Source organism: Phyllobates terribilis, unplaced genomic scaffold (genome assembly GCF_046119375.1).
Source record: "Phyllobates terribilis strain yellow unplaced genomic scaffold, ASM4611937v1 Scaffold_3__8_contigs__length_932513732, whole genome shotgun sequence".
In the NCBI taxonomy this organism is placed as follows: Eukaryota; Metazoa; Chordata; class Amphibia; order Anura; family Dendrobatidae; genus Phyllobates; species Phyllobates terribilis.
The window spans coordinates 79,385,678-79,457,766 of record NW_027362763.1 but is presented as its reverse complement, the minus strand read 5'-3'; the positions used below and the strand labels follow the sequence as shown (position 1 = coordinate 79,457,766).

The window sequence follows — 72,089 nt, the reverse complement described above, 5'->3', positions numbered from 1 at the left end:
ACCTCACTATGTGCATTATCTCTGTAATGTGACATCACTGTGTTTATTATCTCTCTACTGTGACCTCACTATGTGCATTATCTATGTACTGTGACATCACTATGTGCATTATCTCTGTAGTTTGACCGCACTATTTGCATTATCTCTGTACTCTGACCTCACTATGTGCATTATCTATGTACTGTGACCTCACTATGTGCTTCATCTCAGTAGTGTGACCTCACTATTTGCATTATCTCTGTACTCTGACCTCACTATGTGCATTATCTATGTACTGTGACCTCACTATGTGCATTATCTATGTACTGTAACATCACTATTTGTATTATCCCTGTAATGTGACATCACTGTGTTTATTATCTCTGTAATGTGACATCACTGTATTTATTTTCTCTGTAATGTGACATCACTATGTGCATTATCTCTGTACTGTGACCTCACTACGTGCATTATCTCTGTACTCTGACCTCACTATGTGCATTATCTATGTAATGTGACCTTACTATGTGTATTATCTCTGTAATGTGACATCACTATGTGCATTATCTATGTACAGTGACCTCACTATGTGCATTATCTCTGTACTCTGACCTCACTATGTGCATTATCTATGTAATGTGACCTCACTATGTGTATTATATCTGTGCTATGACCTCACTATGTGCATTATCTATGTACAGTGACCTCACTATGTGCATTATCTCTGTACTCTGACCTCACTATGTGCATTATCTATGTAATGTGACCTCACTATGTGTATTATCTCTGTGCTATGACCTCACTATGTGCATTATCTATGTACTGTGACCTCACTATGTGCATTATCTCTGTAGTGTGACCTCACTATGTGCATTATCTCTGTACTCTGACATCACTATGTGTATTATCTCTGTAATGTGACATCACTCTGTTTATTATCTCTGTACTGTGACCTCACTATTTGTATTATCTCTGTAATGTGACATCACTGTGTTTATTATCTCTCTATTGTGACCTCACTATGTGCATTATCTCTGTACTGTGACCTCACTATGTGTATTATCTATGTAATGTGACCTCACTATGTGCATTATCTATGTACTGTGACATCACTATGTGCGTTATCTCTGTACTGTGACATCACTATGTGCGTTATCTCTGTACTGTGACATCACTATGTGCGTTATCTATGTACTGTGACCTCACTATGTGCATTATCTATGTACTGTGACATCACTATGTGCATTATCTCTGTACTGTGACTTCACTATATGCGTTATCTATGTACTGTGACCTGACTATGTGCATTATCTATGTACTGTGACATCACTATGTGCATGATCTATATACTGTGACATCACTATGTGTATTTTCTCTCTAATGTGACATCACTCTGTTTATTATCTCCCTACTGTGACCTCACAATGTGCATTATCTCTGTACTGTGACCTCACTATGTGCATTATCTATGTACTGTGACCTCACTATGTGCATTATCTATGTACTGTGACATCACTATGTGCATTATCTCTGTGCTGTGACATTACTATGTGTATTATCTCTGTAACGTGACATCACTGTGCTTATTTTCTCACTACTGTGACCTCACTATGTGCATTATCTATGTACTGTGACCTCACTATGTGCATTATCTATGTACTGTGACCTCATTATGTGCATTATCTCTGTAACGTGACATCACTGTGCTTATTATCTCTGTACTGTGACATCACTATGTCTATTATCTCTGTAATGTGACATCACTGTGTTTATTATCTCTCTACTGTGACCTCACTATGTGCATTATCTCTGAACTGTGACCTCACTATGTGCATTATCTATGTAATGTTACCTCACTATGTGTATTATCTCTGTAATGTGACATCACTTTATTTATTATCTCTGTAATGTGACATCACTATGTGCATTATCTCTGTACTGTGACATCACTATGTGCATTATCTATGTACTGTGACATCACTATATGCATTATCTCTGTACTGTGACCTCTCTATGTGCGTTATCTATGTACTGTGACCTCACTATGTGCATTATCTATGTACTGTGACATCACTATGTGCATTATCTATGTACTGTGACCTCACTATGTGTATTATTTCTGTAATGTGACATCACTGTGTTTATTATCTCTCTACTGTGACCTCACTATTTGCATTATCTCTATACTGTCACATCACTATGTGTGTTATCTATGTAATGTGACATCACTGTGTTTATTTTCTCTCTACTTTGACCTCACTATGTGCATTATCTCTGTACTGTGACCTCACTATGTGCATTATCTATGTACTGTGACCTCACTATGTGCATTATCTCTGTACTGTGACCTCACTATGTGCATTATCTCTGTACTGTGACATCACTATGTGTATTATCTCTGTAATGTGACATCACTGTATTTATTATCTCTGTAATGTGACATCACTATGTGCATTATCTTTGTACTGTGACATCACTATGTGCATTATCTATGTACTGTGACGTCATTATGTGCATTATATTTGTACTGTGACATCACTATGTGCATTATCTATTTACTGTGACCTCACTATGTGCATTATCTATGTACTGTGACATCACTATGTGCATTATCTCTGTACTCTGACCTCACTATGTTCATTATCTATGTACTGTGACCTCACTATGTGTTTTATCTCTGTAATGTGACATCACTGTGTTTATTATCTCTCTACTGTGACCTCACTATGTGCATTATCTCTGTACTGTGACCTCACTATGTGCATTATCTATGTACTGTGACCTCACTATGTGTATTGTCTCTGTACTGTGACCTCACTATGTGCATTATCTCTATAATGTGACATCACTGTGTTTATTATCTCTCTACTGTGACCTCACTATGTGCATTATCTCTGTACTCTGACCTCACTATGTGCATTATCTCTGTACTCTGACCTCACTATGTTCATTATCTATGTACTGTAACATCACTATGTGTATTATCTCTATAATGTGACATCACTGTGTTTATAATCTCTGTACTGTGACCTCACTATGTGTTTTATCTCTGTAATGTGACATCACTGTGTTTATTATCTCTCTACTGTGACCTCACTATGTGCATGATCTATGTACTGTGACCTCACTATGTGCATTATCTATGTACTGTGACTTCACTATGTGTATTGTCTCTGTACTGTGACCTCACTATGTGCATTATCTATGTACTGTGACCTCACTATGTGCATTATCTATGTACTGTGACCTCACTATGTGCGTTATCTCTCTACTGTGACCACACTATTTGCGTTATCTATGTACTGTGACCTCACTATGTACATTATTTATGTACTGTGACATCACTATGTGCATTATCTATGTACTGTGACATCACTATGTGTATTATCTCTGTAATGTAACATCACTGTGTTTATTATCTCTCTACTGTGACCTCACTATGTGCATTATCTCTGTACTGTGACCTCACTATATGCATTATCTATGTACTGTGACCTCACTATGTGCATTATCTATGTGCTGTGACATCACTATGTGCATTATCTCTGTGCTGTAACATCACTATGTGCATTATCTATGTACTGTGACATCACTATGTGTATTATCTCTGTAATGTAACATCACTGTGTTTATTATCTCTCTACTGTGACCTCACTATGTGCATTATCTCTCTACTGTGACCTCACTATGTGCATTATCTATGTACTGTGACCTCACTATGTGCATTATCTCTGTAATGTAACATCACTATTAGAGATGAGCGTTGTTCCACTCGAACTGTTCGCCAATCTCAAATTCGAGCTGTTTTGGGCGGTGTTCGAGCCGTTCGGCGAACACGAACGATTTGAGAAAAATTCGGCTGTTCGAGGTTATGTTCGATAACTGTTCGTGCACCAAAATCATAACTGGATTTTTTCTCAGTAATGATGAAAATTAATGTTAATACGCAGTTTGAGTGTACAGCGGGGCGGGGGGAGGGGCAGGGGATGGATCTCTGCAGGAACAATGAAGATCTCCATTTTTTTTTCTCTTTCCCGCATTTACAGTGGGGAGGTGCAATCTGTCAGCCTATCAGCAGCGCACACACGGAGCGAAGTGCTTTTTTCACACAAGCAAGGGCATGTGTCATTGGCAGTGTATGTCACATGTCCTTGCCCTATAAGACCAAGCCATTTTCCCCGTCGCCACCATTTTCTCACTGCTGCAGCTGCGTGTTAGACGGCACCGCTGTTGCTGTGTGCGCTATACCTTGTTAATTTCAAGCCAATTTTCGCACAAATCTACAGATAGCTTGGGAGTAGGGAATAGTTGTGATTGCAGTCCTTTTAAGGACTAGGTTACAGCATTTCCTACGACTTTTATCAGGCAGGTCTGTGCTCTTAAATAGATAGATTGTGGGAGTAAAGACTAATTGTAATTGCAGTCCTTTTCAGGACTATGTTACATCAGTTCCTATCAGTTTTTGCCAGGCAGGTCTGTGCCAGTGCTGTGCAAGTTTTTTTCACAGCATTTGGCTGAATCTAGCAAAGCTAATCCTTTTTGGCCTATTGCAGAGTGTGTTAGTCAGTGGAGTAGCCTATCTGTGTTGCAAGATATACCACCTGTGTATAGAATAACAATTTTTTTACTGCACCTAGTGAAGTAAAATCTTTTGGGCATAGCATCATTCTCTTAGTCCATCTATACTGACCTCCATCAGGTTGCAAATTAAAAATAATTTTTATCTGCATCTAGCTCTGAAAAAATATTTGGCCTTCTAGCAGTGTGTGGGACTTGTTCTATTAATCCATCTATACTGACCTCCATCAGGTTGCAAATTGAATACAATTTTTTTCTGCATCTAACCCAGCCAATAGTTTTGGCCTAATACCACAGTTTGGCCACTCAGCTCTGCTCGGTTCCCATCCATTGTTTTATTGCGCAAACAACTCCAGAGTTGTGAATTAGTTAACCACCAAAATGAGTGGAAAAAGGCCTGCTGCTGGTGGAAAGGGGAATAGTCGTGTTGGGAAGGGGAAAAAAGGTTGTGTCCGTGGGGTAGGTGTTAAAGCAACAGTAACATCTGCAGAAGAAAGACCATCTTCCAGCCAAACTAAAATGTCTACTTCTTTTAGCGGACAATGTGATAAGATCCCTTTCTTACGGCCACGCCAATCGCTACAAATTCCAGATGAGGCACAAAAACAGCAGGTGCTTCAACAGATATCAAGTGCTCCTTTAAGTGGGCTCTCCTCCACATCAACTTCAACATCACAAATACTCCAGTCCTCAAAGGTGTCACCCAAATCGCACTTGCTTCCTCACAGCTCCCAAATCTCCAGCTGCCCGTCTGAGTATGAGGTAGAACAGATGGTTGAGTCTGCAGAGCTGTTTACTCATACTATAGCCTGGGAATCAGAGGTCGACTCCAGCGCTTCTGTGAATCCAGACGAGGAAATGATCTGCACTGATGCCCAGAATCTTTATGAGTCGGATCCAGGACCAGACGCAGAAGGTTCTGACCATAATGTAGACCCTCATTCCCAAACTGTAACTCCTGTTGGTGGAGACAATGAGGAAGACGATGATAAGACTCAAATACCTGATTGGAGCGACAACTTTAGTTTTTTGTCAGGGCAGGAACAGGTTGGCTCTGAGGACGACGGGTGTGATAACGCACAGGGTGATGATGATGAGGTTGGAGATTCCACTTACTGTCAACCCACAGTCAGCCAAGAGATGAGGTCAGCAGAGGAGGTGGAGGAAGATGCTAGTGACGACGAGGTCAGGTTGCGCCTTCCTGGACAGAGACGTAGTACTGGAAGCACGTCAACAACTGCATCCTCAAACACACCTCTGCCTCTGACCACAAGTCGTGGTGGCTCTTCAGGTCGCATGGGTGCTAAGCCTTGCATAGCCTGGGCATTTTTTCAGATCGATAAAGATGACCCAACTCGTGTTATCTGTAACATTTGTCAGCAAAAGCTAAGTAGAGGCCAAAAAATACATAGTTTGAGTACTTCATGCATGAACCGGCACATGGACATGAAGCATAAGTTGCAGTGGGAAGCTCACTGTGCTACAATGCGGCCTAGCCGGCCGGGCCAACCACCGTCTGCCATATCTTGTGCATCCGCGGCCTCTTCATCCTCTGTGACTGGGGGGACAGCAGTCACACCTGTTTTGGGGCGCAAACCTGCCACCTCTTTACGCGCAACAGCCAGAGTGATTGGCAGGTCATCATTTTCTTTGGAGGTGGTAACACCAGCTGGTGTTGAGCGCTGTCCGACATTGATAGCACCACCTTTGGATCAAGGCAACCTAACATGTCCGCCTGCATCTTCCTCACACACCGGCAGTTTGCCGGGGACACCCTTATCAACCCCGTCTAAGCACAATAGCCAGCCCTCGGTCCCTCAGATGTGGACAAGTAAAAGACCATTTCCTCCTAGCCATGAGAAAGCTAAGAGGTTGAATTTCACCATCTGCAAGCTCTTGGCTACAGAAATGCTGCCTTTCCACATGGTGGACACAGAGGATTTTCGAGACCTTATGTCCGTCGCAGTGCCCCAGTACCAGATGCCCAGTCGGCACTACTTCTCAAAGAAAGGTGTGCCTGCGCTCCACCAGCATGTCGCACACAACATCACCGCTTCTTTGAGAAACTCTGTGTGTGACAGGGTGCATTTCACCACAGACACTTGGACGAGTAGGCATGGACAGGGGCGTTACATGTCGCTGACTGGGCACTGGGTAACTATGGTGACAGAAGGACAAGGGGCTGCTGTCCAAGTCTTGCCGTCCCCACGAGTTGTGTGTCAATCCTCTTTATCTCAAAGTTCCTCCACTGCTTCTGCCTCCTCAACCTCCTCTCGGTCCTCCACCTGCACCCAAAGCCTGTCTGGTCGTGCCACAAGCTTTCTAACTGCGCAGAAGGGATCCTGCACACCTCCTTACTATGCTGGCAGTAGGGCTCAACGTCATCAGGCGGTTTTTACTTTGAAATGTCTGGGAAATGTGAGTCACACAGCTGAGGAGTTGTGGTCAGCTCTGGAGAACCAGTTTCATGAATGGTTGTCTCCACTGGACCTGAAACCAGGGAAGGCCGTGTGCGACAATGCTGCAAACCTGGGTGCGGCCCTTCGCCGGGGCAATGTCACACAAGTGCCTTGTATGGCTCACGTGTTGAACCTGGTTGTCCAGCTATTTTTAGCCCACTATCCCAGACTAGATGGCCTTCTGCAGAGGGCACGGTCGCTGTGTGCTCACTTCCGCCGTTCGCATCCCGCAGCTCAGCGACTTACATCTCTACAGAAGTCGTTGGGCCTGCCACTTCACCGGCTAAAATGCGATGTGCCTACCCGGTGGAATTCAACTCTGCACATGTTGCAGCGACTGTGGCAGCACCAACAAGCCCTGGTGCAATACGTTCTGACGTATAGCCTGGGCCAACGAGATCCGGAGGTGGGGCAAATCACGCTGGAGGAGTGGTCTCAGATCAGGGACCTATGCACCCTTCTGCACAGTATTGAAATGGCGACGAAGATGTTTAGTGCTGACGATGCCATTATCAGCATGACTATTCCGGTGATTTACATGCTGGAGCACATGTTAAACAGAATTTGGAGTCAGGTGGTGCGACAAGAGGAGGTGGAGGAAGTAGAGGAGGAGGAGTTGTATGCGGAAGGGCTAACATCTGCAAGGTCCAGACGGTCGGCAGCACCAAGGCGGCAGGCATGTGAGGGTGGGGGAGATGGTTTTACCAGGGCGCATGGTAGCAGCCAAACTAGTGAGGAAGGTGCAGGAGCCCAGGAAGAAGTGGAGGACGAACTGATGGAAGACTGATCAGATGAGGGAGACCTTGATCAAATTTCTGTTGTGCGAGGTTGGGGGGAGAGGACAGAGGAAGGAAGCATGATTGTTACCTCGCCACCAACACAACAGGGACTTGGTGCTCCTGGATGCACAACACACATGAGTGCCTTCTTGCTGCACTACCTGCAACATGACCCTCGAATTGGGAGAATTAGAAATAATCCTGACTACTGGGTTGCCACACTGTTAGATCCCCGGTACAAAAGTAAATTTGCAGAAATTATTCCTGCCATAGAAAGGGATGCACGCATGCAGGAGTATCAGCAGAGACTGTTGCAGAATGTTACATGTGCTTTTCCACAAAACACCAGTGGTGCACGTAGTGAATCTCACAGTTCCAACTTGCCAACCGTGGGACCGTCAAGTGTTCAGCACTCAAACCGTAACAGAACCACAGTATCTGCTGGTAGCATCAATTTTGCGGAATCATTTCACCACTTTTTTAGCCCATCCTTTGCAAGGCCACAGGAGACAAGAAGTCTGACACATAGTCAACGCCTAAAGACGATGGTACAGGAGTATCTCCAAGTAAACATTGAAGCCATGACTGTGTCACTGGACCCTTGCTCTTTTTGGGCTTCCAATCTGGATAAATGGCCAGAGCTAGCCACTTACGCCTTGGAGATCTTGTCATGCCCCGCAGCCAGCGTTCTGTCTGAACGTGTGTTCAGCGCTGCTGGTGGTGTGCTGACAGATAAGCGCACGCGGCTCTCCACTGATAATGTAGACAGACTCACGTTCATAAAGATGAACAAATCATGGATCCGAAATGACTTTTCTACCCCTGTGTCATCCTGGGGAGAGTAAAAGCTTGATGATTGGTTAAAATCACCTCACCAACCGTTTTAAGCTTTCAAATTACTAATCATGTTTATCTGTATCTTGGGTGGAAAATAATTTGGGCTTTGTAGCAGTGTGCAGTACTGATTCTATTAGGCCATCTATAATAAGCTCCACCAGATTTAAAATTACTAATCATGTTTATCTGTATCTTGGCTGGAAAATAATTTGGGCTTTGTAGCAGTGTGCAGCACTGATCCTATTAGGCCATCTATAATAAGCTCCACCAGATTTAAAATTACTAATCATGTTTATCTGTATCTTGGCTGGAAAATAATTTGGGCTTTGTAGCAGTGTGCAGCACTGATTCTATTAGGCCATCTATAATAAGCTCCACCAGATTTAAAATTACTAATCATGTTTATCTGTATCTTGGCTGGAAAATAATTTGGGCTTTGTAGCAGTGTGCAGCACTGATCCTATTAGGCCATCTATACTAAGCTCCACCAGATTTAAAATTAATAATAATTTTTAGCTGCATCTAGCCCGGAAAATAATTTTGGGGCTCCGAGATGCGCAAGACACATAAGTGCCTTCTTGCTGCACTACCTGCAACATGACCCTCATATTGTCAGAATTCGAAGTAATCATGACTACTGGGTTGCCACACTCTTAGATCCCCCAAACTTTTCGATCAACCATTTCATTTTAAAAAAGACCAAAAAAATGGTCATTTTTGAAATTATAAGCATTAGCAGGTTATTAGAAACTGAAATCAAACAGTTTTCAACTCAAAACTTTATTCTAGGTGATGTTACATTTTCACATAGGACCCCTTGTTCGAAAGGAGCTTCTGAACTCTCTCGTCCATTGAATTTGTCAGGTTTTGGATGGTTTCTGCTTCAATTGTTTTGCATGAGGACAGAATACCCTCCCAGAGCTGTTGCTTAGTTGTGAACTGCCTCCCGCCATCATAGACACTCCTTTTGATGATGCTCCAGAGGTTCTGAATGGGGTAGAGGTCAGGGGAGCATGGGGGTCACACCATAAGTTTGTCCCCTTTTATGCCCATATCAGCCAGAGATGCAGATGTTTTATGTGCAGCATGAGATGGTGCATTATCATGAATAAAAATGATCTTGCTGTGGAATACATGGTTCTTCTTCTTGAACCATGGCAGGAAGTGCTGTTTGAGAAAATCCACATACATTATGGAGTTCATCTTTACCCCTTCAGGGATCCTAAAGGGGCCGACAATCTCTCTCCCCATGATTCCAGCCCAAAACATTACTCCACCTCCTCCTTGTTGGCACTGTAGCCGTGTTTGTGTGGGGTGTCCATCAACCAGCCATCCTCCACTCCATCCATCTGGACCATCGAGCGCTGCACGGCACTCATCCGTGAACAAAACAGTTTTGAAATCAGTCTTCATGTAATCTTTGGCCCACTGGAGCCGTTTCTGCTTGTGTGAAGTGGATAGAGGAGGTCGACAGGATGGCGTATGCACAGCTGCAAACCTCTGAAGGACCCTGCATCTTGTTGTTCGGGGGACGTTGGAGGCACCAGCAGCTTCAAAAACTTGTCTGCTGCTATGACAAGGCTTTTTTGCCGCTGCTCTTTTAACCTGACATAATTGCCTGTAGGAAAGAGTCCTCAATTTGCCCTTATCAGCACGCACACGTGTGTACTGTGAATCAGCTACATACTTCTTGATTGCCAAGACACTTCATCCTGATCATCGCACAATGTTGATTGTAGTCATGCCTTGACCTAAACACTCCACAATTTGTTGCTTCTCAGCAGCCGACACATCCTTTTTCTTTCCCATTTTGGCAGAAAATGTAGGCTACTTAATAATGTGGGACAGCCTTCTTAAGTAGTCTTGCCTTTCATTGGACACACCTGCCAAACTAATTAGCACAGGTGTCTGCAATTGCTTACAGTGATATAAAGAGCCCTGACACACATCACCATCAATGAGTTTAACTGACAAACAAACAAATTCTTCCCTTATCACTCCTAAACACTTTTTGTATAATAATTTGGAACACAGTGTACATGTGCTTTTCCACAAAACACCAGTGGTTCACGTAGTGAATCTTACAGTTCTAACTTGCCAACCGTGGTCTGTATGGAGTTGTTCAATAAAGGGCCCAAAATTAAGATAACATAGATGGGAGAGGTCTCTATGAATAGGAATTCCTAAGTATTTGATACCCTGTGAGGGCCAGGCAAAGGGAAAGTTGGACTGGATGGAATCCTGTATGGATTTGGGGAGGGAGACATCGAGGGCCTCAGACTTCGCTGCATTGATTTTAAAATTTGACCATGTAACAAAGTGATCTATTTCAGCCATAACAGCAGGGATGGATATATGTGATTGAGTGATATATACTAGGACATCATCAGCAAATAGAGAGCACTTGTACTCGGTGCCTCCCACCTCAATCCACCTAATATTGGGGTTATGGCGAATTGATGAGAGCAGGTGCTCCGTCACTAGGATGTATAAGAGAGGGGACAGAGGACATCCCTGCCTTGTCCCATTGGTGATTGTGAAAGGTGATGAAAATGTTCTGATGCACCCCTTGGGCCTTGGGACACCCGGAGCCGGACCCTTTTTGGTGGATGCTGGTGGTTGTAGTCTCCGTGGCGGCGACCCGGTTCCGTGGCTCAGGGCGGTCAAACCAGTGGCGGAACTATTTATGTGGTTTTGATGTTTAAATGTCTGACTACGCCACCCGTGGATTGCAGGCAGAGTGAACCGCCGCTGCAGGGCAGACCGCTGAGGCTGGTGTTGTGGGTGCAGCAGAGCGTAGCATAACTCCCCACGGGAGGAGTATAGCCTCAGGGCAGTGTATGCGGAGGATGGGGGTGATGGTGCAAGGCAGCAGCAGTAACGACACGGAGTCAGTGATGCAGTCCAGGGCCTTTACTCACAGTTCTTATTATCCAGACCACGTCTGCAGGTAACGGCTGCCCACGTCGTACTGTGCTCACCAGGTGAGGGGCTCAGACAACTCCCAGATAACTTTGGAGCACTTCACAGGACCCCCTTTGTGTGTCCTTTGTCTGGACTTTCTTACCAACCCTTCTGTCCGGCTGCCTCGGGCCTCCTCTTGGTAAACTTGGCGCCAGTTTCCCTGACCCTATGTGGTGCCTTCCTAGCGGGTGTAGCGAGGGGATGCGCCACATAAAATGTCACAGCCTCCGGTTTCTAGCTGAGGGTCATTTCCTGCCTCCACTAGTTTCGTGGACCGGTCTCCCCCTTTGGCCTGACCCCTCCACGCAGGTGGATTCGGGCGTGCGGTGGCGACTCGCCCGTCCGCACGCCTGGGATCCCTTCGTTCCTCGTTCCTGGAGCCTTCTCCGCTCCTCTTCCTTCCTTCTCCCTCTTCCAGGCCTGGGCCTCTGTTACTAGGCCCACCTCCGGAGCAGAGCTCATGCAGAGCCCCTGCTCCCTGCCACTTCTGCTCAGACTTCTCTGCACTGAACTAAGATGGTGCCCACCTTTTATACTCCCTTCTCAATGCACCCAGGAACTGCTTCCTCCCTGCTCCTGCACTACAGGGTTCCCCTTCCTCAGTGTTCCCTCCCCCCACTCCAGTCAGGGACAGGGACTGTCGTGCCCATCTCAGGGGCATATTGGTCGCCCTGCCCCACGGCAATGTGGTGTAATGCATGCAGGTGTCGGGTCCTGATCCACACTCCATCCTTACCTGAGAGTGAGATATCACACCTCTGGGTGAGGTGCAATACCTCTGTAGCAACCGAGCCCTCAGAGTGCTATAGTTCCATTTATCTTCAGCCTAGGTGACGTATTGCGATACAGGGCCGTGATTTTGGCTATAAAAGGTTCCCCTAGACCCCTACCCCAAGCTTTTTAAGAGAATCATATATGGCGTGCCAGGAGACTCTATGGAATGCTTTCTCAGCATCCAACGAGAGAATCTAATTACAAATTTTTAACTGCATCTAGCCCAGGAAATACTTTGTGCCTAGTAGCAGTGTCTGCTAGTCAGCGGATTATCCCGGCTGTTAAGCAAGCTACACCACCTGTAGTTTGGACACTTAATTTTTTCAAAGGAAATGCTTTGGGACCACGGGATACTCAGTGAAGAGCATCAGGAGGCACCCCAAGCCACAGGGGCTGGGACTGGCGGTAGGACGCCTTGCAGTGGACCGCCAAGCTCGATCCTTATAAAAGCTTTTTAACTGCAGCAGCTTTAGTTGACGCTACTGGAGCTGGAATTACGCGGCTGCTGGCATGAGACTTGCCCTCCAATAGATCCTTGTAAATGGATTTAAAGTGTATTCATTCAAATTAGAGAGACAATTTAAATTAAAAAGCTTAGAGCTGCCTCCACCACAGGGGGGCTCGCTCGACCCACCAGCGGACAGGCACCAGTATTGGGAGAGGGGGGCTGGCCGTCAGGGTTCACCGCGGCTCTGGCACAAACCCGGCGACACGGAGGGGGCACGGGCAGGAGCGGACTGAACGTGTCGGCTTCTCACTTTTTGGATTTTAGAAGGGCATTACATGCCTATATCTGTGTCTCCCCCTCCTTTTACTCCTCCACCTCTTTTCTTTTCGCATGACTATATGTACTTGTCACTTTTCCATGTGTTAGTTGTGTCTTCAGAGCAGTTTGTCAGCTTTTGGACACTTTTGAAGGTGTTTTCTATGTGTTTCTATGTGTTTTTGTTTGCCTGCCATTGGTTTTAACGGTGTTCGAAGGTGTTCGACGAACCGAACCGAACTCGAACACTACGGGGGTGGCTCAACACTAATCACTATGTGCATTATCTCTGTACTGTGACATCACTATGTGCATTATCTATGTACTGTGACCTCACTATGTGTATTATCTCTGTAATGTGACATCACTGTGCTTATTATCTCTGTACTGTGACATCACTATGTGTATTATCTCTGTAATGTGACATAACTGTGTTTATTATTTTTCTACTGTGATCTCACTTTGTGCATTATATCTTTACTGTGACATCACTATGTGCATCATCTATGTACTGTGACCTCATTATGTGCATTATCTATGTACTGTGACATCACTATGTGTATTATCTCTGTAATGTGATATCACTGTGTTTATTATCTCTGTACTGTGACATCACTCCTATGTGTATTATCTCTGTAATATGACCTCACTGTGTTTATTATCTCTCTACTGTGACCTCACTATGTGCATTACCTCTGTACTGTGACCTCACTATGAGCATTATCCCTGTACTGTGACATCACTGTGTTTATTATCTCTGTACTGTCACCTCACTATGTGCATTACCTCTGTACTGTGACCTCACTATGAGCATTATCTCTATTGTGACATAAGTATGTGCATTTTCTCTATATTGTGACATCACTATGTGAATTATCTCTGAAATGTGACATTACTGTGTTTATTGTATCTGTACTGTGACATCACTATGTGCATTATCTCTGTAATGTGACATCACTGTGTTTATTATCTCTCTACTGTGACATCACTATGTGCATTATCTCTGTACTGTGACCTCACTATGTGCATTATCTATGTACTGTGACATCACTATGTGCATTATCTCTGTACTGTGACATCACTATGTATTATCTCGGTAATCTGACATCACTGTGTTTATTATCTCTGTTCTGTGACCTCACTATGTGCATTATCTCTGCACTGTGACCTCACTATGTGCTTTATCTCTTTACTGTGACCTCATTATATGCATTATCTCTGCACTGTGACATCACTATGTGCATTATCTCTGTACTGTGACATCACTAATTGTACTATCTCTGTAAAGTGGCATCACTGTGTTTATTATCTCTCTACTGTGACCTCACTATGTGCATTATATCTGCTCTGTGACCTCACTATGTGCATTATCTATGTACTGTGACATCACTATGTGGATTATCTCGGTACTGTGACATCACTATGTGTATTATCACTGTAATGTGACATCAGTGTGTTTATTATCACTCAATTGTGACCTCACTATGTGCATTATCTCTGTACTGTGACCTCACTATGTGCATTATCTATGTACTGTGACATCACTGTGTGCATTATCTCTGTACTGTCACATCACTACGTGTAATATCTCTGTAATGTGACCTCACTATGTGCATTATCTCTGTACTGTGTCATCACTATGTGTATTATCTCTGTACTGTGACATCACTATGTGTATTATCTAAGAAATGTGACATCACTGTGTTTATTATCTCTCTACTGTGACCTCACTACGTGAATTATCTCTTTACTGTGACCTTACTATGTGCATTATCTATGTACTCTGACATCACTATGTGCATTATCTCTGTACTGTGACATCACTATGTGCATTATCTCTGTACTGTGACATAACTATATGTATTATCTCTGTAATGTGACATCACTGTGTTTATTATCTCTCTACTGTGACCTCACTATGTGCATTATCTCTGTAGTGTGAACTCACTATGTGCATTATCTATGTACTGTGACATCACTATGTGCATTATCTCTGTACTATGACATCACTATGTGTATTATCTCTGTAATGTGACATCACTGTGCTTATTATCTCTGTACTGTGACATCACTATGTGTATTCTCTCTGTAACATGATATCACTATTTGCATTATCTCTGTACTTTGACATCACTATGTGCATTATCTCTGTACTGTGACAACACTATGTGCATTATATCTGCTCTGTGACCTCACTATGTGCGTTATCTATGTACTGTGACATCACTATGTGGATTATCTCGGTACTGTGACATCACTATGTGTATTATCACTGTAATGTGACATCATTGTGTTTATTATCTCTCTACTGTGACCTCACTATGTGCATTATCTCTGTACTGTGACCTCACTATGTGTATTATCTCAGTACTATGACCTCACTATGTGCATTAGCTCTGTACTGTGACATCACTATGTGTATTATCTCTGTAATGTGACATCACTGTGTTTATTATCACTCAATTGTGACCTCACTATGTGCATTATCTCTGTACTGTGACCTCACTATGTGCATTATCTATGTACTGTGACATCACTGTGTGCATTATCTCTGTACTGTCACATCACTACGTGTAATATCTCTGTAATGTGACCTCACTATGTGCATTATCTCTGTACTGTGACATCACTATGTGCATTATCTCTGTAATGTGACATCACTGTGTTTATTATCTCTCTACTGTGACATCACTATGTGCATTATCTCTGTAGTGGGAACTCACTATGTGCATTATCTATGTACTGTGACCCCACTATGTGCATTATCTCTGTACTATGACATCACTATGTGTATTATCTCTGTAATGTGACATCACTGTGCTTATTATCTCTGTACTGTGACATCACTATGTGTATTCTCTCTGTAACATGATATCACTATTTGCATTATCTCTGTACTGTGACATCACTATGTGCATTATCTCTGTTCTGTGACATCACTATGTGTATTATCTCTGTAACATGACATCACTGTGCTTATTATATCTGTATTGTGACATCACTATGTGTATTATCTCTGTAATGTGACATCACTATGTGTATTATCTCTGCAATATGACATCACTGTGTTTATTATCTCACTACTGTGACCTCACTATGTGCAATATCTCTGTACTGTGACCTCACTAGGTGCATTATCTCTGCACTGTGACATCACTATGTGCATTATCTCTGTACTGTGACCTCACTATGTGTATTATCTCTGTAATGTGACATCACTGTGTTTATTATCTCTGTACTGTGACATCACTATGTGTTTTATCTCTGTAACATGACATCACTGTGCTTATTATCTTTGTACTGTGACATCACTATGTGTATTATCTCTGTAATGTGACATCACTGTGTTTATTTTCTCTCTACTGTGACCTCACTATGTGCTTTATCTCTGTACTGTGACATCACTATGTGTATTATCTCTGTAATGCGACATCACTGTGTTTATTATCTCTGTACTGTGATATCACTATGTGTATTATCTCTGTAATGTGACATCACTGTGTTTATTATCGCTCTACTGTGACCTCACTATGTGCATTATCACTGTACTGTGACATCACTGTGTATTATCTCTGTAATGTGACATCACTGTTTTTATTATCTCTCTACTGTGACCTCACTATGTGCATTATCTATGTACTCTGACCTCACTATGTGCATTATCTATGTACTGTGACATCACTATGTGCATTATCCCTGTACTGTGACATCACTATGTGTATTATCCCTGTACTGTGACATCACTGTGTTTATTATCTCTGTACTGTGACCTAACTATGTGCATTATCTCTGTACAGTGACCTCACTATGTGCATTATCTCTGTACTGTGACATCACTATGTGCATTATCTCTGTACTGTGACATCACTATGTGTATTATCCCTGTACTGTGACATCACTGTGTTTATTATCTCTGTACTGTGACCTAACTATGTGCATTATCTCTGTACAGTGAACTCACTATGTGCATTATCTCTGTACTGTGACATCACTATGTGCATTATCTCTGTAACGTGACATCACTGTGTTTATTATCTCTGTACTGTGACATCACTTTGTGTATTATCTTTGTAACTTGACATCACTGTGCTTATTATCTGTGTACTGTGACATCACTATGTGTATTATCTCTGTAATGTGACATCACTGTGTTTATTATCTCTCTACTGTGACCTCACTATGTGCATTATCCCTGTACTGTGACCTCACTATGTGCATTATCTCTGTACTGTGACCTCACTGTGTATTATGTCTGTAATGTGACATCACTGTGTTTATTATCTCTCTACTGTGACCTCACTATGTGCATTATCCCTGTACTGTGACCTCACTATGTGCATTATCTCTGCACTGTGACATCGCTATGTGCATTATCTCTGTACTGTGACATCACTATGTGTATTATCTCTGTAATGTGACAACACTTTGTTTATTATCCCTGTACTGTGACATCACTTTGTTTATTATCTCTGTACTGTGACCTCACTATGTGCATTACCTCTGTACTGTGACCTCACTATGAGCATTATCTCTGTACTGTGACATCACTATGTGCATTTTCTCTGTACTGTGACATCACTATGTGTATTATCTCTGTAATGTGATATCACTGTGTTTAGTGACTCTGTACTGTGACATCACTAAGTGTATTATCTCTGTAATGTGACATCACTGTGTTTATTATCTCTGTACTGTGACATCACTGTGTTTATTATCTCTGTACTGTGACCTCACTATGTGCATTATCTCTGTACTGTGACCTCACTATGTTCATTTTCTATGTACTGTGACATCACTATGTGCATTATCTCTGTACTGTGACATCACTATGTGTATTATCTCGGTAATGTGACATCACTGTGTTTATTATCTCTCTACTGTGACCTCACTATGTGCTTTATCTCTGTACTGTGACCTCACTATGTGTGTTATCTCTGTACTGTGACCTCACTATGTGCATCATCTCTGCACTGTGACCTCACTATGTGCATTATCTCTGTACTGTGACCTCACTATGTGCATTATCTCTGCACTGTGACCTCACTATGTGCATTATCTCTGTACTGTGACCTCACTATGTGCATTATCTCTGTACTGTGACCTCACTATGTGCATTATCTCTGTAATGTAACCTCACTATGTGCATTACCTCTGTACTGTGACCTCACTATGTGCATTATCTCTGCACTGTGACCTCACTATGTGCATTATCTCTGTACTGTGACCTCACTATGTGCATTATCTCTGTACTGTGACCTCACTATGTGCATTATCTCTGTAATGTAACCTCACTATGTGCATTATCTCTGTACTGTGACATCACTATATAGTTTGTAAAGCCTAATAAAGACTTGCGTCCATCAAGTTCGACCTGTAAGTTCTGTAGTTGCTAAAGTTGATCCAGAGGAGGGCAAAAACCCCAAATGATTTGGCCAATCTTCACCTGAGGAAAAATTCCCTCCCGACTCTGAAACCAGCAGTCAGAATAAATCCCTGTATGAACCTACTATTTTATTCTATTTTTAAGTATACGCTGAAATCTGCCTGGTATCTAGAAATGCATCCAGTCCCTGCTTGAACTGGTTTAGTGAATCCGACATTACCGTCTCCTCACTCAGTGAATTCCATATTTTCACTGCTCTTACCGTAAAGAACCCCTTCCTATGCTGGTGCTGGAACCTTTTCTCTTCCAGTCTTAATGAATGCCCTTTTGTTACAGTAATATCCCTCCTTTTGAACAAATCCCGGGCAAGGTCTCTATACTGTCCCCTAACATATTTGTACACATTTATTATGTCCCCCCTCAACCTTCTCTTTTCCAGGATGAATAGTCCTAGTTTTGCCAACCTCTCTGGGTATTGCAGTCCCTCCATTCCCCTTATTAATTTTGTTACCCTCCTTTGTACCTTTTCAAGCTCGTTTATATCCTTTCTATATATTGGTTTCGACTAATCAGCAGAGCGGTGTTTAAATTTGGCGCTAATACTGCTGATTGGTTGCGGCCGGCGACAGCGACCAATCAGCAGAGTGTTGTTTAAATTTGGCACCAAAATTGCTGATTGGTCGCGGCCGGCCACCGCGATCAATCAGCAGAGCGGGGTTTACATTTGGCGCCAGAATCGCTGATTGGTCACGCCCGGCGGTCGCGACCAATCAGCAGATCGGAATTTAAATTTTGCGCCAATACTGCTGATTGTTCGCGGCCGGCGACTGCGACCAATTAGCAGAGCATTGTTTAAATTTGGCGTCAATCTCGCTGATTGGTCGCGTCTGCCGTCCGCGACCAATCAGCAGAGCGTTGTTTAAATTTGGTGCCAATCTCGCTGATTGGTCGCGGCTGGAATCCGCGACCAATCAACAGAGCATTGTTTAAATTTTTCGCCAAAATCGTTGATTGGTCGCGGCTGGCGGTAGCGACCAATCAGCAGAGCGGTGTTTCAATTTGCCACCAAAATCGCTGATTGGTCGGGGCCGGCGGCCGCAACCAATCAGCGTCGTATTAGTGAGGACCGAGGAGCGGTGCTGCCTGTGCGGGTACTTCCGCTGCCAGCAGCTGGGAGATGAGCGGCTGCTCGCAGCAGAAGCATCCCGACCGGCGGTGCCGCTCCTCGGTCCTCCGTTCACACTTGCCGTCGGGAGCTCATAGCGCTGTTTAAATTAGGCGCCAATCTCGCTGATTGGTCGCGGTTGGTTGGGGCATTAAAACCGTCTTGTTAAACCACTCTGAACTCCACGTCTCTTCCAAGGGGCATTAAAACCGTCTTGTTAAGCTACTGTGACCTCCACGTCTCTTCCAAGGGTCATTTAAACGGTCTTGTTAAGATACTGTGACCTCCACGTCTCTTCCAAGGGGCATTAAAACCATCTTGTTAAACCACTCTGAACTCCACGTCTCTTCCAAGGGGGATTAAAACCGTCTTGTTAAGCTACTGTGACCTCCACGTCTCTTCCAAGGGGCATTAAAACCGTCTTGTTAAACCACTCTGAACTCCACGTCTCTTCCAAGGGGCATTAAAACCGTCTTGTTAAACCACTCTGAACTCCACGTCTCTTCCAAGGGGCATTGATATTGTCTTTTTATTCCACTGTAACCTCCACCACTCTTCCAAGGGGCATTAAAACCATCTTGTTAAGCTACTGTGACCTCCATGTCTCTCCTAAGGGGCATTAAAACCATCTTGTTAAGCTACTGTGACCTCCACGTCTCTTCCAAGGGGCATTAAAACGGTCTTGTTAAGCTACTGTGACCTCCACTTCTCTTCCAAGGGGCATTAAAATGGTCTTGTTAAACCACTGTGAACTACACAGCTCTTCCAAGGGGCATTGAAATGTTGTTTTCAGTTACCTCTAACCTCCACGACTCTTCCATTCACTGCTAAGGCCAACAGTGTACTGGAGTCCCAGTTGCTATAAATGGAAAAAATGGTTTAGTTAAGGCCCTCTGACCTCCATGTCACTTCCAAGGGGCATTGGAGTGCCTCGAAATTTTTGGTAGGCATTGCACTCACTGTATGCCCTATAACTGTGTAGCCGAACCGCTCCTTTTGGTACAGAAATATATCCTACAAGACATGTGTGGTTGACTGGCCTGATATTGATGTGAATGGTCCCTGTTCCTCCTGCTCTTTCTCCTTTGCCACCACCTCATCCATCATTCATCACCTGAAGCTTTGTTTTAACAGGAGTCATAGAACTGGGATAGTAGCAGGATAACATCCAGAAATCCTCGGAGGAGGTAGGATATGCGCCAAAACGTTGACCACCTCAGGCCTAGCCGCTACTACATACATGAGCTTGCATTCCAAGGAACAGAAAGCTAATGAGATGGATAGCCTCATGATCATAAATAATTTACTCGTTGTGTAGGAGGCCGACCATTGCTGCTGTTTACCTTCTGAACTTTGTGTTGAAGCCTGATTGACCCAGGACCCGCAATCCTCTATGTCTGGAGGACGTGTTGCATCACAGTGTCCAGATTCCGCCTCCACATGCCTAAAAGGCCCAATTTCAAGTGCAAGCAAGCAAGCAGTATGGTATTACAGCCTGGGGGTGGGTGAGTGGGTGGCAGGCTGCATACTTGCTCTTTCATTGCAAGGAATGGGGGAGGTACAATTGAACACTGCCCTGGGACAAGGACTTGCACGGGGATAGTTGCAAGTCTGCATCTTCTGATGCGGCAAGGATAATTTCTGATGGGCACACTTTTAGGCAGTGACCTAGGTGTCAGAGATGCATCCAGGGGTCTTCCCCATGCTGTTCCCATGTCTTTTCAGCACTGTATGCATGTGTCACACAGCACATGGCCAGATAAGGTTGTAAAATGTTAAAATGACATTTCCCGGTGATTGCATTTGTCACGGTTGAAAGCAATGCAAAAGTGCAAAAACGCATAAAAAATGCTACTTGTGAACATAGCCCAAGGTGTGGAGGAGTATTTTTGTTTTTGGTTATTTATTTTACCTTATACACAAGTCATTACCCTGGAAAGGATGTTCCTTAACATATTTCACAGGAAAACAGTTTCAGTTTCATTTTTGGACCTTCTATTGTGAGCCCGTAAAAGTGGCTTAATACCTCTGACCACGTTATTGACAGCAGTGACCTGGGGGTCAGAAATGCTTCCTGGGGCGATCCCCATGCTGTCCCCATGTCATTTGAGCACTGTCACTATCGTTTTGGGCACTTTTTAGGCTTTCTACAGACTGCCGGGGGTGCCGCCGCAAAAATGCTCGGGTCTCCCATAGGGACATTGGGTTCATTGCTCGGGTCCGGCAACCGAGTATCACGGCGAGCTCGGGCCGAGCTTCGAGCACCCGAGCATTTTAGTGTCGCTCAACACTAGTCCCTATCTGATATTTAGTTCTGTGTGCAGTTTCTGTGTTACACCCAGACAGATGAACCGCTGTATACTCACACGTATCAGATTCCTGAATGTTTGGAAACTTTTCTAGTTTTTTTTTTTTATCACAAAACATAGAGATGTCGGGGATTGAACCCAGGGCCTCATACATGCAAAGCATGCGCTCTACCACTGAGCTACATCCCCTGTATGGACACACAGGGATTTGTTCTCATCTCCAAGAGACACTAATCTATGACTATCTACTAATAGATTTTCTCTGTTATTTTTTCTCTTTTATAATCATGCAGCATAAATAACATCATATTCTCATAGTCTGGACTATTAGGGACAAGACGAAACTATTTTTCTTTAATTTTTTATTATTTGTTTATATTTAAAATATGGGTAAAAAAGGAGGCGATTTTATTTTTTACATCTTTTTTTGAACAGATTAAAAAAAAATGCAATTCTCCTTTTCCCATATTTTAAAGAGATTGTTCCCTACTGGATGGCGCTTTTCGATTGTCCCAATCAAATAAGAAGAAAGCATAGAGCACTTACCTCCCAGATACGCACCGTGACAAGCACTGCACCCCATGATGATCTCCTGACATTGCTTATGTCTGATGATTGGTTGCAGGCCATCAGCGGCGGCAGAAAGGCGGCATCACCTGCAGGAGAGAATACACTCTTGTGTCAGTGTGAGCGGGCTGTCGTCGAGAGCAGTCACATTAGTGACTGCTGATGTGACTGCTCTCCAAGTCATCCGGACTGTCATGGGACAGTATGGATTATATTCACGGCGGACAGGTGAGTATTATGGTGGTTTACTATTTTTTGTAGTTTACTGGTGACAAGGGCATCAGGGATTACGTGTTAAGGTGAGCATTATGGTGTTTTTTAATTTTTTCTCTTTTACCGGGGACAAGGACTTCGGTGGATTAGACATAAAGGTGAGTATAATACTTTTTTATTTTTATTTCAATAAAAGAGTGTTTGTCTTTATTTAAAATAAAGGACTTTATTCTGGGTGTTTTTTTTTACAATCTGACTATTGGGTTAGTAATAGGGAGTCTTATAGATGCCTCTCCATTACTAACTTGTGGGCTTGATGTTAGCGGCCATAAAACAGCTGACGTCAACCCCATAATCATTAACCCACTTGTCATCGCATTAAGACAAGTGGGAAGAGCAGAGGCTAAGCATCAGATTTGGCACATTTTATTGATGTACCATTTCTGGGGCGGATGAGAGCTGATGTTTTTAGTCTAGGAGGGGGCCAATAACCATGGCCACTTCCTAAGCTATTAATATCAGCCCGCAGCTGTCTGTTTAGCCTTTGATGGTTAGTGAATATAGGGGGACCCCACATCAATTTTTGTTTGGGGTCTCCCCTTTAATAATCAATAAAGGCTAAGCAAACAGCTGTGCGCTGATATTAATAGCCTGGGAACCGTAATGGGTATTGACCTGTTCCCAGAATATTAATATCAGCCACCAGCCGTTGACTTTCCCTTTGCTGATTATGAAAATGACGAGGGACCCCACTTATTTTTTTTTTATTAACAAGCACAGTAAAATAGACACCTAAGGTAACCTTAGTTCGCAGCCTCTAGGTGTTCCAGCAGCTGGAAACTCCCAAAACCTAAAATGTCCCTCAAAGTTTCCCATGAGATTTCTGGGCCTTGCAGCTGCCGGGAGACCCGGTGGCTTTGAACTCTACAAGGTTACCGGAGTTCAAGCCACCAGGTCTGACAGTAGCTCTAACGTGGGACTTTTGAATGCCGGAGTGCCGGACAGGCGCCGGGAGCTGAATGCAGCTCACATCATTGTTGCCTGAGATCAGCGCCGAGCAAGAGACAATGATGGAAATTGTAGTCAGCACCCCTAGGGTACATTATGTGTAAAATAAAGAATTAAATTTAAAAAAACAGAGTGGGCTCTGGCCAAATTTTCATAACCAGCAGAGGGAAAGCCGTGTGCTGGGGGCTGATATTACTAGCCAGGGAAAGGGGCCATTAGCCCAAAATGTTCCCTGGTTATCAATAACAGCTATCAAAAGACTGACCGTCACTTCCAAAACAGAAAACTGGTCTGTACAGGTGCTTACTAAGAGTAGCCATCTCTATATATGACTAACAAATAAAGTAGCACTCTGTAGCGCTATAGCATGCAAACATGAAAAATATGAAATTTGAATAGCATTACTGCTCTAGAAAATAGAAATAAATGAGAATTCTTAGCGCATAAATTGGCCAATTCATGTGTATCCGACAGCCACGGTAAGGCGACTCTCGTCACCTGGAACCTACCTGGTGTGAATCCAATCTTATACTAAAGTCTACATGTATACGGGAGGGTAAGATCCTGCTATAATTAAAACCTCCTGAGGCTTAGGGATGGAGTGATCAGTCAGAAATCCTACAAATATATGTATATGTATGTAAATGTATACAAATATCAAAAGACTGACCCTCACTCCTCACTTCCAAAACAGAAAACCGGTGTGTACAGGTGCTTACTAAGAGTAGCCATCTCCATATATAACCAACAAATAAAGTAGCACTCTGTAGCGCAATAATATGCAAACATACTATTGTTATAGTTACTATTGTTATACTTTAGGAGGGCAACTTCACCATCTCCTTCTCCAAAATCTGCACCTTGCTGGTGATCCACTGACCAGCCCACCCGAGGTGTCCACAGGGAATCTGCCAGGTAGGAAGATTACCAGTCCAGGCCCTGTTCTAATAGATAGTTTTGTGGATTTGGGGTAACTGAGTGATAGGGACACATTATTATAGGGGCACGTGACACCCACATAAAATCCGTGTATATCTTGTAGGACGGCCCTGGTGGTACAGAAAAGTAAAAACACTGATGACTTTTTTTTTTAGAGGCATTTGTATACTTTACCTTCTATTATTATTTATTCTATTTTCACTCATTTATATAACCTGATCATTTCCCTGACAGGTCGGTGAGTTGTTTATTGTTTAGCAATAATGTATCACCCACAACTATAAATGATAAAGAATAACATTCCATTCTTATCATTTACAGCAGAGGATAATTTACACCATATATAACATGTATATAATATCTACCAAAGCGAAAAAACGACTATTCTACAAACATGGAGAAAACTGATTTTTCTATCTTTTCCAACACAGATTTATATACATTTATATTCTATTAATCAGATGGGATATTTCTATTCCACAATCTCTGCCTCATTCACCAGTTGGCAGCAAACATGGCGGCCTGGCTGCTCTGATGTCACAATGCTCAGGATTAGGGGGTCACTCAGTTATGATGTCATAATGACATCATGGAATGTCCTGAGGGTATATAATCTCTGAGCACTGTGACATCAGCGCCATTTCTTGAGTTGATGCTTTTGCTGAGACTTCACTTTGGTTGTGGAAGAGCGAACTAGTTTGTGTTACACATCTGGTGATTACTTCCATTTATTCTTCTTGATCTTTGATCAGAGCACAATAACACCGGTGCCACCGGAGAGCTTAGTTCTCCAATATTCTATCAGCCAGCTCCAGGTACCTAAGTCATGAGCGCCCGGGAGCTGCGCCAGCTGATTGCTGACAATGAGGCATGGCTGCGCCGACCAGAAAATCAAGGTAAGTGAAATATTTGGGGGAGATCCACAATATTCCCACACTATAGGCCTTTCCTGGGAGGAGATATCCCTGGGGTATGAGGGGACACATTTCAGGACAGACAGTGCAGGTTAACTAAGGCCAAAACAAAGGCAATTCTTTCTAGGGTTCCCCTCTCCCTAAACACCACAGCAGTAGAAGGACCCATCACTATAGCCCAAAAGTGTTTGCTAAAATTGGAAATAATCCTGATAAATTCTTATTTGTTTATAGGTCAGGCCATAATTGTCCATGGACGGAGGAGGTCTCCTCCAAGAAATCAGGAAAGACCTTCTACCAGTGATGGAAGGAGGTCTCCTCCAAGAGATCAGGAAAGACCTTCTACCAGTGATGGACGTCAGAGAGACAGCAATGCTGTCACTGAGAGGAGAGGGAGACGGGCCAGAGATCCTCCACGGCGTAGAGGACAGGAAGAGAGCAGGGATAGAAGCCGCTCTCCTCTAAGACCAGCCCCTGCGGAGCCCTCCGGAACAACAGGAGAGAGCAGCAGAGATGGCGGCCGTCCCCTCCCACCCATTCAACTGGAGGAAGTGGGTGTGATGACACCACCACTGCCACAGGTGGAGCCACCTGCACAAAACCTACCTGTGCAGGAGAGACCTTCTACCAGTGATGGACGGTCTCCTCCAAGAGACGAGGAAAGACCTTCTACCAGTGATGGACGTCAGAGCGACAGCAATGCTGTGGAGCCACCTGCACAAAATCTACCTGTGCGGCAGAGGCGGCAGCATTGGGTTCGCAGGAGAGCACTGCTAATTGCAAATCTCCCAACAAGGGATGTAACCGCACAGGAGGAGGCCGAGTCATGTATCATCTGTATGACCGAATATGAGATCGGAGAGCAGGTCACGGTCCTTCCATGTGACCACACCTTCCATCAGGGATGTATTACTAGATGGCTCCGCTCCAACCCTCTGTGCCCCCTGTGCCGTAACCACTGCTTCCATTGAAGCCCCATGTTCATGGTGCAGACAGTGGTGGAGAACATACTGACCCCAGCCCAGGTAAGGGAGCAATGCATACATTAACACTACATTCATTACAAGACCGTAAAAAATATCACCTTTAACCTCCTGCTGTTCTGATCTCTCTTTAGTTTACCATCAGCTTTGGTCAACATCTTACCAAGCATGAAGGGCCATGAACACCCCAAAAACACCCGATGGTAAGTCACCTCTCATTCCCGCTGCCCCATGATATCTATATCACATGTGACATATAAGTAATTGTTCTTTTCTCCTTTTCATAGAAGGATGATCCAAGTCTGGAGAACATTGAGGAATTAGATCAGAATGACTTGTCCTTCATGTAAGTAGATATTAGAATTTGCTTTTTTATATTTTCCAGATGATTATTAACTTTTTACTGGGAATCTATTGATGAGATGTAATAATTTGGTGTCTTCTCTTTACAGAAATCTGCAGAAGTTACAGATCATTTCCATAATGATCCACAGATTCCTCATCTGCTTCATAGAGACACTGATTCCATCATGTGCAGAGATGCTGATAACAGCTGCAGCCCCGACTATGATATCCTCATATATTCCATTATTTATCCAAATATTCCTAAAAATAAATAATATTTACCATCTCTATGTCTGGTTGTGACTTCACTATATAGAATGTTGTTACGTAACATTAGCAGCACATAATGATAAGTGAGGGAGGGATTTACCATTAGTTGGTATAGGGGTAGTGGCAACAGATAAAGGGGATGTCCAGCTCTTTTATATTGATGGCTTACCCTTAGGAGAGGCGACCAATATCAGATTAACGGGGACGCGACTCCCGGCACGCGCGATCAGCTGTTCTTGGTGCCGGTTGGATGTGATTATTTGCAGACTGGAACAGCACAGCGCCGACAGCTGCATAGTGGCCACAGCGGGGTACTGCAGATCCACTCTATTCATATGAATAGGGTCAGGTGTGCAGTACCCGGAAGCGGCCACTATACAGCTGGCAGAGCAGTACAGCACGGGCGCTGGCACCGCGTCCCACATTGCTTTAAACTGCTCGCGATACTCATCTCTCCACGTTCCTCCGCAGTTCCGGTGTCTTCCGACTCTGTGACGTCTCAGGGCAAAGGGCGCGATCACTACAGCCCCCCTTCTGTGCTGGGCAGTCACAGTGCAGAGAGCCGGAACACGCTGTGGAGACAGGACCTGCGGACAGCGGGGAACAAGGAGAGGTATTTGATTATTATTATTATTTTTATGTATGAAGCATTATATGGGGCCCATACTGTATGAAGAATTATATGGGGCCCATACTGTATGGAGCATTATATGGGGCCCATACTGGATGAAGAATTATATGGGGCCATACTGTATGAAGAATTATATGGTGCTCATACTGGATGAAGATATATATATGGGACCTATACTGTATGGAGCAATATATGGGGCCCATACTGTATGGAGCAATACATGGGGCCCATACTGTATGGAGCAATATATGGGGCCCATACTGTATAGAGCATTATATGGGGGCCATTATTCTGTATGGAGCATTATATAGGGTCCATTATTTTGTTTGGAACATTATATGGGGCCCATTATTCTGTATGGAGCATGATATGGGGTCCATTAGTCTATATGGAGCACTATATGGGGCCCATTATTCTGTATGGAGCATTATATGGGGTCCATTATTCTGTATGGAGCATTATATGGGGCCCATTATTCTGTATGGAGCATGATATGGGGTCCATTATTCTGTATGGAGCATTATATGGGGCCCATTATTCTGTATGGAGCATGATATGGGGTTCATTATTCTGTATGGAGCATTATATGGGGCCCATTATTCTGTATGGAGCATTATATGGGGTCCATTATTCTGTATGGAGCATTATATGGGGCCCATTATTCTGTATGGAGCATTATATGGGGCCCATTATTCTGTATGGAGCATTATATGGGGTCCATTATTCTGTATGGAGCATTATATGGGGCCCATTATTCTGTATGGAGCATGATATGGGGTCCATTATTCTGTATGGAGCATTATATGGGGCCCATTATTCTGTATGGAGCATTATATGGGGCCCATTATTCTGTATGGAGCATTATATGGGGTCCATTATTCTGTATGGAGCATTATATGGGGCCCATTATTCTGTATGGAGCATTATATCGGGTCCATATAATGGTAGGTGGTAGGTAGTGTATGCTTCATCATCAGATCCTTATCACCCTATCAGATCCCGCTGCGGGTGAGTATATAAGTTAATTGACAGTTAAACAGTGACAGGTTGGGTGATTCTCTGCACTACATAGGTAGTACAGTGTAGTATGGGTGGTATCTGTTAGAACCTTGCTTTTAGGTTTTTTCCTTTGCTGGTCACATGACCTTGTTGGCCTATTTAATCCTGCTCCGCCCTTCTGGCTTTGCTGGACTTCATTGTATAACTACTTTCTAGCTAGCCTGTGCTCTGTATCTAACTCTTAGTTTGCTTGGTCTACGGACCTCTGTGTTCTTTATATTTTGTTTGTTCGTCTGTCTGCTACTATTTCTGTTAGGAGGTGTCCCATTTTCCTCCCAGTCCTTAGTACTTGTAGGGATTCCTTCCCTACATCTATAGGTCTCCGTACAGACTAGCTTAGGACTTTAGCAGGTCTGATCGCAGGATCAAGTCCCCTGTTACATCGTAGGGATTAAGCTGAGTTCTATCGTAGGGACAGATCTCCTCTCTTTCCTTAGCTCTGGTAGCAGAACATAACAGTAAGTCCAGCCTGCAAATTCTCTAAGGAAAGATTTTTCTGTTCCATCATGGTGTCGGTTCAGGATTTGGCTCATCGCCTGCAGGGACTCTCTCTGGAGGTGGCCGAGCTCCGTCAGCACGTAACTGTCCTGGAGCACATTTCTTGGATCCTAAGGTATGTTTGCCGGATTTATTTTTTGGTGAACACCGAGAATTTTTTTCATTTAAAAATGCTTGCTTATTGTATTTTCGTTTGAGACCCAAGTCCTCTGGGGATGATTCCCAGTGCATAGGGTTCATAATGTCACTTTTGCGCAAAGAGCCTCAGGAGTGGGCCTTTTCTTTGCAACCTAGTGATACATGCTTCAGTTCAGTGGATAGTTTTTTTTCTGCTTTGGGGCTATTATATGATGATCCTGACCGTGTCTCATCAGCTGAGACTGAGTTAAGACATTTGAGACAGGGATCAGGTAATGTGGAAAAATATTGTACTCATTTCCGTCGTTGGTCTACTCAAACAGGGTGGAACGATTCTGCTCTGAAAAGTCTATTTCTTGCTGGGCTCAATGAAAGGGTTAAAGACCTAATTGCTTATCCTACACCTGAAGATTTGCAACAGGCTATGCAATTAGCTATACGGGTGGATAGGAGACTGCGTGCAAGGGTTAATGAGAGCAAATCCTCTGCTTTGTCAGTTTCTGGTTATGAGAATGTGTGTACTAACAGTGGTGAACCGATGGAGATTGGATCGGTGGCACCTCGCTCTCAAGAAAAAGACCGTAGATTTTCTGAAGGCTTGTGTTTCTATTGCGGAAAATCTGGTCATTTGATTAAAGGCTGTGAGCTTCGTATGAAGAAAGAAAAAAAAATGGTCAGTCATGCCCGTATTGCCTGTTTAAATTCCAAGGGTGTATTTTTAGCTGCTTCCACGATTGCTCAGGAAAAATTAATGGAATTTCGGGTGTTTGTTGATTGTGGGTCTACTCTGAATGTAATTGATTGGGGATTCTTGGAAAGACTCAATTTAAAACCCGAACCTTTATCATCCCCCATTGCTGTGGTTTCTGTGGATGGTTCCCCTTTGAAGAATATTACTCTCAAGGTCTGTGAATTTCCTCTCACTATTAATGGTGTTCACCATGAGAAATTGGATTTGGTAGTGTTGAATAACTTGCCTTCTCCAGTAATATTGGGATTGCCCTGGTTAAAATTTCACAATCCTGTACTGGATTGGTCTACCAGTGAAATTAAATCCTGGAGCCATAAATGTTATGACAAGTGTTGTAACGGGCGTATTGCAGCTTTGGATAGGGGAGAATTGCCTGTTCCTATTCAGGATTTTTGGAGAGTTTTTTCTGAGAAGGAATCGCAGGTTTTGCCTCCCCATAGAGACTATGATTGTACCATTGAATTTGTCCCTGGAGCGACTCTTCCTAAAAGTCGTTTATTTAACCTTACTATTCCTGAGAGGAAGGCTTTGGAGGAATACATACAGACAAGTTTGGCCGCCGGTCACATTAGGCCTTCCAAGTCTCCTGTGGCAGTTGGATTTTTTTTTGTTTACGTCCTTGTCTGGATTTTCGTGAGATTAACAAAATTACTGTACGCAATCCTTACCCACTGCCATTGATTCCTGATCTGTTTAACCAGTTAATGGGGGCCAAGTGGTTCTCTAAAATTGACCTTAAGGGGGCATACAATCTGTTGCGCATGAAGGAGGGTGACGAATGGAAGACTGCTTTTAACACTCCTGTGGGTCATTTTGAGAACCCGGTTATGCCTTTTGGTCTTACTAATGCTCCAGCATTTTTTCAGAATCTTATTAATGACATCCTTAGACCTTTGATCGGCAAAAATGTGGTTGTGTATTTGGATGACATTCTGATTTATTCGCCTGATCTGGAGTCTCATTGGCGGAGCGTACGTGAGGTATTACAGTTATTAATGGACAATTCGCTTTTTGCTAAGCTGGAGAAATGTGAGTTCGCTGTACAGAGAATTAGTTTTTTGGGCTACATTATCTCCAGCAAAGGTTTTGAGATGGACCCGGTTAAAGTTCAAGCTGTACAGGAATGGCCTAGGCCTATTGGTTTGAAATCGATACAGAGGTTTTTAGGTTTCGCCAATTATTACAGAAAATTCATAAAAAATTTTTCTAGTATTGTCAAACCTCTGACCGATCTCACCAGGAAAGGTGCTGATGCGGTTCAGTGGTCTTCTGAGGCCATTGAAGCTTTTGTGTATCTCAAGGAGAGGTTCACCTCTGCTCCCATCCTTATGCAGCCTGATGTGACTAAGCCGTTTTTGGTTGAGGTTGATGCTTCCTCTGTGGGGGTTGGCGCAGTATTGTCTCAGGATAACGGGGATGGATTACATCCCTGTGCCTTTTTTTCAAAAAAATTTTCGGAGACTGAACTTAATTACGATATTGGTAATCGGGAATTATTGGCTATTAAACTCGCATTTGAACACTGGCGCCACTTCTTGGAAGGTGCGGAATTTCCCGTTCAGGTTCTTACGGATCATAAAAATCTGATATATCTTGATGCTGCCAAGCGCCTGAATGCCCGTCAGGCTAGGTGGGCACTGTTTTTCTCGCGGTTTAATTTCTCCGTTACTTACATCCCTGGTACTAAGAATGTTAAGGCGGATGCCTTGTCTCGCAGTTTTTCTCCCATAGTCGGTGCTGAGAAAGAGGAGAACATTTTACAAGAAGGTGTTGTGATAGCTGCTTTGGACTCCGTTCTGGAAGATGAGATTCTTAAAGCACAGGAGAATGCCCCATCTAACACTCCTCATGGGAGGTTGTTTGTGCCTGGGACCTTTAGGAGAGATTTGTTTGTTGAGTGTCACGAATCTCGGTTGGCAGGTCATCCCGGAATCTCTGAGACCAAGAGACTGGTGGGTCGCAGTTTTTGGCGGCCTGGATGGCAGAAGGAAGTCATTAAGTGGGTGCGCCAATGTACTATATATGCTAGATCTAAGTCCTCACATACTCCTGCTGCAGGGTTGCTTTGTCCTTTGGAGGTTCCCAGTGCTTCTTGGACACATTTGGCTATGGACTTTATAACTGACCTTCCCCCCTCTGAGGGTTTTACTGTCATCTGGGTGGTCGTGGACCGTTTTAGCAAGATGTGTCACTTGGTTCCCTTCATCAAACTGCCCTGCGCTAAAACTCTCGCTAAGGCCTTTGTCAAGGAAATTGTCAGACTTCATGGCGTTCCTACTGACATTGTTTCTGATAGGGGTCCTCAGTTCGTGGCTCGTTTTTGGCGTGCCTTTTGTGACAGGTTGGGAGTTCATTTGTCGTTCTCGTCCGGATATCATCCTGAATCTAATGGCCAGACAGAAAGGAAAAACCAGGATGTTGAGCAGTTCTTGCGTTGTTTTGTGGCAGACAATCAAGAGGGGTGGTCTGAGTTTCTGCCACTTGCTGAATTTGCTCTGAACAATCATACATCTTCTTCTGCTGGTTGTTCGCCTTTTTTTTGTTGTTCTGGGAGACATCCGTCGTTTGGGTCGTTCTCCAAGTTGGGATCTGCCGTGCCTGAGGAGGAGAATTTTTCCGGTGATTTGGAGAGAGTTTGGACGGATGTGCGTGGTAATCTTCAGGAGGCCAACAGAAAATCTAAAGACTACTTTGATAGGAAACGACAGGAGGTTTTGTTCGCTGTTGGTGACATGGTTTGGTTGTCCTCTAGGAATCTGCGGTTGAGGATTCCTTCTAAGAAATTGGGTCCCAAGTTTGTAGGGCCCTTTAAGGTGCTTCAGGTTGTCAACCAATCTGCTGTTAGGTTGGAAGTTCCTACCTCCTGGAGAATTAATCCGGTATTTCATGTCTCTCTGTTGAAAAAAGCTGTTGTATCGGATTGTGACGCCTCTGCCTCTGTTCCTCCGGTGGTGGAGGACGGGGAATATGAAATATCTCGCATCCTTAACTCTAGACGGTATAGAGGTAGTTTGCAGTATCTTGTGGCCTGGAAAGGTTTCGGACCCGAGGATAACTCTTGGGTGAGGTCGGATGATGTTTCCGCGTCCAGACTTATCAGAGCGTTTCACAGGAGATTTCCTGATAAGCCTGGTCCTAGGGGATCCGGAGGATCCTCTTAGAAGGGGGGGGTACTGTTAGAACCTTGCTCTTAGGTTTTTTCCTTTGCTGGTCACATGACCTTGTTGGCCTATTTAATCCTGCTCCACCCTTCTGGCTTTGCTGGACTTCATTGTATAACTACTTTCTAGCTAGCCTGTGCTCAGTATCTTACTCTGTTAGTTTGCTTGGTCTTCGGACCTCTATGTTCTATATATTTTGTTTGTTCGTCTGTCTGCTACTATTTCTGTTAGGAGGTGTCCTATTTTCCTCCCAGTCCTTAGTACTTGTAGGGATTCCTTCCCCACATCTATAGGTCTCCGTACAGACTAGCTTAGGACTTTAGCAGGTCTGATCGCAGGATCAGGTCCCCTGTTACATCGTAGGGATTCAGCTGAGTTCTATCGTAGGGACAGATCTCCTCTCTTTCCTTAGCTCTGGTAGCAGAACATAACAGTATCGCATGTTCGAGTCCCTCATGCTTGGGGTGGGATGTGATGTCTCTGTGTGACAGGCGACAACGGCTCATGTAATACTATTTTTACATTTTTTATAACTTTCTTTGTTGGGATGGACGGGCGTAGATCATACGTGCCTTGTGTCTACAAGTCTGCCCCCTGGTGTCTGTAAGTTACTTTACATAAAATCCTCCAAATTAAAGGGGTTTTAAACTAGTATTTAAAAATGAATCCATGGTTGTCCAACAATATAAAGGAGCAGATACTTATCTTCCATATTCCTTCCGGTCTCATTTCTTCGTCTTCTGATTGGGGATGTCACTTGACCACTGCAGTCAATCAATGGTAACATTTTACCCACGCCAGAACAGAAAATGAGGTGACTGGCAGGAAACACAGACAGTGGTGCAGCACAATCGTGAAGGCAATTATTATTATTATGGGTTTGTTTTAGATGCCACCATGGGTTTTTTAAAGAAAACCCCTTTAAGATCATGTTTGGACGACATTTCTCACTAAATTTCTGTTACATCCAGAGAGATGAAGTTCTGCACATTTATCAGTTCCCGGAATATTTGGAAGCTTTTCCAGCTATTTATCACAATAAACGGAGATGTCAGGGACTGAAGCCAAGGACTCATACATGCAAAGCATGCGCTCTACCACTGAGCTGCATCCCCTGTATAGCCTGTATGGGCAAATTCAGGAACATAGAGCGCTGCAGCCAATCACTGGGCACTTCCCCTTTAATAAATTTACTTACAGCTGCCTTTTGCCACCACAAGAAATGCTCCTCATTTGGGAACTGGAGAATTTTTCTCTTATAATTTTCACCACTTTTGTGCCATAAATTATGATTAATTTGTCAGCGGCGCGCGGCTACGCCCCATCCTGGCTAAGCTTAACCTGGTTTTACAAAGTTGGCGGAGTTGGTCGGCACCAATCAAAACCACAAAAAGTCAAAGAATCTCAGGAGCAAAATGAATGAACCGGGGAACATGTTTTATCAGATACAGGCCCTGGAGTGGAAACATTATACCGGCAGTATTGTATGGTACTGTGGGGTTGGTACTAATATGGGGGGGGGCGAGTTTATAAATGTTACTATTTGGGATTATTATAGGTTGAAAACATAATACTACAATACAGAGCTCACATAATACTACAATACAAATCCCACATAATACTACAATACAAACTCACATAATACTACAATACAGAGCCCACATAATACTACAATACAGAGCCCACATAATATTGCCATAAAGTGTCTATATAATACTACCATACAGAGCCCACATATTTATTGCCATAAAGTGTCTATATAATTCCACCATACATACAGTGCTCACCTAATATGCCAGTAAGTAGGAGGCTGTTTGTGGCGCTCACCTCTAGCGGCTGCAGAATAACTGTTGCGGCCGCTGGAACAAGATCCTGTAAATCGATTGGCTCCTCTCTGGTCTCCAGCGATTTCAGCCTGTTCATGTATTGTGCTGATTACACTGCCCCCTAGTGTCTGACAGATACTTTACATCAATTTTTAAAGGAACTCTCTCTTTCATTTAGTGCTGAGTCCTGTTTTTTTTGTTACATACAGACAGACGACCGGTGAATTCCTGAACATTTATCAGATTTCAGGTATTTAATCCAAAAAACATGGAGATGCTGGGGATTGAACCCAGGGCCTCACACATGTAAAGCATGCGCTCTACCACTGAGCTATAATCATTCATTTACTGCAGAGATCTGGAGCCGCAGCAGAGGCTCAGCACTGAACACGGAGAAGTGAAATGGTTAATATTCTACAATATTTTTTTACTATCACAGCGTAAAGCAGAAAGTTTTCTGAAAGTTGACCGCCCCTTTAGTACATTTGCTGCCTCTTACAGCTGCCGTGCGCCACAAGTAACGCTCTCCAGCTGGGGATTGTAGCACAATTCTGTTGTGATTTGCGGCACTTTTCTGCCGTAACTTGTGATATGTGGTCTGCGCTCGGCTGTGTCCCCTCCCGGCTAAGCTGCACCCATGTTTTACAAAGTTGGCGGAGCCGGCGGCTACTGGTGTAAACCCACAAAGCCAAAGAATCTCAGGCGCAAAACTGATGAATCGGGGAATACAGGACACAGGCCCTGGAGAGGAAACATTATAGCGGCAGTATTTATGGCACTGTGGTGTTGGTACTATTATGGGTGAGGCGTGTTTATAAATGTTACTATCTGTGACTGTTCAGATGAAGACAATATGATGGGTTAATGTCAATGCACAGCGAATACCGCCATAAAGAGCACACATAATACTGCAATACAAAGCCCGCATAATACTACCATACAGAGCCCACATAATACTACAATACAAAGCCCACATAATACTACAATACAAAGCTCACATAATACTACAATACAAAGCTCACATAATACTACAAAACAAAGCCCACATAATACTACAATACAAAGCTCACATAATGCTACAAAACAAAGCCCACATAATACTACAATACAAAGCCCACTTAATACTACAATATAAAGCCCGCATAATACTACAATACAGATCTCAAATAATACTACAATACAAAGCTCACATAATACTACAATACAAAGCTCGCATAATACTACAATACAAAGCTCACATAATACTACAATACAAACTCACATAATACTACAATACAGAACCCACATAATATTGCCATAAAGTGTCTATATAATACTACTATATAGCACCCACATAATACTACCATACAGAGCTCACATAATACTACAATACAGAGCCCACATATTTATTGCCATAAAGTGTCTATATAATACCACCATACATACAGTGCTCACTTAATATGCCAGTAAGTAGGAGGCTGTTTGTGGCGCTCACCTCTAGCGGCTGCAGAATAACTGTTGCGGCTGCTGGAACAAGATCCTGTAAATCGATTGGCTCCTCTCTGGTCTCCAGCAATTTCAGCCTGTTCATGTATTGTGCTGATTACACTGCCCCCTAGTGTCTGACAGCTACTTTACATCAATTTTTAAAGGAAATCTGACATTTAGTGCTGAGTCCTGTTGTTTTTTGTTACATACAGACAGACGACCGGTGACTAGTGTTGAGCCACCCCCGTAGTGTTCGAGTTCGGTTCGTCGAACACCTTCGAACACCGTTAAAACCAATGGCAGGCAAACAAAAACACATAGAAACACATAGAAAACACCTTCAAAGGTGTCCAAAAGCTGACAAACTGCTCAGAAGACACAACTAACACATGGAAAAGTGACAAGTACATATAGTCATGCGAAAAGAAAAGAGGTGGAGGAGTAAAAGGAGGGGGAGACACAGATATAGGCATGTCATGCCCTTCTAAAATCCAAAAAGTGAGAAGCCGACACGGCCAGTCCGTTCCTGCCCGTGCCACCTTCGTGTCGCCGGGTTTGTGCCAGAGCCGCGGTGAACCCTGACGGCCAGCCCCCCTCTCCCAATACTGGTGCCTGTCCGCTGGTGGGTCGAGCCCCCCCGCGGTGGGGGGGGGTAACATCTGCAGAAGAAAGACCATCTTCCAGCCAAACTAAAATGTCTACTTCTTTTAGCGGACAATGTGATAAGATCCCTTTCTTACGGCCACGCCAATCGCTACAAATTCCAGATGAGGCACAAAAACAGCAGGTGCTTCAACGGATATCAAGTGCTCCTTTAAGTGGGCTCTCCTCCACATCAACTTCAACATCACAAATACTCCAGTCCTCAAAGGTGTCACCCCAATCGCACTTGCTTCCTCACAGCTCCCAAATCTCCAGCTGCCCGTCTGAGTATGAGGTAGAACAGATGGTTGAGTCTGCACAGCTGTTTACTCATACTATAGCCTGGGAATCAGAGGTCGACTCCAGCGCTTCTGTGAATCCAGACGAGGAAATGATCTGCACTGATGCCCAGAATCTTTATAAGTCGGATCCAGGACCAGATGAAGAAGGTTCTGAGCATAATGTAGACCCTCGTTCCCAAATTGTAACTCCTGTTGGTGGAGACAATGATGAAGACGATGATGAGACTCAAATACCTGATTGGAGCGACAACTTGACTTTTCGGTCAGGGCAGGAAGAGGTTGGCTCTGAGGACGACGGGTGTGATAACACACAGGGTGATGATGACGAGGTTGGAGATCCCACTTACTGTCAACCCACAGTCAGCCAGTCGATGAGGTCAGCAGAGGAGGTGGAGGAGGAAGTGACTAGCCCAGGGGATGGGGATGACTCGGTACCCGGCCTTTGCCTGGCCTTGGGGATGTCGCGGTAGTCGGCTCCCTGGCCTGTACCCTGGGGTCACTCTATAAAAGGGTGGATAATTGTTAATTTTATAAGAGTTTGTGACGCCACCTGTGGTATCTGGTGAGAAGCACCAGTGCTGCAGCAGTCCACTGAGGCCGGTGATAAGGCTGCTCGATGGTATAGCTCCCCACAGGTGGAGCTAGGTCTCAGGGCAGCGTATGCAAGGGGAATGCAGGACAGCCGAGACCCAGCTGGGTCAGAGCAAGAACGGGAACGGACACGGTAGTCACTTCAGTACCTTTTACTGGTGGAAATTCAGGCACATCCCGGAGCACTGTAGGGTGAAGGGTGCATATCAGGATCCTCCCCAATGAGCGGGTGTAGGGCCTCCTGTTTCTTGACTCTGCGTAGTAAGTTTCTGACCTGCCTGGAGCTAGGCCTAACTTTGTCTCTGTCCTGCGCTGGCTAACCTTGTGGTAGGGCCTTCTCTTGGAGTTCACGCTCCCAGTATGCGGGGCCTAAGCATCTCCTGGCTCTGTTACGTATCAGCACCTTAGCGATCCTGGGACTTGTAGTTCTCCAGGGATTCCGGTTATGCCTTACTGAGTCATAGAGATCCCGGTAAGCTCGGATCCGGTGTCCGGTAACTGCTTCGGGGTGAGCTGGTTAAGCTCCTCCGCCCCTTATGTACTAACTCACCACTCGCCTTCGGCCTACTCGAGCCCTCACTAGGCTATACACACTAACGGCAGCTTGCCGCGCTTCATCGATCTTATGGCGCCGGCACACCTTAAGCTCTATCTGGGTTTCCTGAATCTAGCTAGCAGGAGCCTCGTGCTCCACTGCTGAACTATTAACCGAGTTCTCTAGACTAGACTGAGCTCCACTGCAGACTGACCTCTCTTAGGCTTCTCTACTGCAGGAACTCTTCAGAGGAACTGAACTGCCTAGCTCCACTTTCCCTATTTATATACCTAAAGGGCTCCCTCTGCTGGTCTGAGGGGGAAGGTGGAGATGTGTGAATGTTTATGGGGGCCTCTTGTGGAGGATTCCATCAATGCACTCTTCTAGGATCTGTGATACCAAGCGCAGCGTTTGCGTCACAGATGCTATTGACGACGAGGTTAGGTTGCGCCTTCCTGGACAGAGACGGAGTACTGGAAGCACGTCAACAACTGCATCCTCAACCACAACTCTGCCTCTGACCACAAGTCGTAGTGGCTCTTCAGGTCGCATGGGCTCTAAGCCTTGCATAGCCTGGGCATTTATTCAGATCGATAAGGATGACCCAACTCGTGTTATCTGTAATATTTGTCACCAAAAGCTAAGTAGAGGCCAAAAAATACATAGTTTGAGTACTTCATGCATGAACCGTCACATGGATATGAAGCATAAGTTGCAGTGGGAAGCTCACTGTGCTACAATGCGGCCTAGCGGGCCAGGCCAACCACCGTCTGCCCCATCTTGTGCATCCGCAGCCTCTTCATCCTCTGTGACTGGGGGGACAGCAGTCACACGTGTTTTTGGACGCAGACCTGCCACCTCTTTACCCGCAACAGCCAGTGTGATTGGCAGGTCGTCAGTTCATTGGGAAGTGGAAACACCTGCTGGTGTTGAGCGCTCTCCGACATCGAGAGCACCACCTTTGGATCAAGGCAACCTAACATGTCTGCCTGCATCTTCCTCACAGACCAGCAGTTTGCCAGGGACACACTACTCAACCCCGTCTAAGCACAACAGCCAGCCCTCGGTCCCTCAGATGTGGAAAAGTAAAAGACCATTTCCTCCTAGTCATGAGAAAGCTAAGAGGTTGAATTTCACCATCTGCAAGCTGTTGGCTACAGAAATGCTGCCTTTCCGCCTGGAGGACACAGTGGATTTTTGAGACCTTATGTCCGTCGCATTGCCCCAGGACCCGATGCCTAGTCGGCACTACTTCTCAAAGAAAGGTGTGCCTGCGCTCCACCAGCATGTCGCACACAACATCACCACTTCTTTGAGAAACTCTGTGTGTGACAGGGTGCATTTCACCACAGACACTTGGACGAGTAGGCATGGACAGGGGCGTTACATGTCGCTGACTGGGCACTGGGTAACTATGGTGACAGCAGGACAAGGGGCTGCTGTCCAAGTCTTACTGTCCCCACGAGTTGTGCGTCAATCCTCTTTATCTCGAAGTTCCTCCACTGCTTCTGCCTCCTCAACCTCCTCTCGGTCCTCCACCTGCACCCAAAGCTTGTCTGGTAATGCCACCTGCTTTCTAACTGCGCAGAAGGGATCCTGCACACCTTCTTACTATGCTGGCAGCAGGGCTCAACGGCATCAGTGTTTACTTTGAAATGTCTGGGAAATGTGAGTCACACAGCTGAGGAGTTGTGGTCAGCTCTGGAGACCCAGTTTCATGAATGGTTGTCTCCACTGGACCTGCAACTAGGGAAGGCCGTGTGCGACAATGCTGCAAACCTGGGTGCGGCCCTTCGCCGGGGCAATGTCACACACGTGCCTTGTATGGCTCACGTGTTGAACCTGGTTGTCCATAAATTTTTAGCCCACTATCCCGGACTAGATGGCCTTCTGCAGAGGGCACGGTCGCTGTGTGCTCACTTCCGCCGTTCGCATCCCGCAGCTCAACGACTTACATCTCTACAGAAGTCGTTGGGCCTTCCAATTCACCGGCTGAAATGCGATGTGCCTACCCGGTGGAATTCAACTCTGCACATGTTGCAGCGACTGTGGCAGCACCGACAAGCCCTGGTGCAATACGTTCTGACGTATAGCCTGGGCCAATGAGATCCAGAGGTGGGGCAAATCACGCAGCAGGAATGGTCTCAGATCAGGGACCTATGAAGTTGACGCGTCCCCTGGGCCGTGGGGTACCCTGAGCCGGGCCGGTAGACGCTGGGGGTTGTAGTCACTGTGGCGGTGACCCGGTCCGTGACCCAGGGCGGTCAATCCAAGGGTAATTTGTATATATGGATTTTATAATGTCCGACTACGCCACCTGTGGAGTGCGGCAAAAGGGGCCGCCGCTGCGGAACAGTCCTCTGAAGCTGGTGGTATTGCAGCAAGGGTATTATTACTCACCACAGGAAGAGTGTAGCTTCAGGGCAGTGTGGGTGGATGATGGTGGTTGTAGTGCAGGGAGTCAGTAATGAACACAGAGTTCGTGTGATGCAGTCCCAAGATCTTTACTCATAGTTGTTGCAGTCCAGATTACAGGTACCAGAGCAATCTCCCCCGTCGTGCTGTGCGTACTCAGTGAGGGGCTCAGTCCACCCCCAGATAGCTCCAGAGTACTTAGCAGGACCCCCTTCTGTGTGTCCTTTCTCTGGCCTTCTCCCTGCACCTCACACCCAGTGACACTTCTATCCGGTATCCTCGGGCCTTGGCGGGTGACGTGTGTTCCGTCCCCTGGGTCCTATGTGGCTACCTTCTTAGTGAGACTGGTGTGGACTTTGGCCTGCAGTACATGAAATGCTGCAGCCTCCGGTTTCAAGTTGAGCCTTGCTGTTTCTCCGCTTGTTGAGGGACCGGTTCCCCTTATCTGGCCTGACACCTCTACCTCCTGGTAGCAGCGGGAGTATGGGTGGCCTTCTGCACGGCCCGTAGCCCTAGGGTCCCTTGGGTTCCTGGAGCCTTCCTGCTCCCACTCCTCTCTTCTCTCCTTCAGTCCTGGGCCTCCCAGGCTAGGCCCGCCTCCGGAGCAGAGCTCATGCCGAGCCTCTGCTCCTGTCACTTTTCCTCCTCTGACTGGCTTGCTCTTTCTAAGATGGCTTCCTATTTATACTCTCCCTGTCATGTGCTCCCCTAAGCTGCTCCCCTAAGCACCCACTACATAGGACCCTCCCACCAGCTAGGGACCTGGGACTGTGCTCTCCCTTAGGAGCAATCTCGCCCTACCCCCACTGCGGGTAGGTGTTGGATGCAGGTGTTAGGGTCCCGAGCCATACGCCTTCCTTACCTGAGGGTGAGATACCACACCTCTGGGTGAGATGCAGTAACTCTGTGGCGACTGAACCCTCAGGGGCGCCACACACCCTTCTGCACAGTTTTGAAATGGCGACGAAGATGTTTAGTGCTGACGACGATGCCATTATCAGCATGACTATTCCGGTGATTTACATGCTGAAGCACACATTAAACAGAATTCAGAGTCAGGTGGTCGGACAAGAGGAGGTGGAGGAAGTAGAGGAGGAGTCGTATGCGGAAGGGATAACATCTCCAAGGTCCAGACGGGTGGCAGCACCAAGGCGGCAGGCATGGGAGGGTGGGGGAGAGGGATTAACCAGGGCGCATGGTAGCAGCCAAACTGTTGAGGACGGTGCAGGAGCCGAGGAAGAAGTGGAGGACGAACTGGCGATGGGCATGGAAGACTCATCAGATGAGGGAGACCTTGATCACATTTCTGTTGTGCGAGGTTGGGGGGAGAGGACAGAGGAAGGAAGCATGATTGTTACCTCGCCACCAACACAACAGGGACTTGGTGCTCCTGGATGCGCAACACACATGAGTGCCTTCTTGCTGCACTACCTGCAACATGACCCTCGGATTGTCAGAATTCGAAGTAATCCCGACTACTGGGTTGCCACACTCTTAGATCCCCGGTACAAAAGTAAATTTGCCGAAATAATTCCTGCCATAAAAAGGGATTGATGCATGCAGGAGTATCTGCAGATGCTGTTGCAGAATCTTACATGTGCTTTTCCACAAAACCCCAGTGGTGCACGTAGTGAATCTCACAGTTCCAACTTGCCAACCGTGGGACCGTCGAGTCTTCATCACTCAAACCGTAACAGTAACACAGTATCTGCTGGTAACAGCAATTTTGTGGAATCGTTTCACCACTTTTTTAGACCATCCTTTGCAAGGCCACAGGAGACAAGAAGTCTGACACATAGTCAATGCCTAGAGAGGATGGTGCAGGAGTATCTCCAAGTGAACATCGAAGCCATGACTGTGTCACTGGACCCTTGCTCATTTTGGTATTCCAATCTGGAAAAATGGCCGGAGCTCGCCACTCACGCCTTGGAGATCTTGTCATGCCCCGCAGCCAGCGTTCTGTCTGAACGTGTGTTCAGCACTGCTGGTGGTGTGCTGACAGATAAGAGCACGCGGCTGTCCACTGAGAATGTAGACAGACTCACGTTCATAATGATGAACAAATCATGGATTCGCAAGGACATTTCTACCCCTGTGTCATCCTTGGGAGACTAAAAGCTTGAGGATTTGGTAAAATCACCTCACCAACCGTTTTAAGCAACTCTGGGGCAATTGATGCCACTTAACCCTAGAACGCATGACCATAAAAATCTACACTTTCACATACCTGGGGCCTTTTAGGCCTGTGTGCAAATAACATGGAATAACTCAAACTCAAATGACAAACAACTATATACATGAAGAATACCTAGACTTTCAAAATTCTACCTAAAGTAATCTTGCAGAAAATAGAAAACAATTAACAGGGCGGGCCTGCGAGGCCCCAGGTATGCGTTCTAGGGTTAAGTGGTGTCTGTGCCACAATTTTGGGAAAAAATGGAGACTCTTTTTGAAGTCCCCTTGCTTTGTCTTACGTGACGTTGGCATCGTCAATTCCAGGTGGGTTGGGTCGCTCCCCCCCCCTTTTAACTGTAAGAAACTACATACACTATGGCTTGGGGTAACACAGATGGTTGAGTCTGAAGAGCTGTTTACTCAGAGATCTGCTCCAAATCTTCAGTGTCTGCTAGTCAGCGTAGAATTTTTAACTGCATCTAGCCTAGGCAATACTTTGGGCGTAGTAGCCCAGCTGCGAAGCAAGCTGCACCGCCTGTGTATCTAATAAGAATTTTTAAATGCATCTAGCCTAGGCAGACTGTGGGGACCCCCAACCAAACCGAGACGCTCAGCCCCCCTATCGCCCCCCTTTCTTTGACAATACAATAATGTAACTCATACAACTGGATGGGTGAGGATGGGTCACAGCTTTATTAACTCTTTATACTCATTCCATTAGAAAGGCATTTTATTTCTAAAATAATTCAGCTTGTTGCAGCATGCCCTGGGTCTCCACTCCGGCAAGTTGGCCAACAAGTGTAACTCTCCAACATGTCCTTTCTATTTCCAGGCCACGGAGGATCCTGCGTATTCGCATGCAGGACTCTGACCCCCACCCATCACTCTTAAAGCTTGTTCCACTCCGTCCTGGAGTCCTGACAGGAATATGTCCAGTCCAATATCCATTAAGTGAACACCGTCGGGCCGTATGAGGCCTGCTTTATCTCCTTCCAGTTGTCGGTGTCGTATCACTACACCGCCTCTGTCTCTTCTAAATTTTGCCATCCGAATATTTATTACCCGCCTTGTCCGTTCGATGGCCGTGATGTCTCGCGCACCTTGCCATACCGCTATCGGCACAATCTCTGACCATACTATAGCTAGTTTTGTGAAAAATTCTCTGAAGCGCTCAGTGTCTAGTTTCATTATTGCTATTAGTTATGCTCTCTTGTGATGACCTAGGTTGTTTCCCCCGGCCTGTATAACCAAGATGACCGGACCTCTTGCCTCTCTCCCTACCTTGATTACCTCCATTAGTACCTGTGGCCATAGAAGGCCTCTAATACCTCTCCAGTTGAAATATGTGAAACTCTAATTTCCTCCCGCCTGGGCAGACTTTCGCCCTTTTTTCTGCCCAATATATATACGAGTGGCCTATCACCCACACTGTTGGCTTAGCGTCACCTGTAAAAGAAACAAACCACGTTAGGATAACAAGTCCGGTCTTATGTATCTCGCCAAACACTTGGATCGCCATCTCCCTATCCTCTGAACTTCCGTTTGTGACAGTCCTGCTCTTGCTGCATCCGTGGCCGCGCCAATGCGGAATGAGTGTGTCCCCTAATCTTTGGGGTGGTTCCCTGCCGATGTTATGCATTTATTAAATATAGCTTGGAACTGGTATCTTGATAGTGGCGTTCCATCAATGTGTGATAGGAAGAAATTACTGTGTGATCTGATAGTTAGATATGTTTTTACTATTGTTACCCGACTCAGTGTACCGTTTGTGGGTTGTAGAAGTACCCAAGTGCCCCTGCCTGCTGGAACCGTTTTTGATTGGTGTATGCGTAGACGTATTGCATTATTGGCTATGACTACGTCCTGGTGTAATAAGCCTCCACTGGTGGTAATTTTGGATTGAGGGACTAATTCGCTTATGCATAGCGCCCTGAAGAAGGCGATCGCAAATACAGGAGACAGTAGTGTTGCTTCGAATTGTGAGTGTCATGTTAATGGTGTTAGGGATATGATGTGAGAAATCAGTTTTAGTGACACGGGACGGGACGTCTACACTCCTGACTTGGCTGACCCCTTTTCCACCCTTTTATGGATTGTCTGATGATGAACCTTTGTCACATCTCCCCAATTCAGTAGTTGGAAGTGAAATGCTACTCCGGTCAGACACTGCTGCGCTGACGCCCCTGATATGCCCCTCATCATTAGCTGGTGGAGAAATTCTATGGTGACTTGTGATCTGGCTTGTTCACATTGGTCAACCCGTCTGCCTGCTACTAGTCGTGTCCACTCTTCCCATGCCTTACCGTATGCTTGCCACGTCGACGGGGCAACTGACGCTCTGATTAATGGCATCAACTATTTGCCACTAGATCCCATAGGGAGGGTGGGCAACTGTTGCCCGATGGGTGGGCGTTGTGGAAGAGCTCTGTGAAAATCTGCCAATTGAATTGTTATAAAGCGTTAGCAGCAGCTTTACACCCCACAGCATAGTGGCTAGCGCGGACCCATACATTGCGTTTTAGGCACAGGAATGCTAGCCTGGGTAGTAGGCCTAGCACTGGGAGAGACGATGATGCCATCTTATTAATGCAGTGCGCTAGGCTGGTGTTTTGTGTTATGAAGAGTATATTTTTGTTAGCCAGGCCCATATTTCTATTGATACCACTATTGGGAAGAAAAATTGTTTTCAGGGCTAGATGCAGCTAAAAATTATTATTAATTTCAAAGCTGGTGGAGCTTGGTATAGATGGCCTAATACAATGAGTCCCACACACTGCTAGAAGCCCAAATATTTTTTCAGAGCTAGATGCAGACAAAAAATTATATTCAATTTGCAACCTGATGGAGGTCAGTATGGATGAACTAATAGAATGATGCTATGCCCAAAAGGTTTTACTTCACTAGGTGCAGTAAAAAAATTGGTATTCTATACACAGGTGGTATATCTTGCAACACAGATAGGCTACTCCACTGACTAACACACTCTGCAATAGGCCAAAAAGGATTAGCTTTGCTAGATTCAGCCAAATGCTGTGAAAAAAACTTGCACAGCACTGGCACAGACCTGCCTGGCAAAAACTGATAGGAACTGATGTAACCTAGTCCTGAAAAGGACTCCAATTACAATTAGTCTTTACTCCCACAATCTATCTATTTAAGAGCACAGACCTGCCTGATAAAAGTCGTAGGAAATGCTGTAACCTAGTCCTTAAAAGGACTGCAATCACAACTATTCCCTACTCCCAAGCTATCTGTAGATTTCAGAGAAAATTGGCTTGAAATTAACAAGGTATAGCGCACACAGCAACAGCGGTGCCGTCTAACACGCAGCTGCAGCAGTGAGAAAATGGTGGCGACGGGGAAAATGGCTTGGTCTTATAGGGCAAGGACATGTGACATACACTGCCAATGACACATGCCCTTGCTTGTGTGAAAAAAGCACTTCGCTCCGTGTGTGCGCTGCTGATAGGCTGACAGATTGCACCTCCCCACTGCAAATGCGGGAAAGAGAAAAAAAATGGAGATCTTCATTGTTCCTGCAGAGATCCATCCCCTGCCCCTCCCCCCGCCCCGCTGTACACTCAAACTGCGTATTAACATTAATTTTCATCATTACTGAGAAAAAATCCAGTTATGATTTTGGTGCACGAACAGTTATCGAACATAAGGAAAGACTAGAAGCAATGGGATGAAACTAAATGGGAGGAGACACAGATTAGATATTAGAAAAAACTTTTTGACAGTTAGGGTGATTAATGAGTGGAACAGGCTGCCACGAGAGGTGGTGAGTTCCCCTTCAATGGACGTCTTCAAACAGAGGCTGGACAGACATCTGTCTGAGATGATCTAGTGAATCCTGCTTTGAGCAGGGGGTTGGACCAGATGACCCAGGAGGTCCCTTCCAACTCTACCATTCTATGATTCTATGATTCTATGATAACCTCGAACAGCCGAATTTTTCTCAAATCGTTCGTGTTCGCCGACCGGCTCGAACACCGCCCAAAACAGCTCGAATTTGAGATTGGCGAACAGTTCGAGTTGAACAACGCTCATCTCTACTGGTGAATTCCTGAACATTTATCAGATTTCAGGTATTTAATCCAAAGGCATGGAGATGCTGGGGATTGAGCCCAGGGCCTCACACATGTAAAGCATGCGCTCTACCACTGAGCTACAGCCCCTATAATCCTTCATTTACTGCAGAGATCTGGAGCCGCAGCAGAGGCTCAGCACTGAACACGGGGAAGTGAAATGGTTAATATTTTACAATATTTTTTTTACTATCACAGCGTAAAGCAGAAAGTTTTCTGAAAGTTGACCGCCCCTTTAGTACATTTGCTGCCTCTTACAGCTGCCGTGCGCCACAAGTAACGCTCTCCAGCTGGGGATTGTAGCACAATTCTGTTGTGATTTGCGGCACTTTTCTGCCGTAACTTGTGATATGTGGTCTGCGCTCGGCTGTGTCCCCTCCCGGCTAAGCTGCACCCATGTTTTACAAAGTTGGCGGAGCCGGCGGCTACTGGTGTAAACCCACAAAGTCCAAGAATCTCAGCTGCAAAACTGATGAATCGGGGAATACAGGACACAGGCCCTGGAGAGGAAACATTATAGCGGCAGTATTTATGGCACTGTGGTGTTGGTACTATTATGGGTGAGGCGTGTTTATAAATGTTACTATCTGTGACTGTTCAGATGAAGACAATATGATGGGTTAATGTCAATGCACAGCGAATACCGCCATAAAGAGCACACATAATACTGCAATACAAAGCCCGCATAATACTACCATACAGAGCCCACATAATACTACAATACAAAGCCCACATAATACTACAATAAAAAGCCCACATAATACTACAATACAAAGCTCACATAATACTACAATACAAAGCTCACTTAATACTACAATACAAAGCTCACATAATACTACAATACAAAGCCCACATAATACTACAATACAAAGCTTACATAATACTACAATACAAAGCTCACATAATACTATAATACAAAGCCCGCATAATACTACAAAACAAAGCTCACTTAATACTACAATACAAAGCTCACATAATACTACAAAACAAAGCTCACTTAATACTACAATACAAAGCCCGCATAATACTACAATACAGATCTCAAATAATACTACAATACAAAGCTCACATAATACTACAATACAAAGCTCACATAATACTACAATACAAAGCTCACATAATACTACAATACAAAGCCCACATAATACTACAATACAAAGCTCACATAATACTACAATACAAAGCCCACATAATACTACAATACAAAGCCCACATAATACTACAATACCAAGCTCACATAATACTACAATAGAAAGCCCACATAATACTACAATACAAAGCTCACATACTACAATAAAAAGCCCACATAATACTACAATACAAAGCCCACATAATACTACAATAGAAAGCTCACATAATACTACAATACAGAGCCCGCATAATACTACAATACAGAGCACACATAATACTACAATACAGAGCTCACATAACACTGCAATACAAAGCTCACATAATACTACAATACAAAGCCCACATAATACTACAATACAGAGCCCGCATAATACTACAATACAAAGCCCACATAATATTATAATACAGAGCACACATAATACTACACTAGAGCACCCGTATAATACTACCATACAGCGCCCACATAATACTACAATACAGTGCCCACATAATACTAACATACAAAGCCCACATAATACTTCAATACAAAGCTCACATAATACTACAATACAAAGTCACATCATACTACAATACAAAGCTCACTACAATACAAAGCCTGCATAATACTACAATACAAAGCCCGCATAATACTACAGTACAAAGCCCACATAATACAACAATACAGAGCCCGCATAATACTACAATACAAATCTCACATAATACTAAAATACAAAGCTCACATAATACTAAAATACAGAGCCCGCATAAAACTACAATACAAAGCCTGCATAATACTACAATACAAAGCCCGCATAATACTACAGTACAAAGCCCACATAATACTACAATACAGAGCCCACATAACACTACCATACAGAGCCCACATAATACTACCATACAGAGCGCACTTAATACTACCATACAGAGCACATATAACACTACCATACATAGCCCACATACTACTACCATACAGCTCTCATATAATACTATCATACAGAGACCACATAATACGACCATATCGAGAACACATGCCACCATACATAATACTACTATACACTGTTCACCTGGTACTAGTATAGATGCGTAGGTGAATTCCCGCACATTCGATTTCTGAAAATCCGGTGAGTTTGAACGATCATCACATGCTTGAAGCAGAGTTGTCTACCCTCATTTTTGTCCGGCCCATTTTTGGGGTTTTGTGTGATATTATGTACAATTTGCCTTTTTTTCTCTGCTTTATTTCTGTTGTTCCAATACACACAAAGGACATATACCTGTGTGTAACAATATGTGGAACTGTAAGAATCTTCTGGGAGAAATATTTTGTTTTCTAGAACAATTTCAAGGGGCCAACACTTTCAGCCATGACTGTATATAGATATGTGTGTGCAGCACCTGCATTTATAAATCCCGGTACAATTTCCCCCTATCAGCGCTCAGCGGTGACAGGATGTGCGGGACAGCGGAGTGTCAGGGTTGCGAGCGGTGAGCTCAGAGGGGGCAGCCTGTCACTGTGATACGAGGCCAAGGAGCTGCTCTCACCACTGGGACAACCCGCCGCCACAGCGCTGCTCTGAGCAGTGACAGCAGGACTGTGGAGATGATTACCAGCAGTGGGAACAGGTTGTAGCCCAGTATCACAGTGATCGCCTGCCCCCCCCTGTGCTCACCGCTGCTGTCACCGCAGTGTCCAGCTCTGCTCAGTCAATGTAAAGCCTCATTCAGACGTCCCTGCATTACAGACATCGGAATGAGGCTTTTCACTGAATGTGCAGACCCATGTATCTAGGGTCATCATATGTGATGCAGTCCACTGAGCCATGTATCTAAACCCATCATATGTGATGCAGTCCGCTGAGCCATGTATCTAAACCCATCATATGTGATGCAGTCCGCTGAGCCATGTATCTAAACCCATCATATGTGATGCAGTCTGCTGAGCCATGTATCTAAACCCATCATATGTGATGCAGTCCGCTGAGCCATGTATCTAAACCCATCATATGTGATGCAGTCCGCTGAGCCGTGTATCTAAACCCATCATATGTGATGCAGTCCGCTGAGCCGTGTATCTAAACCCATCATATGTGATGCAGTCCGCTGAGCCATGTATCTAAACCCATCATATGTGATGCAGTCTGCTGAGCCATGTATCTAAACCCATCATATGTGATGCAGTCCGCTGAGCCATGTATCTAAACCCATCATATGTGATGCAGTCCGCTGAGCCGTGTATCTAAACCCATCATATGTGATGCAGTCCGCTGAGCCGTGTATCTAAACCCATCATATGTGATGCAGTCCGCTGAGCCATGTATCTAAGCCCATCATATGTGATGCAGTCCGCTGAGCCATGTATCGACCTCTGCAGTGTCGCTCCTGCGCAGGTTGGTGTTATGCAGTGACGTCACCGTGCTGCCACCAACCGCCAGCTACACCTGCAACGTCCCGGAGGAGCAGGAGTATTTTTATTGTGATGAAATTCACTATTTCTGTGTGGGGGCGCTGAGAGGGCAGCATACTATAAGGGGGTACAAAGGGGGCAATATACTGTGTGGGGGCACAAAGGAGGCAGTATGGGGTATAGGGGCCATAAAGTGGGCAATAAATGGAGAGGAACAAAGGAGGCGACACACTATGTGCTGTGTCTTGTATTTAGAACATGGTCCAGGCACAAGTACAGGGGATGGAGCTCAGTGGTTGAGCGCATGCTTTGCATATATGAGACCCTGGGTTCAATCCCTGACATCTCCATGTTTTGTGATAAATAACTAGAAAAACTTGTAAATATTGAGAAATATTATTCACCAGTCGTCTCTCCAAAGTTCTGCCAAACTAACCAATGTGCGGGCTCGAGCTTTGCGCAGATAGAAAAAGTTATGTAGTAAAAGACTGAATATTTTGGTGCAAGCATTTACGACGATGAAATATTGCTAATTGAGCAACATATCTGGGTGCAAAAGCAATGATAAATATTCCCCATGACATTATTATCGGGGTCCAATGTAAGCCCGCACAACGGTTAGTCTGACAGATCTTTGGCTTATAAAAGTAATTATAGCCTCCATAATATCTAGAAATGCCTAAGCTTGAACCCAGGGCCTCATACAGGAGAAGCATGCACTCTACCACTGAGCTACATCCCCTATATATGTTAAGAGAGTAAGTTACTAACTTTGAGAGAACATACACCGCTGCAGCCAATCACTGAGCGCTGTCTGTGACCTTCCTTCTACCTCTGGCATCAGACATGCAGCTTTGAAAACATTGTGTCAGGGCTACAACCCCTGGCAAAAATTATGGAATCACCGGGCTCAGAGGATGTTCATTCAGTTGTTTAATGTTGTTGAAAAAAAGCAGGTCACAGACATGGCACAAAACTAAAGTCATTTCAAATGGCAACTTTAGGGCTTTAAGAAACACTAAAAGAAATCAAGATTAAAAATGTGGTACTCAGTAAGGGTAATTTCTTTCAGACCAAGCAGAGGAAAAAAATTATGGAATCACCAGGTAAATTTTCATTTCCAAAACGAACACCTGCATCAAATTAGATCTGCTCGTTAGTCTGCATCTAAAAAGGAGTGTTCACACCTTGGAGAGCTGTTGCACCAAGTGGACTGACATGAATCATGGCTCCAACACGAGAGATGTCAATTGAAACAAAGGAGAGGATTATCAAACTCTTGAAAGAAGGTAAATCATCATGCAATGTTGCAAAAGATGTTGGTTGTTCACAGTCAGCTGTATCTAAAATCTGGAGCAAATACAAACAACATGGGAAATTTGTTAAAGGCAAACATACTGGTACACCAAGGAAGACATCAAAGCGTCAAGACCGGAAACTTAAAGCAATATGTCTCCAAAACAGTAAATGCACAACAAAACAAATGAGGAACGAATGGGAGGAAACTGGAGTCAATGTCTGTGACCGAACTGTAAGAAACCGCCTAAAGGAAATGGGATTTACATACAGAAAAGCTAAACATAAGCCATCATTAACACCTAAACAGAAAAAAACAAGGTTACAATGGGCTAAGGAAAAGCAATCATGGACTGTGGATGACTGGATGAAAGTCATATTCAGTGATGAATCGTGAATCTGCATTGGGCAAGGTGATGATGCTGGAACTTTTGTTTGGTGCCGTTCCAATGAGATTTATAAAGATGACTGCATGAAGAGAACATGCAAATGTCCACAGTCATTGATGATATGGGGCTGCATGTCAGGTAAAGGCACTGGGGAGATGGCTGTCATTGCATCTTCAATAAATGCCCAAGTTTACATTGATATTTTGGACAGTTTTCTTATCCCATCAATTGAAAGGATGTTTGGGGATGATGACATCATTTTTCAAGATGATAATGCATCCTGCCATAGAGCAAAAACTGTGAAAACATTCCTTGAAAGAAGACACATAAGGTCAATGTCATGGCCTGCAAATAGTCCGGATCTCAATCCAATTGAAAATCTTTGGTGGAAGTTGAAGAAAATGGTCCATGACAAGGCTCCAACCTGCAAAGCTGATCTGGCAACAGCAATCAGAGAAAGTTGTAGCCAGATTGATGAAGAGTACTGTTTGTCACTCATTAAGTCCATGCCTCAGAGACTGCAAGCTGTTATTAAAGCCAGAGGTGGTGCAACAAAATACTAGTGATGTATTGGAGTGTTCTTTTGTGTGTTTGTTTTTCATGATTCAATAACTTTTTCCTCAGAATTTAGTGATTCCATAATTTTTTCCCTCTCCTTGGTCTGAAAAAAATTACCCTTACTGAGTACCACATTTTTTATCTTGATTTCTTTTAGTGTTTCTTAAAGCCATAAAGTTGCCATTTGAAATGACTTTAGTTTTGTGCCATGTCTGTGATCTGCTTTTATTCAACAACATTAAACAACTGAATGAACATCCTCCGAGCCCGGTGACTCCATAATTTTTGCCAGGGGTTGTACAAATCAGAAGAGGTGCTGGGGAGGCTGACAGGTAGCAGGAGATTCACGGGGCTCCCATCGGCAATGATGGTTGCTGTCGCTGGAAATAAATTGACTCCTCTAGTACTGTGCTGATTACACTGCCCCCTAGTGTCTGACAGTTACTCTACATAAGATTCTCAAAAGGAAAAAATGCCTACTTTAGTGCTGATTCCGGTCTTTGTGTTACATCCAGTGAAATCCTGCACATTAATCAGATTTCTGAACATTTGGAAGATTTTTAGTTATTACAAAACATGGAGATGCCGGGGATTGAACCTGGGGCCTCATGCATGCAAAGCATGCGCTCTACCACTGAGCTACATCCCCTGGATATATACCACCTTCTAGAAATTTCTGGAGAATTCTATAACTACTAGAGGGAACTGATTTATCCTTTAATGGAAGCTGTTATAACTTGCTATGCATTGAGCGCCCTCTAGTGGCGGCTGTACACAGACAGAATATTAAGGGAATCTATTATGGGAGTACGACCTTCAGCTAAGCAGAGATCACTCCTGCTCCAACTAATATCAGAGGCCTGTAGGCAAATAATCGCACCGTCATATTTAATGCTCTGCGGATGCACTTTTACAAATCTTTTGTTTTCCTTTTGCTGTGATAATAACCATAGTGTAATGTCCACTCATTGATCCCACACAACAGGACGCCCCGTCAGTGCTCCACACAGCATAACTACCCCCTTAATGCCCCCACAGAATAATGTCTCCTTATCTACCCCATACTGTAGGATTCCTCCTCTGCGCCCCCACCCTTTCTGCCCCCCTTTGTGCCTAACACACAAAATATTGCCCCAATTCTGCCCCTCATACAGTATATTACCCCCTTTGTGCCCCTCACACAGTATTTTGCCTCGATTTTCCTTTCAACATTCTACAGATGCTTCTCACAAAATTTGAATATTATCAAAAAGTTAATTTATTTCAGTTCTTCAATACAAAAAGTGAAACTCCTATATTATATAGAGTCATTACACACAGAGGGATCTATTATATAGAGTCATTACACACAGAGGGATCTATTATATAGAGTCATTACACACAGAGGGATCTATTATATAGAGTCATTACACGCAGAGGGATCTATTATATAGAGTCATTACACACAGAGGGATCTATTATATAGAATCATTACACACAGAGGGATCTATTATATAGAGTCATTACACACAGAGGGATCTATTATATAGTCATTACACACAGAGGGATCTATTATATAGAGTCATTACACACAGAGGGATCTATTATATAGAGTCATTACACACAGAGGGATCTATTATATAGAGTCATTACACACAGAGGGATCTATTATATAGAGTCATTACACACAGAGGGATCTATTATATAGAGTCATTACACACAGAGGGATCTATTATATAGAGTCATTACACACAGAGTGATCTATTAAATAGAATCATTACACACAGAGGGATCTATTATATAGAGTCATTACACACAGAGGGATCTATTATATAGAGTCATTACACACAGAGTGATCTATTATATAGAGTCATTACACACAGAAGGATCTATTATAGAGTCATTACACACAGAGGGATCTATTATATAGAGTCATTACACGCAGAGGGATCTATTATATAGAGTCATTACGCACAGAGGGACCTATTATATAGAGTCATTACACACAGAGGGATCTATTATATAGAGTCATTACACACAGAGTGATCTATTTCATGTGTTAATTATTCTAATTTACTGAGATAATGACTGTTGTATTTTCATTGGCTGTAAGCCATAATCATCAACATTAACAGAAATAAACACGTGTAATAGATCCCTCTGCATGTAATGACTCTATAGAATAGATCCCTCTGCATGTAATGACTCTATATAACAGATCCCCCTGCGTGTAATGACTCTATATAACAGATCACTCTGCGTGTAATGACTCTATATAATAGATCATTCTGTGTGTAATGACTCTATATAATAGATCCCTCTGTGTGTAATGACTCTATAATAGATCCTTCTGTGTGTAATGACTCTATATAATAGATCCCTCTGTGTGTAATGACTCTATATAATAGATCCCTCTGTGTGTAATGACTCTATATAATAGATCCCTCTGTGTGTAATGACTCTATATAATAGATCCCTCTGTGTGTAATGACTCTATATAATAGATCCCTCTGTGTGTAATGACTCTATATAATAGATCATTCTGTCTGTAATGACTCTATATAATAGATCACTCTGTGTGTAATGACTCTATATAATAGATCCCTCTGTGTGTAATGACTCTACATAATAGATCCCTCTGTGTGTAATGACTCTATATAATAGATCCCTCTGTGTGTAATGACTCTATATAATAGATCCCTCTGTGTGTAATGACTATATAATAGACCACTCTATGTGTAATGACTCTATATAATAGATCCCTCTGTGTGTAATGACTATATGATAGATCCCTCTTTGGAGATCCTCCTTTGGAGGAGGACGAGGTGCACTGAGCTCCAGACAGGAAGAGGAAGAGGAGGAGCCTGTTGGTGCTGGGAGTTTGTGCTGCTGTAGGAGTTGGGAAGGAGGGAAAAACATCTCCAGGACTTTTTCATCTGACCCCTTCCCAGCTACAGAGAGAGCACGTGACCGGAAGTGAGAGCGCGCGCGGGGTGTGAGCACGTGGGCTGTGGTGTGGCTGTGGTGAGCGGCATGCGGCGGGCGGCGAGGTCCGACTCGGCTCGCGGCCCTCCGGCGATGGAGCCAGGCGGAGGTGACCGAGTGGACCGTTAGGAGGCGACCGGAGGGACGAGCGCAAGAGAGCGCTGTGATAGCGTGCAGCGCCGGCCGGCGGAGGGCGCCAGGTGGTGGTGACCAGGAGGTGACCAGGAGGACCGGTAAGAGGCGACCGGAGGGGCGAGCGCGCTGTGATAGCGTGCAGCGTCCCTAGAGGAGGTGAGTGAGGGGCAGTAGGCCGCGATAAGCGGCCCTACTGAACCCGAGTGTGTACTGTACTGTACTGTATTGTATTTGTATTGTATTATATTTAAGTGCTCCCCCCCCGGCCTTATTTAAATTAATCCCCTGTCCATACTTGATCGATCTCCCCCCTATCCATATTTAATACAACTCCCCCGGCCATCTTTAGTGATCCCCCAGTCCATATTTAATTGATCACCCCCCATCCATATTTAAATTGATCCCCTGATCACCCCCCGTCCATATTTAACTGATCCCCCTGACCACATTTAAATTGACCCCCCACCGTCCTCATTTAATTGATCCCCCAACCACCCCCGTCCATATTAAATTGATCCCCCCGACCACATTTAACTGATTGACCCCCCCAGCCCATAATCAATTGATCCCCCTTGTCCATATTTAATAGATTCCCCCTGTCCACTTTTACTGATCCCCAGTCCCTATTTATTTGCCTTATCCCCATCCATATTTAATTAACCCCCTGTCCATAATTAATTGATTGATTCCCCAGTCCACAATTATTTCCCCAGTCCATATTTATTGATCCCCAGTCGATAGTTAATTGACACACCGTCCATACTTAATTAATCCACCTGACCTACTTAGCTGATTCCCCCGTCCATACTTGATACTTAATTGATCCCCCGTTCATACTTAACTGATCCCCCGCCGATATCTAATTGATACACTTGCACATCCCTAATTGATCCCCGTCCATACACCTATATATAAATAATTGTGTTTTGTACTTGTATATATATACTGACTGTATCCCCATATTTAGAATGACGTCCATGTTGGCCGGAGCCGTGCAGTGTACATCTTGCGCAATGTATGCATTCCGTGAGCTACCGCTCGAGGATCCATACTGCTGCGAGAGATGTGAGCATATCGTGCACTTGGAAGCCCAAATTCTGGATCTAAGTGCTCAGATAGCGATACTGAGGAGCATCGACAACATGGAACGGAGTTTGCTGCTCACCGAGCAGACACTCAATGGGTCAATACTGGGGGTGGAGCACAGAGGGGAAGTGCAGGCTGAACAGGCAGGGAGCTGGATAACAGTTAGGAGGGATAGAGGGAAGAAGTATAGGAAGGCTGGTTCAGAAACGGCATTATTGGAGCACGACAGATCCTCTGACCGCCGGGGGAGTGTATGCTCCAGTAATGAGGGGGAGGGGGGGAAGTGTAGGGCAGGCAAGACAGGTCCTGGTAGTGGGTGACTCTATTATTAGGGGGACAGACAGGGCAATCTGTCACAAAGACCGGGATCGCCGAACGGTGTGCTGCCTCCCTGGCGCTCGAGTCCGGCACATCGCGGATCGGGTTGACAGGTTACTGGGTGGGGCTGGCGAAGACCCAGCAGTCATGGTCCACATCGGCACCAATGACAAAGTGAGTGGTAGATGGAGGGTCCTTAAAAATGATTTCAGGGACCTAGGTAGGAAGCTTAGGGCAAGGACCTCCAAGGTAGTTTTCTCAGAAATGCTACCAATCCCGCGAGCCACACAGGAGCGCCAACGGGAAGTTAGGGAGGTGAATAAGTGGCTAAAGAGTTGGTGCAAGGCAGAAGGGTTTGGGTTCATGGAGAACTGGGCCGACTTCGCGGTCGGCTACAGGCTCTACCGTAGGGACGGGCTGCACCTCAATGGGGAGGGTGCAGCGGTGCTGGGGAAGAAGATGGCTAATAGGTTGGAGGAGTTTTTAAACTAGAGACGGGGGGGGGGAACCAAGGAAATAGGTGGGATGTGAGGCAAGCAAGGGGAAAGGGGAGAAGTGAATATAATGAGGGTGGAGAGGGAGGTGGGGATAGTAGAGTTAGATCGTTAGAGAAGAATAGGATGCTAAATAACCCCAAAGTTTTATCTTGCATGCTGACCAACGCAAGAAGCCTGACCAATAAGGCGGATGAGCTGCGGGCGCTTATATCGGAGGAGAGGTATGACATCGTAGGTATAACAGAGACTTGGCTAGACGATAGCTACGACTGGGCGGTAAATTTATTAGATTATAGTTTATTTAGAAGGGACCGGAAACAGGGGAAAGGCGGAGGAGTCTGCTTATATGTAAAGTCATGTCTAAAACCCAGACTAAGGGAAGATATAGGAGAGGGAGAAGAGGGGGTCGAGTCCATGTGGGTAGAGATAGAGGGGGCAAAAAATAATAATAAAATATTACTGGGGGTCTGCTATAAGCCACCCAATATAACAGAGGAGAATGAGAATCTGCTATTAGGACAAATAGACAAAGTAGCAAAACATAATGAAGTGATTGTAATGGGGGACTTCAACTACCCGGATATTGACTGGGAAACAGAAACCTGTAGATCTCAGAAAGGAAAAAGGTTCTTGACAAATATTAAGGATAATTATCTCTCCCAACTAGTGCAGGAACCAACGAGAGGGAAGGCCGTGCTGGACTTAATATTGACTAATAGGCCTGATAGAATAACTGAGGTACAGATAGGGGGGCACCTAGGTAATAGTGATCATAATATTATCAATTTCAAAATGCCCTTCAGTAGGGTTATCAATAAGGGAACAACAAAAACATTAAACTTTAGGAGGGCGAAGTTTGATCAGCTGATAGAAAACCTTCAACTTATTGACTGGGACAAAGTTCTTAATCAAAGGAATACGAATAGTAAATGGGAAACCTTCAAAAGAATTCTGAATACTCAGTGCGAGAGGTATATACCGTATGGGAATAAAAGGGCCAGAAATAAGAGGAAACCAATATGGTTGAATAAGAACGTAAAAGGGGCGTTAAATAGCAAAAAAGAGTCATTCAAGAGATTAAAACAGGAAAACAGTAAGGAGGCACTAATGTGTTACAAGGAAAAAACGAGAACCTGTAAAAAACAAATAAAAATAGCGAAGGAGGAAACAGAGAGACGTATTGCTAGGGAAAGTAGATCAAATCCCAAACTGTTCTTTACGTATATAAATAGTAAAAGGATTAAATCGGATAATATTGGACCGATAAAAAGTGAGGAAGGCAAAATCATAGAGAAAGATGATGATAAAGCTAATCTATTAAATCATTTTTTTTCGACAACTTTCACAAAGGAAATAGAACTAACAGGAGAAATGAGAAGTGACAAGCTTAATCCTCCACTAAGTATGACAAATCTAACCCAAGCTGGGGTACAGAAACGCCTCAGTAACATTAAAATAAACAAATCACCAGGACCTGATGGCATACACCCACGGGTACTAAGGGAACTAAGTAATGTGATAGACAGACCGTTATATCTTATATTTAAGGACTCTTTTGAGACTGGGTCTGTGCCACTTGATTGGCGACAGGCGAATGTAGTGCCAATATTCAAAAAGGGAGCGAAAAGTGACGCCGGAAACTATCGGCCGGTGAGTCTGACGTCCGTTGTGGGCAAAATTTTTGAAAGATTCATTAAAGAGGCAATTACGGAGCATCTTGATGCTAATAATCTTTTAATCCCGAACCAACATGGATTCATGAGGAATCGCTCCTGCCAAACAAACCTGATTGACTTCTACGAGGAGGTTAGCTCTCGATTAGATCAGGGGGAACCAGTGGATGTCGTGTATCTCGACTTCTCAAAAGCGTTCGATAGCGTGCCACATAATAGGTTGGTATACAAAATGAGAATGATGGGGCTGGGGGAAAATGTCTGCAAGTGGGTAGCTAACTGGCTAAAGGATAGAAGGCAGAGGGTGGTTATAAATGGAATATACTCAGATTGGGTAAGCGTCACTAGTGGGGTACCACAGGGGTCTGTACTAGGCCCAATGTTATTTAATATCTTTATTAATGACATAGTCAACGGGATAAATAGTAAAATATCAATATTTGCAGATGACACAAAGTTATGTAAAACAATTAATACAAAAGAGGACAGTGCAGACCTACAGAGGGATTTGGATAAGCTGGGTAGGTGGAGCATTAAATGGCAAATGAGGTTTAACGAGGAGAAATGTAAGGTCATACATATGGGAAGGAAAAATGGAAGTCACCAGTACTCACTGAATGGGAAATCATTGGGGAATTCAGAGATGGAGAAGGACTTGGGCATCTTGATTGATAGCAAACTAAATTGGAGTGCCCAAAGTCAGGCCGCTGCTGTAAGGGCAAACAGGGTAATGGGATGTATCAGAAGAGGTATAGCTGCAAAGGAGGAGAACATTGTTCTTCCACTGTACAAAGCACTGGTCAGACCACACTTGGAATACTGTGCTCAGTTATGGGCCCCAATATATAGAAAGGATAGAAATGAGCTTGAAAAGGTACAAAGGAGGGCAACAAAATTAATAAAGGGAATGGAGGGACTGCAATACCCAGAGAAGTTGGCAAAACTAGGACTATTCAGCCTGGAAAAGAGAAGGTTGAGGGGGGACATAATAAATGTGTACAAATATGTTAGGGGACAGTATAGAGATCTGCCCGGGATTTGTTCAAAAGGAGGGATATTACGGTAACAAAAGGGCATTCACTAAGACTGGAAGAGAAAAGGTTTCAGCACCAGCATAGGAAGGGGTTCTTTACGGTAAGAGCAGTGAGAATATGGAATTCACTGAGTGAGGAGACGGTAATGTCGGATTCACTAAACCAGTTCAAGCGGGGACTGGATGCATTTCTAGATACCAGGCAGATTTCAGCGTATACTTAAAAATAGAATAAAATAGTAAGTTGATACAGGGATTTATTCTGACTGCTGGTTTCAGAGTCGGGAGGGAATTTTTCCTCAGGTGAAGATTGGCCAAATCATTTGGGGTTTTTGCCCTCCTCTGGATCAACTTTAGCAATTACAGAACTAACAGGTCGAACTTGATGGACGCAAGTCTTTATTCGGCTTTACAAACTATGTTACTATATGATAGATCCCTCTGCGTGCAATGACTCTATATCATAGATCCCTCTGCGTGCAATGACTCTATATCATAGATCCCTCTGCGTGCAATGACTCTATATCATAGATCCCTCTGCGTGCAATGACTCTATATCATAGATCCCTCTGCGTGCAATGACTCTATATCATAGATCCCTCTGCGTGCAATGACTCTATATCATAGATCCCTCTGCGTGCAATGACTCTATATCATAGATCCCTCTGCGTGCAATGACTCTATATCATAGATCCCTCTGCGTGCAATGACTCTATATCATAGATCCCTCTGCGTGCAATGACTCTATATCATAGATCCCTCTGCGTGCAATGACTCTATATCATAGATCCCTCTGCGTGCAATGACTATATCATAGATCCCTCTGCGTGCAATGACTCTATATCATAGATCCCTCTGCGTGCAATGACTCTATATCATAGATCCCTCTGCATGCAATGACTCTATATCATAGATCCCTCTGCGTGCAATGACTCTATATCATAGATCCCTCTGCATGCAATGACTCTATATCATAGATCCCTCTGCGTGCAATGACTCTATATCATAGATCCCTCTGCGTGCAATGACTCTATATAATAGATCCCTCTGCGTGCAATGACTCTATATAATAGATCCCTCTGCGTGTAATGACTCTATAGAATATAGGAGTTTCACTTTTTGTATTGAAGAACTGAAATAAATGAACTTTTTGATGATATTCTAATTTTGTGAGACGCACCTGTATATGGCTCTTTGTCCTGCTTACACAGCATATTGTCCCCTTTGTGCCCTCCACATAGTATATAGACCCCTTTGTGTCCCCCATATTGTATATTGATCCAACACATTATATTGCTCCCCACGTACTGCTACCCTCTTTGTGTCCCCCTCACAGTATTTTGCTACTTTTGTGCCCCAAATAGTATATTACCCACTTTGTGCCCCCCACAATATATCGCCTTTTTTGCTTCCAAAATTGTATATTACTCCTTTGTGCCCCCACACGGTATATTTCTCCAGACACAGTATATTGCCTTTGTGCCCCCCACATAGTATATTATCCCCTTTCTGCCCCCACACTGTATATTGCCCCAGACACAGAACATTGCCCCCTTTGTTCCTCCCACAAAGTATATCACCCCCTTTGTGCCCCCCATACTGTATATTGCCCTCTTTTTGCTCCCAAAATTGTATATTGTCCACTTTATGCCGCCTACATGGTATGTTGCCCCAACACAGTATTTTGTCCCCATGTTGCCCCTTACGTAGTATATAGCCCCCTTTATCCACCTCCACACTGTATTTTGCCCCCCTTATGATCCACACACAGTATATTGCCCCCTTTATCCACGTCCACACTGTATTTTGCCCCCCTTATGATCCACACACAGTATATCGCCCCCTTTATCCACCTCCACACTGTATATTGCCCCCTTATGATGCACACACAGTATATCGCCCCCTTTATCCACCTCCACACTGTATATTGCCCCCTTATGATGCACACACAGTATATCGCCCCCTTTATCCACCTCCACACTGTATATTGCCCCCTAATGATCCAAACATAGTATATTGCCTCCTTTGTGCCCCAGCACAGATATAGTGCACCTTCTAACAATATATTTCTGCTCTCATGTGGTCCTGCTCGACAGCACGCTGCACGTGTAGCATGGTGGCAGAACAGTGATGTCACTAGATAACACCAGCCTGCGCAGGAGGTGCTGCCGTCATGTCTGTAAAAGTCTGAAATAATAAATGATGTCGTTCAATGGAAAAGAAAAAAAAGGTAAATGCCAAAATAATTATATAAAAAAGTAATCTATTGCCCCAAATGCTGCAGCTAAACCTTGGACTTTTCTTATTATTTGGTCATACAGTACATTTCCATTATTCTGGCACCAAAAGATTTGGAAATTCTAATAATCCGACATGTGGGAAAAATACCGTTATATAAAAAGAAATGGGCAAATGCTTTTTTTTTTTTTTTTACCACATCCAACATGGCGGATAGAGCACTTCCGGCGATTGTTTGTACGTCATTTCCGATTTTGCGCAGAGACCGTTAGCGCTCACGGTCGTCTTCTAATTATTCCGCCCCTAGCCGCGATCTCTGTTTTTGATTGGCTACTGAAGATTTCGCGCCAATCTGTGTGTCCTATCGGAAGTGAGGGAGTTTCGCGGGAAAACTAGAGCCTCGTTGGGTTTTCGCGCCAGTTGGAGCATCGGCGGCCATAACGTGAGACCCGGAGCGGACACCGCGCACTGCTTCCCTGCCTGTCTGTACTCACTGCTCGGTATAAATCCAGAGAGATGGCGGCTCCCGGGGCTGTGGAGGTCGATGACCAGGAGCTGCGGGAGGCTCAGCGTGAATACCTGGATTTCCTGGACGATGAGGTGGGTGAGGGGCGGATGTACGGCGTCTGCGGTGCGGGGGGCCATCAGACCTTCCAAACTGTCTAGATTATATCGGCCGCAGATTGCACCGACCTCATCGGCGTCGCTTGAAGAACTAGATATTTGGTCATGAGTTCATCGCCTGACTCTGCTGCTGTCAGTGATGGCGACAGCCAAAGTCTCAATGTACATCGGAGTATTCACATAACTGAGGTTTTGTTACAATCTCATCCATAAATGATCCGTCAGATCCCTATAACTGCGCTGACACACTGTGACGGAGCATCAGGTCTGCAGCCGGTTCATATCAGGGGATGATGCTGAAGTTCCTTTTATTCAGTGTTTTTAAAAATATATATATATTACTTTGCAAAATGTTTTGTTTTGTTCCAAGTTTAATAACAGAAATTATCACAATAATAAACTACAGTGTGAGGCCTGGAGATGGAAGGGTTAAATAAGATTGGGGCTGCTGATCTTACACTGGTGTCATACCGACTAGGATGCTGCCCCCCCCCCCCCCTCTGGTCAGTCTCGGGTCACTCCACCCTGGTGGCCCAAATGGATTCTGGGCATCAGAAGGGACAGACTTTTTTTTTTTTTCTTTTTAGAAATTCAAATAAAGGGTTAAATGCCTTTTTAAGCCACTGGAGTGAAACGGTTAAACTGCTTTCCCCATCTCCAAGATCCCATCCCGATATGTAGTAAGTGTAATACTATTAGCAAGTACCTCCAATTAGAAGTGTAGTTCTTCTGATTAGCTATGTCGCTTACACCCATGTGCAGGGTATTGCAGTAGCTCAAGTATCCATGGTTAGAACCGCTCATAGTGTACAGTTCAGTAGTGGTAAGCTACTCCTATGCCCTGCATATGTGGGTAAGCGACTTGGCTAATCAGAAGAACTGTACTATATTTCTAGCTGGAGGTATTTGCTAGTAAAATATTATACCTACTACATATTTGGAAAGGATCTTGGAGATTGGAATAGCCCTTTAAGGATACTTAACTGCACCCTGGTCTAAATAGGTTCTTGACGGTACATGTGTTTTTTTTTTTTTTCACACAATAAAATGTAATGCATTTTAAGGGTTAAATGCTTTAAAGGGAAGCTGTCAGCAGGCTTGTGTCAGGTGGGTGCCGTTACCCTGATTAATATACCTGGGTTGATGAGAGCGCTCTTGATTGCTCTTTCCTTGCAGCTTGGAGATGATTCGACCCTCGTGCTCCGGGGCGGCCTGTGCCTGGGGCTTTATAGGCTGCTTTGTTCTCATATTCATCGTTGTGGCTTAAATGACGACAGTATTCTTGTGATCACTTTTGCTTATTAAACTAATAAATTTAAAAAAAAAAAACACCCTTTATTTTTCCCCTCATTCTGCAGGAAGATCAGGGCATTTACCAGAGCAAAGTGCGGGACATGATCAGCGATAACCAATACCGGCTGATCGTGAACATCAATGATCTCCGCAGGAAGAACGAGAAGAGGGCGAGTCAGTAAGTATCCGACATGGAGGGATGTCTGCAGAGCCGCTGCCGCCATCGTGCTCACCGTGTTATCTTCTATCTACCCAAAGGCTCATGAACAAGGCCTTCGAGGGGCTGATCGCCTTCCAGCGAGCTCTGAAGGACTTTGTTGCTTCCATTGATGGCACTTATGCCAAACAGTACGAGGACTTCTACATCGGTCTGGAAGGAAGCTTCGGTGCGAAACATGTCACCCCCCGAACACTGACGTCACGTTTCCTGGGCTCTATGATCTGCGTGGAGGGGATTGTCACAAAGTGTAAGGATCGCATACTATATACAGAAATATACTATAATACTTATCCCCTCCTCACTATGTCCAAGAATATAACTACTATAATACTGCCCCCTATGTCCAAGAATATAACTACTATAATACTGCCCCCTATGTACAAGAATATAACTACTATAATACTGCCCCCTATGTACAAGAATATAACTACTATAATACTGCCCCCTATGTACAAGAATATAACTACTAGAATACTGCCCCCTATGTACAAGAATATAACTACTAGAATACTGCCCCCTATGTACAAGAATATAACTACTAGAATACTGCCCCCTATGTACAAGAATATAACTACTAGAATACTGCCCCCTATGTACAAGAATATAACTACTAGAATACTGCCCCCTATGTACAAGAATATAACTACTAGAATACTGCCCCCTATGTACAAGAATATAACTACTATAATACTGCCCCTATGTACAAGAATATGACTACTATAATACTGCTCCATATGTACAAGAATATAACTACTATAATACTGCCCAGTATGTACAAGAATATAACTACTATAATACTGCCCAGTATGTACAAGAATATAACTACTATAATACTGCCCAGTATGTACAAGAATATAACTACTATAATACTGCCCCTATGTACAAGAATATAACTACTATAATACTGCCCCTATGTACAAGAATATAACTACTATAATACTGCCCCTATGTACAAGAATATAACTACTATAATACTGCCCCCTATGTACAAGAATATAACTACTATAATACTGCCCCCTATGTACAAGAATATAACTACTATAATACTGCCCCCTATGTACAAGAATATAACTACTATAATACTGCCCCCTATGTACAAGAATATAACTACTATAATACTGCCCCTATGTACAAGAATATAACTACTATAATACTGCCCCTATGTACAAGAATATAACTACTATAATACTGCCCCTATGTACAAGAATATGACTACTATAATACTGCTCCATATGTACAAGAATATAACTACTATAATACTGCCCAGTATGTACAAGAATATAACTACTATAATACTGCCCAGTATGTACAAGAATATAACTACTATAATACTGCCCAGTATGTACAAGAATATAACTACTATAATACTGCCCCTATGTACAAGAATATAACTACTATAATACTGCCCCTATGTACAAGAATATAACTACTATAATACTGCCCCTATGTACAAGAATATAACTACTATAATACTGCCCCCTATGTACAAGAATATAACTACTATAATACTGCCCCCTATGTACAAGAATATAACTACTATAATACTGCCCCCTATGTACAAGAATATAACTACTATAATACTGCCCCCTATGTACAAGAATATAACTACTATAATACTGCCCCTATGTACAAGAATATAACTACTATAATACTGCTCCTATGTACAAGAATATAACTACTATAATACTGCCCCCTATGTACAAGAATATAACTACTATAATACTGCCCCTATGTACAAGAATATAACTACTATAATACTGCCCCCTATGTGCAAGAATATAACTACCATAATACTGCCCCCTATGGACTCTAGAATATAATTTTATTTTCCAGGTTCTCTGGTTCGCCCTAAAGTGGTACGCAGCGTCCATTACTGTCCAGCAACAAAGAAGACGATTGAGCGGAAGTATACGGATATGACCAGTCTGGATGCGTTTCCTTCCAGTGCCATCTATCCTACTAAGGTGAGAGACTACCTTGCGATATAAAATGAGCACAGACTCTAAAAAAAAAAAAGAAAAAAATAATGAACACTTCATGCATATCTTTCAAGAAGATAAAAAAAACCTGGCCCATTCACTGACTGCACACAGTACATCTGAGTAAGTGAAATAATATATAAATTGCAGAAGCTTCTGATTCCATATAGTGTACTTTGTGTATTGCAAAGTGGCCACTAGAGGTCAGCACAGTAAACATAACTTTTAGCTGTAATACCTGTGTCAATCACTGGTACACAGAGGTTCAATCAATGGTGGTGGCTTTTCTGGTCCCCTGAACTTAATTTTTTATTTTTCTTTGTTTTATCAACTTTTTTTTTTTCTTCCTCTCAGGATGAGGAGAATAACCCCCTGGAGACAGAGTTTGGCCTTTCTCTGTACAAGGACCACCAGACCATCACCATCCAGGAGATGCCGGAGAAGGCTCCTGCCGGTCAGCTGCCGCGCTCTGTGGATATCATCTTGGACGATGATTTGGTGGATAAGGTGAAGCCCGGGGATCGGGTGCAGGTTATTGGGACCTTTCGCTGCCTTCCATCTAAGAGGAGCGGCTACACATCGGGCTCATTCAGGTGACTATCTACCAATATGGCCACAGCTGCATTCAAGTCTTGTCCTGACCAACATGGCCGCCCCCTCTTAACCTGTCTAATATTGCAGTATATTGTCTTTATTTGTGAAGGACGATCATGATCGCCTGCAACGTGGTGCAGATGAGTAAGGAGGTCTCTCCGGTCTTCTCAGCAGATGACTTGGCCAAGATCAAGAAATTCAGCAAGAACCACTCCAAGGTAAGGGACCTCCATGTCCTGTGTATGTGTTGTGTCCGGAGAGCCCCCCCCCCAGTCCTTCACCTGCTCCATCCATTTCTCCGCAGGATGTGTTTGAGCAGCTCTCCCGCTCCCTGGCCCCAAGTATTCACGGCCACCATTACATCAAGAAGGCCATCCTGTGCATGCTGCTCGGAGGGGTGGAGAAGGTTCTGGAAAACGGGACCAGGATCAGAGGAGACATCAACGTGCTCCTCATAGGTACGGGGTCTGCCGTCTTATTACTACAACTTCTGATGTGATTCCCTTAGAGTGGCTACCTCTCTTTTTTGGGGGGTTGGAGGGGTGTCCAAGCAGTCTTTGCTGCTCTACATCACTCTGCAAGTTCTTTAATCCCTTAAAGCAGTTGTCCACTAGTTTTTGTTGTGCGTTTGTTTTTTTTTTGTGTTTAGGTGATCCCTCCGTTGCAAAGTCTCAGCTCCTGCGGTACGTGCTCAGCACTGCCCCCCGAGCCATCCCCACCACTGGCAGAGGCTCGTCAGGAGTGGGTTTAACTGCTGCAGTTACCACTGACCAAGAGACTGGTGAGTACAGACGGCCGATCATCCATCCTGTCTATCTACAATTAACTTTTTGCTCATCATTAAATGGTGTATTTTATCCCCAGGGGAGAGAAGACTGGAGGCCGGTGCCATGGTCCTGGCTGATAGGGGTGTAGTCTGCATTGATGAGTTCGACAAGATGTCTGACATGGATCGTACGGCAATCCATGAGGTCATGGAGCAGGGTCGGGTCACTATTGCCAAAGCTGGCATCCACGCTAGGCTGAACGCACGCTGCAGTGTGCTGGCTGCAGCCAACCCTGTCTACGGAAGGGTGAGTCCCGGGTTATGCTATTATATAAGGTGTTGAGGCTGCAGAGAGTTCAGGGCACAGTCTCTGCAAGGATGACTCCCAGATTATGGGCATAGCAGTAGTGCAATGTACAGGTGAGTCTATGCAAGGTTGTTTTGCACATTATGTAATTGGTGCAGAGGCTGCAGAGAGTACTGGGCGCAGTCTATCAGGAAAAAAATTGCCTTAATTTTTAACTATATATTTTTTTTGTTCTTGCAGTATGATCAGTACAAAACTCCCATGGAGAACATTGGTCTTCAGGACTCGCTGCTGTCCCGTTTCGATCTCCTGTTCATTGTGCTGGATCAGATGGATCCGGAGCAGGACAGAGAGATCTCTGACCACGTGCTCCGCATGCACCGCTACAGAGCTGCAGGGGAACAGGATGGAGATGGTAAGGAAGATTTTTTTTTTTTTTTTAACTGATTGTGTCTACTCCAGTCACAGCCAAAGCTGCATTCACATCTTCACTAGCTCCATGCTTCAGTGCATTATGGTACATGTAGTTTTATCACCTGACAGATTAGGGTGTCTGCTGTTTTTCAGCCATGCCCCTGGGCAGTTCTGTGGACATCCTCTCCACCAACGACCCCAACGTCAGCCACGAGGAGCAGCAGGAATTGCAGATTTACGAGAAGCACGACAGCCTCCTGCACGGCGTGAAGAAGAAGCGGTAAGACCCAGAGCTATTAAGCAGGACTATGCTGCCCCCTACCGGCTGCATGGAGTCACTGTTCATAATCGATTCTCGCAGTGAGAAGACAATCAGCATGGAGTTCATGCGGAAGTACATACACGTGGCCAAGCTGTTCAAGCCGGTGCTGACCTCAGAAGCTGCAAATTACATCGCTGAGGAGTACACCCGCCTGAGGAGCCAGGACCAGATGAGCTCTGACGTGGCGCGGGTATGTCCCGAAGCTCGGCACCATCGTAAGCCGCAAAAAATGGCCGAAATTCTGCTTAGATATTGACTTTTTTTTATATATATATATGTTCCCTCTGCCATTTTTTCAGACCTCACCGGTGACTGCTCGTTCTTTGGAGACTCTGATCCGTCTGTCCACAGCCCACGCTAAGGTGCGGATGAGCAAAAGCGTGCAGCTGCAGGACGCCGAGGCGGCGGTGGAACTTGTCCAGTACGCTTATTTCAAAAAGGTGAGGCCCTGTTATATGATGACTCCATAGCTGTATTGGAGAACTGCTTACATGGCAATTGCAGCCTTAACATGGCGGTATGAGGTTTGTGACACCTCTTCGCAATTTGCTCCTCTCCGTACAAGCAGGATCCTGCAGTACCCACTTACAGCCACAGTGTGTCACTATCTTTGAGAAATATGTTCATTTGCTTTTGTGTTTTTTTTTCACTTTTAGCTTGTATTTGTTGTTTTTTTGCTGGCAAATTCTTCAAAATAGCGCACTGATTCGTTTTTTGTAGTGTAGAAAACTTTTTTTTTTGTTTAGAGCAAGTGTGACGATTTGTTAAAATAAAAAGGAACAAGTAAATTAAAAAATTAATTCCAAGGGGGGTGAATCTTATGAAATGAGCTGCCTTAAAGTGGACACTTTTGCCATAATTGCATGCATTTTAAGTGTGCAAAAGAAAAAACAAAAAATGAGCACAAATGAAACAAAAACCCAGGCCTTAAATTTTTTTTTTCTTTTTGATTCCTCGAAAAAATGTCTTCAACCTAAGGAACTAACTTTTTTTTTTTTTTGCTTTTTCTTGGCGTTCTAGGTGCTGGAAAAAGAGAAGAAACGAAGGAAGCGTGATGAGGACACCGATACGGAGGAAGAAGAGCAGCAGCAGCCGGCAGCTACAGAGCGGAGGACCCGGAAGAAGAGGTTGGGGGCATATGTTTGATCACGTCGCTGTGTGATTTTCTCCCATGGGTGGGCCAAAAAAAAAAAATTGCAGGGGAAAAGCAGACGCCAGTAACATATCCCAGTGTGACTGTCATGGGAATCGTTACTGAAGAATATTTTGCTTTTTGCAGGAAAACCGCGGATGGGACAGAAGGGGAAACGCACGACCCCTATGACTTCAGTGATACAGAGGGTGAAACACCCGATGGTAAGTGGCTGCAGATTGCAACAGTGCAAATACAATGCAAAAAAGGTAATAAAGCCTCAACTCTCCCCCAAAAGGAGACTGCAAAAACACTGGCCCTCACATAATTCAATTGGCCAAAAATTGAAAACTTTGCAGGCTTTGGGGAAAAAAAAGAGACTAGGCCTTTTTTTTTTTTTTTTTTTTTTTTACTTTTTGCATGTTTCTGATGTCGCTACTTAAATTGGGAGGGGGTGGGTAAATGCATGTTTGGCTTCACCCCAATCGTACGGACCTGGAGAAACATACCACTGTTATTTTTACCATATAATGAGCACTATATAAATAGAGGCCCCCCCAACCTTCCTCCAATGTGATCTGTATTAACCCTTTTCTCCATTACAGTTCATTCTCCTAAGGCGGCAGCGATCAAACGATCTGAATCCTCAGAGAAGAGCGGACTGTCTGGGGACAGGTGAGGCTGGGCCACATTTTATTAACTGGGTGTGTGATGGCATATAATATAAAGGTATATTGTCTAAAAGAGAAACTGATGTCCATAGAAACCTATCACAGCGCAGCTTTCATTGTACCAGAGCTGTTTACAAGATGAAAGCTGAGCTGTGATTGGTTGCTAGGGGCAACCTCCTCTCGGGTAAATGAGGCCTAGTGTGTTTGAGAGAATCTTACATGTCCCCCCCCCCCCCCTATACTTTATTACATCTTGAATAGTGAGAAACTGAAACACAGTATATTATAACCTGATAATTGGCCTTAAGTCCCACATTTACATAAACCCCCTTAAGACCCCCACCCATAGGCATTGATGTCAACTGAGTATAGCCAAGGTTTTTGGGACCCAAGTGCAAAAGGCTCCTGCACTCTTAAAAGGCTCCATGCAAATAGCAAAAAATAATTATATTATGAATTGTTAATATAATTAATTAGTATTATTACAATTACTTCATTATATATTAATATTATGTTTTTTCTATATTCTCACTAACATTTGGTCCCATTTTCTCT

General features: G+C 44.2%; 1 protein-coding gene and 4 non-coding genes across 5 annotated transcripts in view; 1 reads left to right on the top strand and 4 right to left on the bottom strand.

The window, feature by feature from the left end:
* Nucleotides 1-22,107: 22,107 nt before the first annotated feature.
* TRNAA-UGC (transfer RNA alanine (anticodon UGC)) lies at nucleotides 22,108-22,179 on the bottom strand. The gene has a single exon. It is a non-coding gene; the product is annotated as a tRNA-Ala (tRNA).
* Nucleotides 22,180-35,562: 13,383 nt separating this feature from the next.
* On the bottom strand, nucleotides 35,563-35,632 carry TRNAV-UAC (transfer RNA valine (anticodon UAC)). Its single transcript has one exon. It is a non-coding gene; the product is annotated as a tRNA-Val (tRNA).
* An 11,897-nt stretch (nucleotides 35,633-47,529) lies between these two features.
* Nucleotides 47,530-47,601, bottom strand: TRNAV-UAC (transfer RNA valine (anticodon UAC)). Its single transcript has one exon. It is a non-coding gene; the product is annotated as a tRNA-Val (tRNA).
* A 6,244-nt stretch (nucleotides 47,602-53,845) lies between these two features.
* Nucleotides 53,846-53,917, bottom strand: TRNAA-UGC (transfer RNA alanine (anticodon UGC)). The gene has a single exon. It is a non-coding gene; the product is annotated as a tRNA-Ala (tRNA).
* A 9,642-nt stretch (nucleotides 53,918-63,559) lies between these two features.
* MCM3 (minichromosome maintenance complex component 3) overlaps nucleotides 63,560-72,089 on the top strand; it is a 9,446-nt gene continuing 916 nt past the window's right edge. Inside the window, exons 1-16 of the mRNA XM_073674042.1 lie at nucleotides 63,560-63,812; nucleotides 65,195-65,307; nucleotides 65,388-65,596; nucleotides 67,183-67,313; nucleotides 67,683-67,921; nucleotides 68,032-68,140; nucleotides 68,227-68,380; nucleotides 68,572-68,703; nucleotides 68,787-68,995; nucleotides 69,236-69,410; nucleotides 69,563-69,689; nucleotides 69,771-69,921; nucleotides 70,031-70,171; nucleotides 70,752-70,858; nucleotides 71,011-71,087; nucleotides 71,469-71,538. Of these exons, the coding sequence (XP_073530143.1) occupies nucleotides 63,729-63,812; nucleotides 65,195-65,307; nucleotides 65,388-65,596; nucleotides 67,183-67,313; nucleotides 67,683-67,921; nucleotides 68,032-68,140; nucleotides 68,227-68,380; nucleotides 68,572-68,703; nucleotides 68,787-68,995; nucleotides 69,236-69,410; nucleotides 69,563-69,689; nucleotides 69,771-69,921; nucleotides 70,031-70,171; nucleotides 70,752-70,858; nucleotides 71,011-71,087; nucleotides 71,469-71,538 (2,228 nt within the window). The 5' untranslated portion in view covers nucleotides 63,560-63,728. The remainder of the gene's footprint in view (nucleotides 63,813-65,194; nucleotides 65,308-65,387; nucleotides 65,597-67,182; nucleotides 67,314-67,682; nucleotides 67,922-68,031; nucleotides 68,141-68,226; nucleotides 68,381-68,571; nucleotides 68,704-68,786; nucleotides 68,996-69,235; nucleotides 69,411-69,562; nucleotides 69,690-69,770; nucleotides 69,922-70,030; nucleotides 70,172-70,751; nucleotides 70,859-71,010; nucleotides 71,088-71,468; nucleotides 71,539-72,089) is intronic.